Here is a 72,089-nt window from a genome sequence, read left to right on the forward strand (position 1 = left end):
AACATATATTACACTATATATTGTGTTCTCTGCATCATTTAAACTGGTGACAAACTTCCCTCCACCTTAAGCCTCTGCTGCCTTTACCTGTCAACGATGACAGGTCTCCTCAAACCCTCTTGGCCTATTTGTTCTGCTGTGATGTAGTTCCCCAGTGCGTAGAAGGCCCGGCGGATCAGGGGAGGCTCCTGATCAAAGCGGGCCCTCCAGGGAGAGAGACACTTGGGAGGGGAGTAGAGAAGAGTGGCTCCTAGAGCGTCCCTCAGAGACTCCGTCAAAGTGGTCTTACCTGTGAAGGGAACACATGACTTAGGACACAATGAACGGATGATACTAAGACGATAAAGGACATTTCACAAAAATTTTGGAACCCTTCCTTTAGTGTTTTTTGTAAACTGGCTTTTCCATACTGACAGTGATTAGTTAGAGGTATTACCAACCGATTTAATTATAATTATTAATATAATTTAGATTTAGTTTATAAAGAGCAGTATACAGGGAGGTTTGGGCTGAGGGCAGAGTGTTCTGTTTATTTCTGTTGTATTCCCTTTGTTTTCATTTTTTATTTTGATTAAATTTGTTTTTTTAAATAAAATAATTAATTAAGGAGACTATTTAAGAAACACAGTTGTATTTGATGCATAGAGAAAGGGTTTTCTGTAATAAATAGGTTGAATGAGTCTTCTCTCTTTCTTGTGGAAAACAGGTCATTTTAGCATTAAATACTTGGAAAGACATCTGCTCGAGGTGCTTTAGTTTATGGTCAAGCCTCGAATGATCAGTTCATGCACTATTCAATAAACCATTTAACAGCCATCTCGCTCTCCTGAGGTCATGATACATGATATTCCATTAGGGCAATGCACATGCAGATAATGGCTCTGGCAGAGAACGCAGTCGGCCATCACTCTGTTAAAACATCGCTACATCATTCCGATCAGGTATTTGTGTGTGGCCTAATGATGTTAACCTGTGGCATCCAGGCCCTCTAAGACAATCACAGGGAAGTCTGGTTTAGTCCTGGACTCCACTCCGCCGGGCAGCAGCTCCAGTACAGACGCTGCCTCTGGGATGATGTCACCGCACTGTGGAACAGATGGAAGACATTAGTGTTACCTCGAACAGCATGTTAGGGTTTCAATATTGTTCACAATTAATGAACATTAAACATTTCCTGCTTTAGTAGTTTGCGAAGGTAAGATATAAAGAATGATAAATTACTAATAAAATACAACATATATAGTATAGTAAAAAAAAAAAAAACACATTACCGATTTTTTTTTGCAATGGTTCCATTTTCTGTTTTCTTTTTATAAACCTTTATAATATAATATATAATATATAATAATAATAATAATAATAATATTATAATGATATTCTTTTTTTAAGTAAGTAAGTAAGTTTGTATAGCGCTTTTCCAGACCAGGGTCACATAGCGCTTAAACAATCAAAACAATACTCAATAAAGTATATACTTTAAAGGTCAAAATAAAACTGATAACACAACAGGAGTTCCAGAAAATCAAGGAATGTTTGTATTGATTAGGATCATTAAAAAATGCAACTTTCATAAATAAAAGCTAATTAAAACAAAAGTTAAAACCAACACAAATACAGAATTAAATAAAATGTTTACATTTATTTACAGCTTGAAGCACAGCTGCCCTTATTTTTACTTATAAGATAATTAATAGTTTGAGCTGCGTGTTTTTCGTTCTCTAAATAGCAAAATGTAAATGTAAATTCATTAAGACTATGAATACAAGTAAATATCATAACACCAATTATTGTATCCCATTTGTACCAAAGATTGTGCTAAACATGCCTTCCTGCCGCTGGTCATGAAGTAATTCTACCAAATGACCACTAGAGTGTGCCAAATTGCCATGTGACCTAGTGCGCATGTTCAAATGAAAATGTCAGTATCATTTCCAAGAGAACAAACGATAAATAATAAGAATAATAATAAAAAATAAACCTGTTTCATTATTTTGAGCGCCTCGTGAAAAGAGTAGAAAACATGTGAGTTGACGATGTTTAGGATGGAGGGATGATATTCCGGCTCCTCTGAAGGCACCAGGTGGAAGTCCTGGGACGCGTCTGTGGACCACAAGTGTTGCGTCCACCCATCATCTGCGCCCCTCGAGTACGAACACACCACGACGGGGTCCTGATGCTGCAACTCTTTCAGAAATCTCTCCGTTGACGAGCAGTTCTCTGACGCGTCCTTCACAAAGTAACCCTCGATGAGCGACCCCCTGACGTCAGGTTCGTGTGACGTCATACGAGAGAGGTCACACCGCGGAGGCAAACCTGTCAAAAGTTTGTCTTTTAACTCCGAGTGGAACTTTGTTTTCTGGATGACGTCGCTGCTGTGCACGAGGAGCGAGTAGCATCTCTCGGTTCTTTTAATGCTCCCTAGAAGTCCCGCAGCTTTTCCTCCAGGCTGGACCTTCTGGATCTTGAAATGGACCACCTCTCCATCCAGCTCGACAGAGAAGGCTCGAGAGCTCCAGCGAGTGAGAAGAGACGCCATCCTGCGAGACATGACAACCAGCACTGACACTCGCGAGGGAGAGATAAGGATGAGAGGAGAAACGAAAGTAGCTCCCGAGGAGGGAAAACGAAACTTAGCAACTATTACGCAACATCATGCTGGTGCCATGTACGGAAGCTCAGACCTGCCAACTTAAACACACGCATTTGAACGTTTGTTTCGTGTGTTGTGAAACATATCGTCACAGTTACATATCAATGTTTATTTTTTATCATTTAATAACGAATCTAAATGATTGTTTATCTATGACCGCTTAACATGCATTTTTCACACTATATTTTTTATACAGTTTACAGCCAAATTAGTTTTAACTGTAACTTATTAAGCAATTGTACACTGAAGACCTGTATTTGTCTGTTTGTGTGTGTGTGCTCATAAAGTTTTTGCCATTTCCAGGCAAAGTAATAATGTTGACAATGACAGACAGCTTCTTTTATTACTATGTAAAATATGTAGAAGAACTCACATTTCTCCGATCCTCAAAACATTGGCTGCCAGTTTCTTTCAGGATCAACTTTTAAATTCTGGTTCTTACTTTCAGATCTATTCATGGTCAAGTTCCTCCTTACATCACTGATCTGATGCAGCCTTACACCCCAGCTCGGTCTCTGAGGTCTGTGGATCAGAATCTACTTATGGTTCCTCGCACACGGTTCAGGACCAGAGGAGAGAAATCCTTCCAGGCTGTTGCTCCTAAGCTTTGGAACAATCTTCCTCTCTCACTGAGTTTGATGGATCTACTGACTCTTTCAAGAAACATCTTAAGATCTTTTTATTTGTTCAGGCTTTTCCTTGATTTTCTGAGACTCCTGTGTTGTTCTCAGTGTTATCTTGACCTTTAAAGTATATACTTTATTGAATTCTAATTTGATTGTTTAAGCGCTTTGTGACCCTGGTCTGGAAAAGCGCTATATAAATAAATATTACTTACTTACTTACTTACTTACTATACTGTATGGGTAATAAAGCAATAATACTAATGTGGGCTCACTGAAATATTAACTACATTGGGCTCCACCTGGTGTCTTTTCACTGCGTTTCTATACCCCATCTGCAAAAAGTTAAAGAGTGACAAACAATAAACTTAAACTTAAAGATATTAGCCAGGCTGTGAATCATCGTATATAAATGTTTCTGCAAACATTATATTGAACACTTACAGATATAAAGCAACAAACTTTTTTGTTGAACAATTAGAGGTGGAGCTTAAGCTCTTTGCTGCCGCGCCTCATGTTTCACCACTGTATTTGAACACTTGATCCAGATCAACAAGGATTAGGCAAACAATGCAAACACCATTTTTTTCTATCCAAAGCACTGATCTAGCAATTAAACTACTGTATGTATCAGTTTGTGTATATAATCTATGATCTATAACTACATTGGCTTTATCAAAAAGGTTGTTTAATCATTTGCATAAATGTCAAAACAAAATCGTTTCCCTTTCTGTTCTTGTGATCATGACACTTAAGTTTTGTCACACTTTCGTTTTCCCTTCTATCTGTAAACAGAAACTCAGCAGAGGCTCAGCTGCCTCTGTATAAAAGGAGGAGTACTCTGCGTGTTTTCCATTGCAAGAACAGCTGATTCAAAATGAAGAAGGTTTTCAGTGTTGTCGAGTTTCCCATGCTGCTTCTGTGGATGGTTGCAGCCACTTTTCAGAGCATCCTTTCAAAGCTTTTTGAAAGAGTTCGCGGCTGGACTACAGGAGGACTTAAAAGAGCAGATACGTCATCCGTGTTGAACTCTGACAGCAAGCCACAGCAACAGGAGCTCGATTCTACATCTCCAACAAGCGTCAACTATCACTTTACCCGCCAGTGTAATTACAAATGTGGATTTTGTTTCCACACCGCAAAAACTTCCTTTGTCCTGCCGCTTGAGGAAGCCAAGAGAGGTCTGCAACTTCTCAAGGATGCCGGTAAGTGGACTAGCCCTGATTTTTTGAAAAATAAAATAACAAATCCCTATTTCAGGTATGGAAAAGATCAACTTCTCTGGGGGAGAGCCATTCTTGCACAATAAAGGAGAGTATCTAGGCAAGTTAGTCCAGTTCTGCAAAGAGGAACTTCAAGTCCCGAGCGTCAGCATCGTCAGCAATGGAAGCATGATCAGAGAAAAATGGTTCCAAACCTACGGTAACGCCCTGACTGGTTTTGCAACATTTCTTCAAAGCAGTTGTTTAATAATACGTTGACCTATTTATTAGTACACCAGACAATTCATTTAGTGTAATAGAGTAACGTACACACGTACAACCTCCTGTAGAGGTTCATCACGTACACTTGTTATATTTCTTTAATCTATGTTCTTATCTTTCGATTTTTCTTTTTATTGCACTTTGTTCTTGTTCTTATTTCATGAATCTATCGTCTCTGTTGCTGTGTGCTCGAAAAACAGTTTTATCAGTAAAGTTTATCTATCTATGTATCTGCTCTTTTCTGTCTATTAGGGGAATATTTGGACATTTTGGCCATCTCTTGTGACAGTTTCGATGAAGACACCAATCAGCTGATCGGCAGAACACAAGGAAAGAAAAGTCACCTGGACAGCCTGTACAAAATTCGAAACTGGTGCCAGCAATATAAAGTGGCGTTCAAAATCAACTCCGTCGTCAACACGTTCAACGTCGATGAAGACATGAGCGCCAGCATTTCCCACCTTAACCCTGTCCGCTGGAAGGTAATCTCGGAAAACTGGCTTCCTTGTCCATGTCTCTTATACATACTGTATATACATTGATGTGCCTCTAGGTCTTCCAGTGTCTGTTGATTGACGGAGAAAACGCAGGCGAGACTGCACTGAGAGAGGCTGAGCGGTTTGTCATCAGCAACCAACAGTTTCAAGAATTTCTGGATCGACACCAAAGTGTCACCTGCCTTGTGCCAGAGTCAAATGAAAAGGTATGAAGCCTTTAATATCAGTTTGGATGTTTATAACTTCTTTGAAGTTTTGCCTAGGAGCAATGTTATAACAGGGGATTCTGCTGCCATAACAACTAGTGTAAAGGCTAAAAAAATATAAAATTATTTAATATTTTCCCAATAAAAAATATGAATCACTGTTTCAGTGAAAAATGGGAAACAAAACCCCAAATATTAAGTAAATATTGTTTTAAATCAACCCCTACCAGAAAGAAATTTGACATATTCAACAACTTATCATTTATCATTTTATTTTTATCCTGTAAAAGGAGCTTTTAGAAAATTATTCAAGACTTACAGATATCCGTGTACACATTGTGATGGTGTAAGTATGCTGTTATTATCCTGTGAAGAAGACATTGCATCAATAAAACTAGTAATTACACTTCTTTTTCTCGCAGACCTGTATACCAACACTCTTATTTAGAAATCACAAATTAACTTCCTAAAATCTGTTATTTCTAAAAAGTAAAAACGAGGATCTCAGTGAATCATCCCCATTTGAGTTTAAAGAGTTATAGATGAAGCCTATCGCAGCTAACGTTGACACAAACAAGGTCAAGGAAAACCTGTGACTACAGGAATGACTATTCCACCTAATTTTCTTAGTGATAAATTCAGTGTGATTAAATGTCCTTGCTACTTATTTTTTCAGATGAGGAATTCATACTTAATCCTGGATGAATATGTAAGTATATAATCGATTAAGTAAAATAATTTGACATCAATTGTTGTTTTAACAGGTACATTAACATGTTTTGTCTTTTGCCCAGATGCGTTTCCTGGACTGTCGAGAGGGACGAAAGGACCCGTCCAAGTCCATCCTTGATGTCGGCGTGAAGGAGGCGATCAACTTCAGTGGATTTGATGAGAAAATGTTTCTTAAAAGGGGTGGGAAATATGTTTGGAGCAAAGCCGACATGAAGCTGGAGTGGTGAAATAATATCATCATCTGAAGAGTAGAGATTAATATATTTTCAGTTTATTTTCAATTATTTAATGGAAATGGGTTTAACTTAATATATATGTACACATAGCTTAATTATGTCCTCAAATAAGAGCATTATTATTTTTGTATGGATACTGCAGTGACTTTAAAAAAAAATCTAAATTGTCAAAAAAAATTCAGAAATGTTGTCTTTTTATATTTTATTTTATTTTTGTGCACTTGTGTGTTTGTAAATGTTTCAAATGTAAAATAAACATGTGGTCATGCTTGCTGCGGCTCACAATGAGCTGGAAGGAATGTGCCCAGTTAGAGTTTTGTTTCCCGAGAAATGAGTTTCATTAAGATACGTGACCTCACCCAAGATAAGGATCTATGCCGCGCTCACTGAGTCATACAGAAAACCGGTCTTTGCTGGCTGCGTTCAGCAACAAATGAACAAACTTTTTGTATTCAAGTGTGTCATCCTCTGAAGCTTATGGAATAAAAATCCAGCCAGGAGAGAGGTTCTCTCCACTCCTTGTTGTTGGTAAAAACTGGATTCTGACTCTGTTTGTTATTCTAACGCTTGTCTCTGTTCTCATTCCGAAAATCCCTGACATATTCCAAAAACATCCAGAGGTTAATTAGGAATTTGGGGATATTCTTCGTAGGTATCAGTGTGAATAGTTATATGTCTTGAGTGCCCTGAATCCTGTCCAGGGTGTCCCCCCTGCCTCCTCTCGCGACCCCAATCAGATAATAGCGGTTTTAAAATGATCTGATGTTTCATTAAAACAGTTGTTCGAAAAAGAAAGGAAAATAGTGCAGAGAACGCCATCTAGTGGGTTCTGAAAATAATGACACCGCTCCATGAAGCTTCATCAGACCATTACTAATAAGAGGAACATTATTTATCATCCATAATACTATAAATTCTTAAAGAGTTATTTCAGACTGATGGTAGCCCTTTGGGTCACACAGTGTCCTTGAAGTAGCTCACAGTTGCAAAAAAAATTGAGCTTAATTCAACCCAGTCTGGTATTAGGGTGTTCAGTGTGTGTTGTGTATTTGTGTATGTAATGTTTGTGTTAGCATATTGTCGATCAAAAGGGAATTGCTTACGTTCTAGCATTGATTAACATATTCAAAGGGCAACTAATGTGTTGATTTAAGTGTCTCTTAAATTTCAAGAAACATCTTAAGATGTTTTTATTTGTGCAGGCTTTTCCTTGATTTTCTGGAACTCCTGTGTTGTTCTCAGTGTAATCTTAATCTTTAAAGTATATCTTTTATTGAATATTGTTTTGATTGTTTAAGCGCTTTGTGACCCTGGTCTGTAAAAGCACTCTATAAATACAAATTACTTACTTAAATTGATCTTGGACCTCTATTGTATCATCAGTATATGTCTGTTTGTACAAAAGTTTTGAAACAAAACTATTTTAATTAAAATGTTAAATGACATTAGAAAATGAGCTTAAGCCCAGCAGACTGATTTTTTTTTCTTTTTCGAACCACACCTACTCTACAAACAAAGCTGGCTGGAGGAGGATTGAAGCCATTATTACGCCATAATGGGCATCCGCTCTCGTAACCTCTTGTTCCCGAGATTTCACACAGGGTAGAACTTTAAGACGTAATTACTTCAGAACATGGTCATGATGAGTGGCTAACTGTATCTTGGAGAGGAAAACGTCAACATTTGTTTTTTCACATTAGTTGCCCTTTAATATAAACATTACTGCTTGGATCTTAAAAGTGAGTAACAGTTAAGATAAAAACCAGAGTATTTCTTCAATGGACAATGAATATCTCTGCTTTGGCTCAGGCTTTAAATATGAATTCTGACTTTTGTAAAATATTGTTGGACATAAAACGGACAAAACAGGAGTCCGTTCCGGTCGCTCCAACACGCCGTCACTTCCGGGTCTTAATACTGCGCTTTGTGGAGATAAATGGTCAATGCAGTGTCACGGGTCGTTTATTCGCCGCTTCAAGTCAAACAAAATACAAGCTTTTCGAGAGATCGGACGCACTTTCTCCCGGCGACTTTACAGGTCTGGAGAAAAGGTCTCTACTGTAGAAACAGCGCTATATTTAAGGCAAATTTCCGGGCCGAGAGGTTCCTTCCTAATTTGCTTCCTTTCCTAGTCACTCAAATGTTCTTGGGTGGGGGTTTCTGTCTCCTAGTCCCCCCCTCACGGATGTGTCCCGCTTCGTTCTTTTGATCCACGACCCCAGGTGTGAAAAGGCAGACAAATAGACGTTTAAATAACCGGTGTCATGTCTCTAATTCTGTTCCAAGCTTGTCTTGAGACAGTGTGTCAGTCTGAGTGAAACGTTGATTGTGAATGTGTATTCAAACGTTTAAGCTCTTAGATGAAGCTAGTAATTTATACTTTATATTTCGATTATCTTTTAGCATTAATTTAAGTATGGCGTATATGTATAGTGTATAATAATTTTTAATCTAACAGACATTTGTTGCAAACCTCTGAATGAGTGTCTTGGCTGTTGCTAAATGCTAACCTACTAGCTTGATCGACCCGCAGTACACTCCGCGGCCAGCAGATGGCGCCGACGCCAGTCAAACCACAACTCCTCGCCGAGCAGCTCTGGAAACTGGAAACCTCTCACGAACTAATGGCGTCTCTCCAATGCGGAGCAGCTGATTCCTCGCCGAGCACGACGACAACAGGGGCGTCGAAGAGGTAAACAACAAGCCGCTCCCGGACACCCGGCGCTGAACGACACTCGCTTATCTCGCGCCTGGGTTCATTCTCAGAGGGGCTCCCCGGGGGTCGTCAGGAACCGAGAGCTTGTTCCGGTAAACAAACCCAACAACTACGTTGTCACGCCAGAGGAATAGCGAGGAGAGCCGCGGCTAAAAACGCTGTCCCTGTCTTGTGTTTAGGGCTGCGGGGGGTTCGCCTCTGCGATGTACCGTCACCGGAGACACAGCGACTGAACATGGGCATCACCCCTCGCCAGGTCCTCTCCTCCTCCGCCTGACCGCCCCGCCGCCTCCTCGCTAATCCAATCCAGGAGATCATCTTTTCAGTCCGTTCCCCGAGGTTCCACCACCAGGACGGCTTTGTCTCAGAAAGCCAGGTAAGTGTTCGTAGGCTTCTCTCAAGGCCACCGCCGTTTACATGTTTTATTTTTGTCGCATATTTTTGTGAGATGACAGTTCCCTGTTAGCAACACCTCAATGGCGTTGAAATCTTCCTTCGAGAAATGTCTGACTCTCTATTTCAACCTGTGTTCTTTTTATATAAAAAAAAGATATCAACAGAAGGGCAGACTCTAGATATATCTATGAAATCCAGGCTTAAAGACAGTTTAAGCCAGTGAGGCTGTGAGCTCACTAATGCCCACCATGGCTGCATTTTTCTTTCTTTAGATAGAATTCACATCATCTAGTCATCCATACACATAAAGAGAATATATATATTAATGATATACACCACATCACAGGACAAACATTACGCCAGTTATCAGTATGTACCTGTGATTAAAATCACTGAAGAGGAACATCATTTAGTACAACTGTGCCCTCTGAGACCAAAACATAGGGTAACATTTAGGGAGCAGTGAAGCATTTCTGTCAGCACATGATGGTCCATCTGTAATCCTAACATTTTAGGTTTTGGTTTAAAAGCATTATTCATCATTCTGTCAACAGATACAGTATAGTTACCTAGATGTAATTAATAGAAGACATTGTAATGATGACTATATACACTCCATTACTAGGTGTATTACCATATTACTAATAAACCCTTAAAATAGTTTCCAATAATATTTCCATTTATTTAATAAAATGTCAATGTAATGACATATTTAAACATGAATAATAATGCAGTGTTGTATAGGGAACTGATGTCAGCATCTTGTGATCATGTCATTTAAAAAAAAAAAAAGGATTAGATAATGTGTGAGTGTGTTGTTGCAATTTTTGTAAATCTAAATTATTCTTTTTATTTATCATTCTGTAACTCACTTCAACTGTTATTTCATTGAACCAGTCATTGTGTGAAGCCCACTAGTGTTTGGATGTTGTTTTTATGATTGTGAAACCATATCGAGGTACTTCATCTAATTCTATTTATTTTTTTCAAGTTTTAGTAGTAAGTTGAAACATGTTTGATAATAAAAATGGACATTTCACACATTTAATTCCGACCTCAGAAGTCTTTTTCAGATTGTATACTTCCACATGCTTTAAAGCAGTCATTCCTGCTGGTGGGTTAACTGAGCCCTGCTATTGATTCTGACCTAAGTTACTCACTTCTTGCAATAGTTATTTTTTGCTCTCTCTAAAATACTAAATGTAAAAGGTAGACAGAAAGCTAGCTGATTGTTTTACCCTATAATGCACATTTCAAGCTTCATAAACATTTGCTCGTGTTGTGACAGGCCTGCTCCTCTTGCGTTTGAGCCTTGTGAAAGAGGGTCGGTGTGAAACTGAAACGCTTCTCACTGTGTCCAGTAAAAATGATAGGAAGACAAGTTTACTCTAACAAAGAATTAGGTTATGACGCCCACAAGTTGACATGCTATTTCAGGATCTGAAGAGAGTGCACGCATGGTTAAAAATACACATACATGACTGCAAACACACAGACAAACACATATGAAGGGCAGTCGTGCTCTTTCAGCTGATGTCAAGCATCTTTTGTGGGTTTTTTTTGGTGTGCTTTTTTGTGTGGATGTGCAAATCTAAAACAGCACTTTTGAGGAAACTTGATAGTTATTCAAGCATGTTGTGGGTCTGTTTGACCTTGGCTATTTCTTATGTCGGAGAAATGTCTTGCTGTTTTTCCCAAAGATCTCTGCTGAAAAGACATATTTTGCACTGTGAAGAATTGTTGCCTGAGGTGAACTATCAAGTTCATACAGGCTCAACTGCCAAATGATGGACTGAATTGTCTAAATGATTTAGAATACTCAACGGACCTCCCGACCTTGTTGTATCCTTGTTAGCAGACTTTAACAGAGATGAAAATTATTTACTGGCTCATTCCTTAGGTGTGATGTCACCTGTGTGGACCGAACGTTCTTTATTAAAGAGGTTAAAATGCATGTTTAGGGCATAACAAGTGCTTTCCATCTGCTCTTTCAATTTAGTCTAATTTTTACAAGAAACATTATAGAAGGTGATTGGATGACCCTATTAAATGGAATTATTTTTTCCAGGTGTTTAAAAGGACGACAATAAGAGCAGAAATGGATGCAATCTCTTAAACCCTTGTAGAACTGGTTGCTACAGTTTTAAAGTGGGTGTTTGTACGCTTTGTTTTAGAGTCATTCAATCGTTAAATAATGAAACCATCCAAGATAATTTCAAGCCACCTGGTGCAGTGAGGAAAATAGTTTTGTAATTTGAAAATTGTTCCAAGTCATTCTTTAGATTAGCTTTGCTAGATAAACAACAATAATCCCTTTTTAAATTGAATCGTTTCAGCCTTAGGTATGATATACAATCAATAATGCTGCAAATTGTCAAAAGATAAAAGATAAAAAGTTTCTTTTGTAAGCTCTGAAGGTATGTATTACCATTTTTTTCATATAGTGACACAGACAAGTATTTTTTTCGGTTTAATTATATCACATTTTGTTTCAGAAACCAGTTTCTCCTGTTCTTACGTTAGCATGCTAGAACATTGCACTCCAGTTAAACTGGGACATGGTTATTCAACCGGCCCATACCACAACTTGCATGGTTGTCTTGCTCACTTTTCTACATTTTCTTTGCAACAAGCATCTCATTCATGATGTCACATGTCAACCCAAGTGTTGCCAGGTTTGCTGTTTGTATCAGCTTTTACCTCGCTCGCAAAGTGGTCATCGACAAAAATAGAAGACCAGCATATTTCTAGCGAAACGCTGCACCATGGCTCATCCTGTAGGAACAGGAGTGATTATTTATAATAACAGCAACAGCTGCACTAGAGCAGCAATAATCAGTCACAGTAAAAATTGTATTTATGCAGAGATGTTTTCTCACCCCTTCACCACCTCCAACTTTTGCATAAGCAACTTTTCCAAGTGTACTTTTCTCCATAACGTATGTTTAATGCTGCGGTCCAGGTCAATACGAAGCTTACAGATATATTGTTGAAAAAAAAAAAAACTTTCATAAACAACATACACTTCAATGTTTAGTCACCCAGTTCAGGTTGAGCCTGGATGAGAGGGGGACTCTAACAAGAGCATTACGCAACCATGTCTTGCTTTTCCAGGAGGCTGCTCGTCATTTTGAATTGCTCTCTTGGGCGCATTTATCTGATATAGGTAGTGATCATGAAGCGAGACTCTTATATTATAAATTCATGGATTCTGCTGACCACACTTTGCAAGATCTAGCACCCCTGGAATGTTGCAGCTAACTCCTGCGTTTCAAACGGACAAACCAGCTGTGCTGTTTCAGACTACCAAGATAATAATACTCACACAATAACATTTAAGAGCAGATGACAGCTGCTGCTACATGTTGCTACTCTAGATAAGAGGACATATCCTAACCAATGAGACGTTGATTTATTAGTATTCCCCTCTCAATTAGATTTTACATTATCAGAAGGTCATCAAATACAATCTTTGTAATAGTGTTAAAGTATAATCAGTGGGGATTTCCAAATGTGTAAAAGGTGACTCATGGGTTTTGCAATAACATGGGTGTGCCATTGGTGATTCAGGAGTGGCACTACTTGTTGTGGCATGGTTTACCTGAGGGAGGTATTCCACCAAATACATTAATTTTACGCCACTCATATATAGCAAACACGTCTGAGCAAGACAAGTGCACTTTCTTAGATCCCATCATAGCCCACTACTTTTCAGTAATACATCTGCATCTTTTCACTGGATCTTAATCATCAGCCACTGAAACAAACTTCAATCCGAGGATATCAATTATTAATCACTAAACTGTGTTGAATTACAACTAATTGACAAACTAAGCCATTTAAAGTAATGGCTAGAAGAAGAACAATATATTTCTTCCTGGCTAAGACTATTGGCTCAAATAAAATCATAATGAAACATTAACATACTGGCTATCTAAAAGAGATGTACAGTTAAATGTCAAATGTAAAGTTTAAAGATATGATTATTTGTTTGTTTACAGTTTTCTACGATGAGCCACTTGTGAAACGTTTTGCTGCTATTTCATTACTCGATTGTTTAATTGAATTTATGACTCTAAATCAATATTAATGATAGCAGAGTCTGTCTTCAAGTTAAAGATGTCAGAGCATTTACTATTATCCACGTTTAAACTCTGTCTCTGAATAACTGCAGCAAACCCAACAACAGGATGTCAGCACATTTCCTAATGCAGTTTTTGGCTTCCTTTTTCCAATTCTCCTGAAGTGGGACTCAGAGTCTGGGTTTGCTTGCAGCCAGCCAACGGTAGCATTGGAGACTCGCATGCAGATGAAAATAAAAAAGGGGGAGAGGGAATGTGCCGTTTGCATGAAATGTGTGATTTCAGAATTCTTTTCAAGTACATCTTCAGGCAGAGTGGACGCTTGAGATCGTCTCATGATTCACATTCTTCATTCGTCTGCAAAGTAGTCGTTACAAGAATTGCTTGTGAATTGTTTCGCAGGCGGCTGACGTCTGAGTGACACTGAAGCACACATATCTGTCTATCAGTGACCCTCTGTCCGGGCGTTTCTCTTCTTGTAGCCATAAAAACTCTATTGTCCTGCAGAGGGACATTCCACTCTAGATTCATGTTGTTGCTGTGCAAGGCTGTTATCATTATTGCTTCAATCAATAACATCAGATAGTTAGACATGACTTAGACTAGCTCTACAGAAATGTTTAATTCAAGTTAAATATAACTTATTTGTCTTGGTTTTAAATGGTAAGACATCTGTAGTTATTCAAAGGTAACTGACTGGCTTACCGGAGTGATTTTAACTGTTACTTAAATATTATTATCCTTTTTTGGGGGGGGGCTGATTGTTTAGATATAAGGGCCAATATCTAAAATGATTTCATGAAAAAGGGCTAGATGGTCTTTAGACTACATGTGCAGAACATGTCAAGTCAACGCTCACATGAATGGCACTACCCACGTTTTAATTAATAAAAAGCATTCAGAGCATTTCCCTGAAACATAGTCAATTGTAATCATGGGCTCCATTTTGTCTCTAGACAAATGTGGAAACGTCTTCAACAGCTCCATGTGCTGTTATGTGTGTTCTTAATACTTTGGTTCAACGTTATTAACCATCCATCCAGTAAATAGCGAATCACCATCAGCTCGGTAAAATTAAGTATACTATTAAAATTTGGACATTTGTTTGGTTCATTATAATGCATAAGACTTCTGTAAAAGCAGCACAATATGTAGGCATCCCAACAGTAAAACGTTACTTTTGAAAATTGACAAACAAGATTCAATGAAAAAAACAAACAAAACACAAACAGTACACACTGATACAATGAAGTTTTCTTATCCTTGTTGCATTATATAAGAGAATAATGACTGTTTACAGAGGATTAATCTATATGCAAATAGAAGCATTAATTAAGAGGGGTCGGTCTCCGAGGCGGTGTTTACACTGCCTTTATTTGTTCATTTTCTTCCTTCCACCCTGTGTGGGTGTTTTTTTCACATTCTTGCTGAAATGTTGGGGAACAAACTTGTCTGCTTATTAAATCTACTCATCTCTCAGGGTTCATTTCTTTGCACTTGTTTTGCACAGTATAATTTATATTTGTTTTAAGAATTAAGCTATTATTTCCATTGTCAAGTTAAACTTTAGCCAATCAAGAAAAATATTTTTTCTTCAATAGCGTTTCTATTAGCAGTTATTTCCCTTTCAGGAAAAACTAACACTAACTAAGCTGTTTGAAGCGTTTTGCAGAACTCATTTTACTTTTTAAACTTCATAGAAGAAGAATAAAAATAATGTCTTACTTCAACAAGAAAAAAAAAAAAATAGAATTAATGAAGAATGTGATGCAATAGCAGAGGATTTAATTCTGTCAGATAAATCGTTGATTCTATACAATCGGTATTGTGATATTTTGAAACTTTAGTGTGTGAAACTCAATTCATCTGAATTAAAGGTTTCCATTAGTTGAACTTCCTGTGGTCGCCACAATGTGTTAAAAGTATTACTCTACTTATGTTTGAAGTATTTGAAGATACCTTGATTGTCAGGGTTTATCACTGCACTTTGGTCATGCAATGACAGCACACGTAACCTTGGGATGATGAATATTTTTACTTCACCCAGTGAAGTCAAAGATACATTTACCATCTTAGCACTGTCAAACTCACACACAAATAGACACAGGCCATTACATATTTACCCTTGGCAAATGCAGATCCGTGTCAAGGACAGACGGTTTTCTCACCACAAGCCATATTCAATGATTGGACTCAAAAATATAATTGCTGTACTTTTGACAGAACGAAATGTGGGTTCTCAGAGGTTAAAGTGAGTTTTGTGATGGAAGGGAATTCATATTTACAGATACATTTTCATTCAGAACGTCATTCATTATTCTGTAAATCTACCCTTGTACAGATTATATGTCATTTTAAACTGTAACTAGTTGATGACAAAATACCCCATTTTCAACCCACAAATGAAACGAAAGCTCATGGTCAAGTATTTTTTGATTGAAAAAAGTAAAGAAAAACAACTATTCAAGGGCTCTATGTTTACTTCACTATTCTCAGAGGTTTGAGAGTGGATACTGGAGTGGATGAACAAATACATTGCGGTTGTGTTATGAAAGAAACAAAAGACGTTATGAGGCTTTTTGTTCTCACAACATCTACCCCTATGGCAGAAGGCAGCACTCTCTTTTGCACTGGTTTTGAAGGTCGTCAAGGTCTCACACTAGTGCAAAAGAAAAGTAACTCACGCTTCAATAATTTGAAGCACCAGTTTATCAGGGATTTTAATGGCAGAAGCATTAAAGCAACAACTAAAAATGACCTAAGACATATTTGATAACAAAATAAACAATATTCAAAATCTATTGAGAAACATTGATTTAAAATTGAGTCAATGACTTTCATATTTAGATTTATTCGCCCTCAAAATAATCAGATCAAGTCAAGAACACACCAGGACGAGTCAAAAAGAAGAAACTTCATCTTGAAAATGATTTTGTCGTCAATCACTTTAGCTCTACTGGCAGATCAGCATGGCTAAAGTGATTGATGTTGAATTGTCCAACAATGTGACATCTGACCTATTGTGTTGGTCTGCAATTCATTCCTCAGCCTCTCTATTTGAAGCCTAAAAGGATAGTGTATATTCTGTCTAAACTGCAGCTACGTGTGTGTTTGAATGGTGATGGATCATCTTGTGAAATATTCATCATGTGAACTGGACCGCACCTTCATTTAGTTCCTCAGGATATTTTCCTTTTGTCGATTTCACAAGTCCATTAAAAGGAAGGAGATAGAAGGTCTAGATGCTGCCATTCATTAAGATTTTACTTACACATATAGCAGAAGTAAAATTATTAAGCCAACATACCACACAAGTTGTCTTTCAAACAAGCTGAACAAGAGTGAAAACATGTTCCGTCTTGATTCTTTTCTGTACCTGTTGTGCACATCCCACAAAAGGTAAGGAAAACTTTGCTTTTAGAAAACATTTGACTCAATTGGTTGGTATTATTTAATTAGTTATAAATAATGTTTTAAAAATATATATATATCCTGCTAATCAAATATTTAACCTACAACTTAACTGTTTCTATTTGCTACTCTTTGAGACCAGCAGACTGGAACAAGTTCATTTAAAGTAACTCTGCTCATCTCTTCCTGTCTGGCTGTGCACTCGCCACCTCCCAAGCTCTCCCTGGAATGGTTGCTTAGCAGCACAGTTTAGAGGTTGATGGTGTTTATGTAGTGTGTAGTGCCATGTCCTGTAAACACAGACGAGTGAACGAAAATTGATTCAAAATAAAACTGCTTCTGTCCTATCCATTTTTTTTGTTCACCAAATATAGTCATTTTCGCAACAAGGTCTAATGAATCATATTATTCATTTGTTATGTTCAAAGTCTCGTAAAACACATTTATTTAATGGTAACGTCATATTTTGTTTCCTTTTTCAAATTCAGTCCATAGATTAAATATGTGGTTGTCTCCATGGTTATTTTCAAGTTTTAGACTTTCACTTTTCCCCTGCTTTTCTCCTGTAGCTCTGTGGCGGTGAAGATGACCATGGCGAGGTACCGCCACTCGTGGGAGCTGGCTGTGGACCCTTTGGTCTCGTGTAAGCTGTGCCTTGGAGAGTTCCCTCTAGAGCAGATGACCACCATCACACAGTGCCAATGTGTCTTCTGCACTCTGGTGAGTCCAAACCTCGGATTAGCTTTGTTCTTGATATACTTTTACTTTACATACATTTACCAACAATTGCAACAATTGCTTTAAATGGAAGGAAAACAAAGGAATAAACACATGCACCACAGGGGATCCCATATATCTGTTATTCATATCATATCTTAAAATCTAGCCAATCACTGAAGGTACCACGCAATATCAACCAATCAGAAGCAACATAAGGCGGGTCTGTCTTTCATTACAGCAGCACTACTCACACAGATAGAGATGATACAGCGAGTGGTCGAGTCATCGTGACCCAACAACAGCGCCGACATCATATGATGTCAATCTATCCGTTGTTCCGGTTTCTTCTGTCACGAGCCGCAATTTTATTTTGGAAAAGTTATCTCTAAACTTTACGGTAAATTCCCATAACGCAGTTCAGAAGGAGGAAATTAACTTGTGTCGTTCAACGTAAGAGCAAAGCATCAGAGAAGTTGTGATCAATGACTGTCATAGATCTCTTCTGGAAGATATTGACTATTAAACCAAGAATATCATGATTAAATGTGAGACCAAGAAAACATTTGTGTCATGTTTTGCATCATTGCATGGCTTTACACCTGGTTGCAAACAAAGAAGGTATTTTATATTCCACAATATAAGCAACATTTTTCTGATAAAATTAATGCTTTTGGGATTGAAAAATCACCAACTTGCAATTTACTTACATTGATTTACAATTCCTCTAATTTAATATTACCTAACTGATTATGATTTAACAAATCCTTAACATCCACTTATTTGCAGTTTATTTGGCAAACCTGTGCTTTGAAACTGAATATTTTGCGACATTAAATGCACTGTGCAACCCTGGACGAGCTGTGGGCTTATAAAGCAACTAGTAATAGTCACTCTGACTGGGGGAGTTTAACCTATTAATTTCCAAGGAAGGAAAAAGTGTCCAAGAATGGTCACTTAAAATAGAAGCCTCTACTTAGGAACCAAGCAGTGGGAGCAATCATCACATTCTGCAAGTTTGAATCAAATAACTTAAATTTTAAAAAACACTTTAAATTGCTTTTCTGTGTGAGTTTAATTAATGCAAAATTATAGATTGTTGAGCGACTCTCTCTCTCTCTCTCTTCTCCGACAGTGCCTGAAGCAGTATGTGGAACTTTTAATTAAAGAAGGCCTTGAAACAGCGATTAGCTGCCCAGACTCCGCCTGCCCAAAAAGAGGACTCCTGCAAGAAAATGAGGTACTGCTGATGAGTTATGTGCTTCTTTGACTAACATCAGAGTTTAAATAAAGATCAAATTCAGTCTAACAAAAATATTAAATTACAATAATTAAAATATGCAAGTTAAACTAGCTGTGTTCAGTTCTCTCAAAGTATTTGGAATTTACAAGATGTATTCACAATATTTCCCCCTTACCAAATTTGATTGCTAAATGGATGATTGTGCAGAGGAAAGGATTGATAGAATGAAAAAAGAGTCTTCATAAAATACTACTTTTACTTTTTTTTTAAAGAAAAGCTGCAGTTCAAGTCATTTAACTTCTGATGTACTTAAGACCAAGTGTTGCTTGCAACCTTTGGTTTCCACCAGCTGGGCTCAATATTGGTTTGTTCTTTTGTCTCAATCATTATTAATATAATCATCACTATCTCTTTAAAAGTCCCTCACAAACATGCTCAAAATGAACTCCTGAATCAAAGAGTTGAACAAGTAAATTTTATCATTTTAAAAAACAATCACAGAAGAGTGTGTTTTTCTTCTCATTCTGTGGTTAAAATATGAATTCCTTGACTCGAGGCTAAATACAAATATGTCAATTCCTCCAGTACAAGAGTTGCATGCTTGCCTGGTGTTGAGGTCATTCAGGGAGCAAAGTGCCATTCATCCTCCAGGCACTTTGGCTGATGGACTCACTGGCTCAGTTTTTCTCGGAGGCCCTGCGACCGGGCCTGGTGCTGCGGCACAAGCTTTATCCTTCTAATCAATCTCTGGGGCTGACCCTGTGAGAACCCAAGGTGCTAGTTTGGTGAACGCTGTTTCTCTCTAGACAGCAACCTCTTCCCAATCCATTACTTTTACTTATACTACCATTGAACACTAATACAATGAAGTGGTGGTCACCAGCAGACTGATATAGAAACAGTTGCTGGACAATCCTAGAAATAACAATATGTTTCTGCAATTTCGTTATTCCTTTCATTATTTGTGCATGTTTTGTATGCAGAGACTGATGGTGAAGACTTTTGACAATGTAGCTGAAACATAATGCATGTTCTGTTTTTCTGAATATGTAATCTCATCTTGCAGCTGTTGTCTATAAATATGCATAATGACCTGTTTATTCCCCATTTTTCTTTCCTCCCCCGTAGATCGAGTGCATGGTGGCAGCAGAGATGATGCAGAGATACAAGAAGCTTCAGTTTGAAAGAGGTGAGTAAACGTGAGAGCGATTGTCAATTACAGACACTGTGGAGCTCCTCGCTGTCCTCGGCTGCTGTAACAAGGATGACGCCAATTGTGTCTGGCACGTGTTGCCAGCGGCCGAATGTATCAAGTGAAAGAGTTCCACAAATACATGAAGCTCTCACCCAAATCAGCTGTAATTGGCATTTGTGTTGTAGCCTATAAGAACATAAGGATGTCGCTCTTATTCAAACACTGCCACAGCTTACTGACCTGTGTCAGAAGAACTTACACAAAAATCAGTCTATAGTGAGTATTAATACTTCATTTTATAATTATTTAATATTTTTCTGATCACTTTCAGACATTATTGAATATAGTATGTGTGATCAAACCCACATTTAGCTGCTCTTCGTAACTACATTTTTTTTGGTATCTATTATTATTGTCTTAAATATGTTTTATTTCAAATATTAGCATGTGACTTTTAACATGTCAAACTACTATTTCAGTCAAATTTACTCAAAAAACACAGCAGTGAAAAAGATTGAAACACAAACTCTATACATTATCTTGTTGTGGAGAAACCTGGGGCTCTTGCTGACTCAGCGTTATGGTAAGATTAATGCAGTTAGAGGTTTTTGCACCACATGCCTTCTTATTTTTATTTTTTGGCCGGTCCGTGAAAATAATGCAGACATTCAACTGGTCTGCGGTATAAAAAAGGTTGGGGACCCCTGGCTTAAATAACATTATATAAGAAAAGAAAAAACAGGACCCAGACAATCACAATTAGCAGTGTCGAGGAAGACTTCTTTTTAGAAAGTGTGACTGGCTGGGAGGGAGAAGAGAGATGGGTGATGGCGAGACAGGGATTGAAGAGAGAAGAGTGTAGAGCAGTATGCAAGGGTACAGAGATGACCATGGAGAGGAATCTGTTTCTGTCGGCACCGTCATGGCAAGGTGAAGGAGATCCTGGATCCAGCAACAGTATGTGTTGTGAAAGAGCACTGGGGGCTCCTTGCAGATGAAGAGGGCGGGTTAGAAGTTTACCGGTGATGAGCCATGAAGCACGAAAGAAAGACACAAAAACAGATCAGTCATTACCAAACAAAAAATCACCAAATTCTCAGATTTTTTACCAAACATCAAGCCTCAAGTAGGTTGTTTTTGTCAAAATTGAATGCTACAAACATTTAACTACCTTCTTCATTATTTAAGACCGGAAAATTACATTTATTATTCATCTATGAAACATCTTTTGATACGATTTTATTTATCCAAAATATTTTGTTTTATTTTCATTGATTTTATGGGAAAATAATTTGAACGTTATTGTCTGGAACAGCTTAAAGTGGTTGCAAAAATAAAGAAAGCTGGACATTCATATAACATTTTGGGTTGTCTTCCAGAGCCCTATGTTTAATCTGCGTTTAAAATGTATGCTATAGACTTTACATTTTGATCAAAGTGTACAACTTTATGCATAAAGATAACAACATAATAACTGACTCTTAGTAATAACCTGCAGTTTTTAAATATATTTAGCTGAGAATATATTGCAAATGTTAAAAAAACAAAACATGTAGGTTTTTGTGCAGACAATGAATCATCCTCCAGCAGGTCTAATAAAAAATATATGTGTTTATATGCAGTATAAATTAGTGCTATGCCTGTCACAGAGATGTCCATCCACAGCTGGTATAATGGATGGGTGTATTCAAGAATGGCTGTCAACATTCCTTCTGAAAGTGTCAACCATCTTGTTAATGTTCAAGTCCAGTCAGGCTGAACTGTGGCTGTTACTCTTACTCTGTATTTGTCAGTGGGAGCCAAGAGTAGGAAAAGTATTTTAAGTTCTTGGCAGAAAAGAGAAGAGGAAGTGAAAAGGTCATGTGCATCATGATTTCACTTTTGTACTGTATTTGTCCACAGCATGTTGTTCATATCACACATTAACTCTTTAAAGAGCAGTTAATCTGTTTTATTCATCAGTATGTGTCTGTTTGTACAAAACTCTCTCTGTCATTGAAATGTTTACATAAGAAAATACACTGAAAATACTTTTTTCAACACCACATTGTGGTTACACAATCGTGTAACCATAACCACACCAACTCTACTGTTATTCGTCAAGCATTGAGGTTTATCACCGAGCGTTATCAATCACGGATGTCTCCACCTCCAAAGGACTCGATGTATAAACAAAGCGGGGCATGATTACAGCTGGCTGGAGGAGGAGTAAAGCCATTATTACATCTTTAAGTAATAACTTCACAACATAGTCATGAAAAGAGACCTTCTGCATCTTGGGAGGAAGACTTCAACATTTGAAACATATGGATGAGTCAGGAGAGTTGGATTTTTTTCATTAGTTGCCCTTTAATTTCACGATCGTCTGAATACATGAGTGAGGAACTTGAAGTTTTTAAAAAACATGAATTGGTTACGGCCACAGTGAAAAACTAACGTCACAGTACGATATTAATTGTTTGTTTAAATATTTGATTAATTAAAAATGAGAAATATTTGAGATACAAAATTTATGAGTTTGTTTGTTTGAGGTTTCTCAAGATCGCTTTTCATTATTAATTGATTATATTTTCAACTGTAATCATACAATTTTCATCTGATCAAAAAATATAGGTTTAGAAATGAAAAAGGAGCAGATTCGTGCAGCTTATTCATAGTTTTCTATTTCACTGAACAGATTATTTTTTCATGCATTTTTTTTGTTGTTCATTTATGAATAATGTTGCAAAATGCTCTTCATCAATGTCCTTTCATCATTTATGTAAGTGGTTGAAATGCTGCTAATAGAAGAGACGATCAGTGACAAAGAAAATAGCAGCTAAAGGAAAGTAGGGCTGATATCTTACCCCTTTCTGGTGAAAATGACTTAAGACAAGCAAAAGCACAAGACCAAAGAGGAAGTTTATTTGACCTAAATCATGCAATGTGCCCAAATCTGCCTTGTCACGCCTCGTGGCCATGAAGCAATTTTGTTGGATGTGACCCCATGAACTTCATGGCAGATGGAGCGCAGCTAAAGGCTGGTAGCTAGCATCACTCTTGGGCAAAAAGAGCAGTTGAAAATGTTTCTGGCAAACACTTTCAGCTCCAACCATATGTTTGGGAGATGGCATTAACCACTATTTCGATGAAACAGCCCAGATATTGCAAATAGATGACTACAAATATTGCTTAGTTACTATTTGTGTCACTTATAAACAGTAGCTTAATAGAGGTGAGTTCACATGCAGGTTGTCTGAAATAATGTCCACTCAAGCATGCAAACATGAGGAGATAATCACTGACTAATAAACTCTTCTATTGCCAGTAATGCTCCATCAAGCAATAGCGGGATCTGAACTGTGACATCTGTTCATATTTATCATTTTATCAAGTTTTTTTCACTCTGTGTTTCGTGTCATCAGAGGTGCTGCTGGACCCATGCCGGACATGGTGCCCTTCCTCCACCTGCCAGGCGGTGTGCCAACTTAAAGAAGCAGACTCTCCAGCCATGCCACAGCTGGTCCAGTGTGCTGTCTGTGCCCTAGAGTTCTGCTCGGCCTGCAAAGCCACCTGGCACCCTGGGCAAGCCTGCCAGGAGAGCAACCTGCCCATCACAGCCTTCCTACCAGGGGAGAACAGGTACATTTTTTTTTAAATATTTTGTTAATATTATAAACAGACAGAGATGTTAAAACATATAAAAATGATCAGTTCAATATATTTAGGCTGATTCTTAACAGTAAATATCAATCTATTATTTACTGGAAGTTAATATATAGCACAACACATCTTGAATTACTTTTTAAAATTACATTAATAATAATCTATCACCACCATTGTTGGGAGCAACGTGTTATAGTAATAGTACCTTTATTTTTGCAGTGCTCTAACTAATTACTTTGCTCAAAACTGCAACACGTTAACCATTCGTTTGGTTCAATTTAATCACTTGGCAGAGCGTCATACATCTTAAGACGTTTCTATTTGTTCAGGCTTTTCCTTGATTTTCTGGAACTCCTGTTGTGTTATCAGTTTTATCTTGATCTTTAAAATATATACTTTATTGAATATTGTTTTGATTGTTTAAGCGCTTTGTGACCCTGGTCTGGAAAAGCGCTATACACATAAAAATGACTTACTTACTTACTTACAAGAGATTGAGGGTTAAAGACCTGCGTCGGCTGATTTTCTATTATTTATAAGAGGCTGTTACTATTCATACACAATGATATACATATAAATAGTTTATGTAATTATTCTTTCAAGATAAATGTTATTTATTCCGTGGAAGAGGTAGAAACACAACATCTGGGTTTGGCCTTTGGCTTTTGCCTAGGCCTCCATTAAGGTTGATTGAATGTGGCCATCGTCAAACATGCCTGGTGTACGTGCACACCGATCTTCACAATCTAGCAGCAGTCACTTGAAATTCACGGCTGTTAGGGCTTGCTTGTCTCTGCCAAAAGTAAATCATGCTGTGAAGATTGACGTAATCTCCTCAAAGATACAGGATGTGTCCGAAGAAAACCTTTCTTGCTGACTGAAAGAGCATTGAGGGGACCGCTGGCAGACGTTTGGAGCTGACCCGCTTCCTTGTGATATCCTATTACTCAGGAAATGTCATTAGCTCCGTCAGGCTTTCGTCTTCCCGCTCAGTTCCAGAGCTCACTGTGGAGAGAGAGAAAAGGATTAGCAGGTGGACTCTGAGTTGTGAAAGTACCAGGTGGCTGAGCCACTTGTTAGCTCTGTGGACTTTCCTGAATGAAATCTTCTTGGCTGTTAAAGTGGCTCTTAACCCTCACTTTTTGGGCGTTCCACTGCCTCAGAAGTTGATGCTGTTACAATAATGTGGGTGTGGAGGTCAACACAGATCACTGAGGCTCAACACTGATTCACTACGTCATATAAATATATAGCATTGGTAGCAAATTCTGAATCTATTTAGTTTACCGTTCATGTCTTTTTGTAAAATAAGTTTTTTTGTTTTGTTGTTCTTGTGCTTGATTTGTTACGGTGAAAACAATGGTCAGTCCCACTCTGAAGTGGTCATTGACAGGATTTGTGAATTTTAGTATGAGTTTTTTTTATGTGTTTACTTACATCACTCTTAATGTTTGATCAATTTTATGTTTCACAATGCATAAAATTGACGTAGTCATGAATTGAAATGGAAAAAAAAACCTTGATGACTTTTCTCAGCTATTTAAAGTAATAATATATTTATAAAACACTAATTATATACAGTATAAGATGTGAAATTGAAACTAATGTTAACAATATTTAAATCATCACTTATCCATTGAAGAATATATACAATTATTTATTCATACAAATGTACCAACATTATAAATAACATTATATGTATATCCATTGCACATATTAATTTAATTATTTTTATCTTTACTGCTTTTTAAACTGACAGTTTTTTTTGTCTCTACAACTACAACTATGGATTCACAAGTGTTGTTCTTCAATAACTGTACATAATTCACAAAGGGGAGAACATTATCTCCACAACAGTTGTATCCTCGGAACGTTATCCCTCTGTGGATGCCTTTTGTTGCCTGGCAGAAGAAAACAGCAATAAACTGGGTTTGCTTCAGGAATCCACAAGTGTATCGTCAGCTACATGGAAACCGGAGGTATAAATAATGTTCTGGGCGTCCTGTTTCGCCTCTTGCAGGCTGATGGATTGACCAGCTCCATTGGCGTTTTGCGTCAGTGTTAGGTGTTGTGATGTCATTTGGACTCATAAATCAGTCCAGTAATGTCCACCTTCTTCTTCTTCAGTCTGTTCAAATACATTTTTATACAGCATAAATAACTTGATGAGCACAGTGTCCAAATACACCTTTCTTCTTCATATGCACACTTTCTATCTAGTTTAGTTTTTTGGGGGGGTGTTATGTATAAAAGAGAAATAGCTGCTTCTCCCTAGAAAAGGTCTGTGAAAGGCTTGTTATGCTTTGAGTCACCTGGTAACGTGATATCTACAAATAGACTGCTTCGACAAGCCTTCTCTGACATTGGTGCATCACAGGATAGAGTTTGAGCAGAAGGTTCTCTGAACTCCCTGTGAAATCAATTCCCACCGCGATCGTCCTGTCAATGCAAGTGCACACGCTTGTCTATGTGACAGATACCTGCCTCACTACGGCGCCAGGACCTCACTGAAAAGAAGCCTCGCCGACATCCTCACAGATCAATCAGCTCAACCCCCACCTATAACAAACCATCTGTGGTAACAATGTGACCCGTCTTTCTCCTCAGCTCCTTCTATAAGAACGAAGAGGACGACGCACCAATCAAACGCTGCCCCAAATGTAAAGTTTACATCGAGAGGGACGAGGGCTGCGCTCAGATGATGTGCAAGAATTGCAAGCATGCCTTCTGTTGGTACTGTTTGGAGTCTCTGGACGTGAGTAGGATTCTAAATCTTATTCATTTATGATTTGCAGTGGGTGATGTTGCCAATACCTTAAATTCATGTTTACATCGCATGCCTTTTTTCCCCTTTACATGAAAGATTTACATTCTGGATAGGTTTAACTAAGCATAATGTACAGTCCTGACCTTATTATGCAACGTACACATTATACAACATGTTCTTGTAGTTTAAACCCATGATATTGCTGCAGTAAAGATTCTCTGAACTTCCCATTCCAGTATTGATAAAACCATTATCCTTATTCATGTACAGCTCAATAAAGTGCTACAGATTTACATGCGATCAGATACAATTAAAAACGATATGTTTTCAAGATAACAATAATAAGCACATTTGCTTCAGTGAAAAAAAATATATATTTAAAATTAGGAAAACAATCTTTTTTACTAAAAATATTATATAATTATGAAATAAATGTATTTATCATCACTTTTTGGTCAAAGTTAAGCTTATCTTTTTTTGTGTACATTTTTTTGTTCAATGTAAATTGACCGAAATAAGAGAGTCCATTATATTGTTTTTTAATTGTTGAAGCAGCATTTGATTTAGAAAATATTACCAAATGTCTCTGTTCTTAAACAATGGATCAGCAAAACAAGATTTTTGTTGAGATGTAACAGGAGACAAGGTATTGTTCTCTATTATAAAGGATTATTAGGAATTAGTTTTCAAATGAGGTAAGAAAATAGACCAAATGATCTGTCGCCACAATAAAGATCGAGCAGTTCAATTTCAGGTTGACTAGCCACAGTGTCTTACATCATCCCACATGTGCCGCCACAGAGGGCATCTGTAAAGCAAAGGTTCTTCCAACAGCTGGCCCTGTTTCTTAGAATCAGCAATCATACCTCTCATCTCTGTTGTGTCTGTGCTTTTCGGCCGACAGGACGACTTTCTCCTCATCCACTACGACAAAGGACCTTGTCGAAACAAACTGGGCCACTCCAGAGCGTCCGTGATCTGGCACAGAACGCAGGTGAGGAATCCATGGCTTTTTTCTCTGTGACTCACGTCGTCTTAGCGGTCGAGACACGTGAGGGCAGGTCTGACGGCTCTTCACTCTCTGCAGCACAAAAGGCTGGTTCTTTTCTCCTCGTGTGCTGCAGAGATGGTGAATGCTGCTGCGTATTCTATTATCCAGGGGGTTGTCGTGGCTGGTTTGCACAGGGATTTACAGGGTCATTACCTGGGCAGAAAATTGTATTTTGCTCACAACTAATCTTAGGTGGCACTTCATTAGACTGAAGCAAAAACTACTACTACTCAGGTAATTTAAATATCTTCAATAACACATTTGAGATGACTCACCCGAAAACACCTTCTAAGACGGCCCTGTGGATAAGATTGTTGATATCTTCTGGCCCGCAGGCGTCATGTAGTCGTCATAAGCACACAGTGGCATCTGCTGCCCAGTGGGACAGACTGAGGTGAGGGAGGACAGTGGAGCTGGTGGTTGTCGGGTTGAGCTTCCAAATGACAACAATTACACTAATGCACAAGATGCAACTGAATATACGAGTAAACACTGTTTTTTGTTTACATCATATATCAGTGACTTACTTTAGCATCGCCTGGTTGGTAATAACTCAAAGTTGTCTTTGGTTTCCTGAACCTTTCACGAGGGATTCTTGTGTTGCTGCCAAATATCTGACCTAACAAGAACAGCAATGGTGCTATTATAAGTTGCTATTTGCATGTGACTGTTATGTAGCCACGCAGGCTGCAGACATCTTGGACTCTTGCGCCCCTCTGTGGTGAGTAAGGGAATCTACCAATGCCAATAATGTCGCAGTTGCTAACTACGTACAAGACACCCGGAAGCACAAGAAACTATTTATGAAGTAATTATTTTCTTTGTTTCAGGGTCAGATTACTCATTAAACCCAACCTAATTTTAAAAGTGTTCATGAAAAAATACATCAAGCCCTGTTATCAACAGCTTATCATCAAGAAAAGAAAATCATATCATTGATGTGTTGTCAATGTATACTCTTCTCCTGCTTTCAGGGTTCAAAATACTTCAGCAAATGGTAACATGTCTGCTAAAAATGAAATTTAGTTTAAATAAATAAGCGTCCTTTGAACCATTGTGTAAAGTAATGATCTATCAAGGTGCATAAATCGAGGCCATTGTATTGTTTTACTAGTTAACTTGTTTATATTCTTGTTTATTATCCTTCTGATTTTCGGTTCTTTAATACTTTTATGAAACGTTGGGCACATTTCTATTACGAAGTTGTTTTGTCGTGTTTGTCCCCATCTTGTGGTCAGTGTCGAGTACTCTTTCTGATCAATTATTTTCTTCCAACATTTTCCATCAGAGCGGTCACCTGAAGCCAGCCGATACTATTCAATTCAATTCAATTTTATATAAAGTGTCTAATCATAACAAATCTCAAGACACTTTAAAGTTTAAGTAAGACTATAGTTGATTAAGGAAAAACAGATCCCAGCAACTCAATAATGAGTGAAGCACAGTGTGGCGTTGGCGAGGAAAAAACTTCCTTTTAGAAGGCAGAAACCTCGAGCAGAACGAGGCTCAATGTAGACGGCCTCCTGCTGTGACCAACTACTACCCTCTTCTCGTGCTTCCCCATCTTTAAACCTGACGATTTATGATCCTAGAATCTTCATTTTAGATCGTTTTTAATCTTACATGTAAAGTCTAAGCTCTGTAATATGACACTAAATAATAAACTTTTACATGGAGAAAACTGTCTTAGATGTCGTAAAAGCGAATCATAATCATGTATTGTTTTAACAGGTGGTGGGGATCTTCGCTGGATTCGGTCTGCTCCTGCTTGTCGCTTCCCCTTTCCTCCTCCTGGCCACGCCCATCGTCCTCTGCTGCAAGTGCAAATGCAGTAAAGGCGACGACGACCCTCTGCCGACCTAACCATTCCACCGGAGCCGGGGCGGCAAGCGGCCTCCAAGGATCTTTTTACCCTCTTTATCACGTATTTATCTTTCTCCCCGCTTCATTTTGGCTGCTCAGCTGCGGCTGCTTTGGGGATCCATTGCTCTGCATGAGTGTGGCTCTGCCAGCAGAGGGCTCCGGGGTCAAGTGTCAGGAGGCCAAACTTGTCAGTGGGCTGTATGTAAGCTTACGATGGAGGACGTCCGTGGGGTCTTCAGACGACTCTCACTTCAGAGACGATTTGTTGAAAAACTGCTTCAGCCAGCTGAGGAAGAACCAGACAAAGCTCTCTTAAAAGCTCCGACCCTTGACACGCATCCCCACAACACACATGTAGCTCTACAGAGTCGGTAGCATTAGAGGCGCACCACGCATCCGGTGTTCACTCGACCTGTTCTGCGTGACGTGAGGTCGCGTCAGCAACGTCAAGGCTGACGTAGAGTCGGACGCCGTCGTTCAGATCAATGTCCGTCCTCCTCATGATGTCAACGTTTTTATAACTCGCCGATTTTACCGGGACTGTGCTCAGAGTTGTGTGTTGTTCTTGGGAGTGTGTCACAAAAACTGTCTGAAAGGGGAGCGCCTCTCCGTCTGGGTTTCCAAGGGTACAATTTATTCAGATATTCATTTAAAATGAGCACAAGAAAGTACATGTGTGGTTATTGTATTTTCCCCAATAGTTTCACTGCATTTTGAGATACCTTTTGGTATATTTGAACAACCTATGCCAACATGAATCCATCCATGTGTTAGTTCAAGGTTAAAGGGCTAATTGTTTTTGTTTCTTCTTGCAAATCGACGGTGGTTTTGTGACCTTAAACACAAGTTACATGAATTAGAAAAGCCACCTGAAGCTGAGCTAGAATGTGTTCAAGCTACTTTCATTTGAAATCATTCATGTCAAGAATATTCTTGGTTTCACACCCAAAAACAAACAATCAATTTCGCTGACCGCATTTTTGTACGTACATCCCCAACAAAAGCACATACATACGCTACAGGCCGGACGCTGATGTCACACATGGAAGCTCAAATGTTCACGCAGCACACAAACTTAAATCAGTTTCTCTTCAAACCGAACTCAAGAGGCGTTCCTCTTTCTTGTATACATTCCCTCCCGTTCACCAAGAGAAAGGTTAGTCTGGCCCAAAGTTGAAGCCAAAACTAAAAAAAGCCTTAATTTGAGATTAGCCAAATCCATTTTACGCTCTGCATTAGAAAATATTCCAGGTTTCTAGCGTAAAGATAAACAATGCAGACTACGATCCCTTTACAAGCTGAAGATTCTATGATGTCGTCCATTTATCAGCATGTTGAAATAACAAAAGACCCACGAATTCCCTTCACAGTCACCATCAGACTCAAAAGAAATGGTTCATATCACAAACTTGCATATGTTAGTGGTCTTTGTTGTTTCTGTCGGACGTCAGGCAGCAGCAACGTGCAGCTACTCCCTCAGAAATAAAAGTAAAAGAATGTTGAATTGTGGGCATATTGCCAAAAGGCTGCGCTTTACTGTATCACTTTGTCTATGCAAGTTTGTACATTGTCATTCGAAAAGACGATTCGTTGGTCGTGAACTACAGTGTGAGGCTACAGAATGTACATGTGCATATCTTGTTTTATCAGGGGATGGAAAACCTTTTTTGTACGTGGATGTCTGTTTTTTTTTCTTTTAAAAAGATGGTGTGTTGTATCTTTTGTACGTGTCTTTTATGTAGAATATTCATCAACATTTTTTTTTACAACTACTGAAAGTGGTCGTGGCAGTTAAAAGAAATTATGATGCAAAACAAAATCTGACACCTGTGGATGATCTTTTAAGACTATACATGAAAAACACATTTTCAACTTAAGAAAAAGGGAAAAAAAACCGTCCTACCATTGTCTAGAATATTTTTGGGATATCTTATTGAGATTGTGTCTTAAAACCAAAGCATTTTTTTATCTTTTTTTGTCATCAAGTTAATCTTACTGATCAAAAAAAAAAAGAAAACAATTTTAAAAATATATTTATCACTGCGTTTTTACTTTTAAATACAAGCGTTTCACTTTTTTAAATTAAGAAAACTGAAATATTTAAAACTTTCATCCTCATTACAAAGGCTTCGTTTTTACAATAACACAAATTATATAAATATTTGCACAACAGTAAGGTTTTGTTATGTCAATTTTAAATGTTTTTCCAGACAACAAAAGATTTATTTTCACCATCTGAGAAAAAGCTTCTCGTACAACATTTAATTTTGCGTTTAATTTTTTGCACTTATTTAATCCTTTTTTGCAGGATGAAATGATTCTGCTGTTAAAAAGATGCCAAATTAAATTGATATTTCACAATTTGGAAAGGTTTGTTGTAACTTCCCATAATGCAAGATTCCAGGAGCCCACGGTCTCCACGGAGCCCGGGTACTAAGTGTCACGGTGATCCGAACGATCAGTTCTAATGATGTCAAACTATCATTTAGTGGAAATGAAGCAATCAGCAGCAAAACATTCATTCAATAGCTAAAGCCACTAACGTAATGGCAAAGAGTCCAAAACAGCAGGAGCATTTCCACAGCCATACCATCATTTCAGTTCTAGTTTAAACTTGATACAATCTTTATTTTACACACCATCCCATCCTTACTCATGAACAAGTTCCCAAAAACTTAAGCTCCTCCTACTCGAGAAGGCACTCCGACTTGGACATGGCTTTTTAATGTTTTCTGGTGGATTTTGAGTAGTGGATCCACATGCTATCGTTCCAAGTGCAGCTACAGAAACCAGAATTAAAAGTAGCTCTTTTGTTTTAGCAGCTGGTCCACGATGTTCTTTCTAGCCTTAAAAACCAGTAGCCATGTCACACTTCTCAAACCTACTCTCCTCCCTTTTTTTTCTTTTTTTTTTGACAATCGTGCCAAGCAGACTCCCATGAAACATACACTGGAAATGTATCAGTCGACTTTTGTGTTAGGTTTTAAAAGTTGTTTTTTTTTTCAGAGTTGATCTTACACATCTTATTGTGACCTCTGCACTATGTGTAGGGTGTTTACAGTACACTTGTTTTATTTGTTTGTGTGTTTCAACATTTTACAGTTCAGGAGGTACAAAAATGCGTCAAACTAATCCGCATCCCTTCCACTGTGCTTCTGATGAAACAGGTTGTTGATTGAATATGCAACAGATTAAAAGGGCCAAACTGCAAACATCAGGATCCACGTCACAATTTCAAGCTACCAAGAGCTACGTTGCTTATCTACCTTGTCAGGAACCTGCATGACTTGTTTATCAATATTGTAGCCGTCATCATCAACAGTAGCTTTCTCCTCTCCGTTCTTAATTCTATGAATCCCTGGTAGTTTCAACATGTGGTTTGTGCTGAACAGACGGGTCATTAAACATGATCCGGGGCAGATTCAGTTGAGTCAGAAAACAAGTGCCGTTTGTTAACATGTCGGTGTTTAAAATGAACATAAACAGAACTATTTGTGACAGAGACGGTCGGTCCAGACACTATAAAATGGTATATGTATCTGTTATTTCAGTATATCTAACACTGTGACACCAGATATTAAATGTTGTTTTTGTGACCTTGACCTGCTCCTTCTTTCTCCGGTTTCAGTAGAATACTGTCACGGATCATGTAGATATGGCTTCATCTAGTGGTTGAAAGGGAATCTACTAGTTCTTACCTCGTTTGTTAAACACATTTTTCAACATTACAATTTATTTTCGAGTAATGTTTTATTCTTCACTGCCACTATGTTATCTATAGTTGTTATGGTAACAGCTTTAGCGGGGAGTCCCAGACTTTCCTCTGCCCAGAGACATCATCATCATCCTCGTTGACCCTGAGGCGTTCCTAGGCCTAGGAGAGGGTCTTTCTAGCCTGACCTGGTCCCCCCTATGCAGCCTAATTTACAAAAGATATATGGACATTTTGGGCAACTCCCATACACCCTCAAAAACCACCTTGCACCTACCTAATCCAAGGTTTGACAAATGGACCCTCGTTTTAAGAACCCTCCCTTGTCTAGGGAGGCTAAGGAGTGTGATCCTTTTATGGTTGGAACACACACTCGGGTCGTCCTACTTAAAAAGGGAAACCACCAGCCAAGTCTGCCGATCCAGAGGCACTCTACTCAGTTTCCATGCGATAGTGAGATGTGTCAGTCACCACTGCTCCATAACATCCAGGACCTTGAGTTACAGTCTCCACAGCCTCACTAAACTCATCCCACACCTGCACACTCAGCAACTATTGACATCATCATTCACTGCTGGGGTGGGATTAAGGAATACAGGAAGAGAACATAGCCCCATCTCACTCATTGTTCCTCTGCTTCCCCTAGGATATGGTAAATGCTAGTGATGGGTGGATGAGGCCTTGTGAGGCAGCTGATGCTGTATCATGATACAGTTTGTCCACTAGATGGATGAAAATGATACCAGGTTTGATTAAATTAGTAGATCTGAGTCAAAAAGTATAAAGCAGAGAGTGCCATCTAGCCGATGGTAGTTGTGTTGTTGGACTTCCTGAACCTCTCGTCCTTACGGCAAAACTCCTTCCTCGTCAAAGAGGTGACATTCTATGTTCCTATAGCAAGCTGAGGATCCAATCGCTCATGGACCACAGCATATGCTGTAGTGAGCACACAGGGATAGGCTTTTTATGTATTTATTTATTTTAGTGTTCCGCGGTTCTATTTAAAAAATATTATTTTATATTTACTTAAGATTGTTTTAGGTATCTAAGGTTAAATTGTCCCTATTAAGTGTATTTCTTTCAACACATGACATTTGTTGATCCACATTTGTTATTTTTACAACAGTTATTTTACAGTTTAATTCAATATTGTACTATTTTTTGTATTTTTTATTAGTGATGGTCTGATGAAGTTTCATGAAGCAGTTTCACTATTTTCAGAATCCACTAGATGGCAGTCTCTGCTCTATTTTCCTTTGTTTCGAACAACTGTGCTGTGTCTCAAATCGCATACTACTCTTAGTATACTAGAAGTTAGTATGCATCAGTTTAGTGTACGTACTAACTAGTAACTAATTCTCCGCAGATAGTATGTCTCAAATCAAACTCTGCTGCTACACACTAACCGGAAATCACATGACAGCTTTTTCTTCTACTTCTATTTAATGTTGTTTCAACCAGCTGTTTGAACGCTATCGCCACCTGCTGGAAGCACGTTTTGCAAGTTAAGAAAAAGAAATAAAGAAAAAATATGAGAATCTAAATAATCGCGAGATATTTAAGCTGTTATCAGCAGCGAAGAAGTGTCATCCTCATACTGCTGCTGAAAATGCACCTGTAAGTATATGAATATATATGTATAGATATATGATATAACTTCCGTTTAAAACGTCATTAAGATGGCGGCTGTTTAGGGTGGTTAGTGTCCATCGAACCATACTCAGTTTTGTGGCCGTGTTAGTACGCCAATTTAGTGTGCATGGCGCACTAAATTTCGGATACTAAGAATTGAGACGCACTAACGCACTAAAAATACTAACTTTTAGTAAGCTAGTATGCGATTTGAGACACAGCACTGTTCTAATGAAAGATTACATCATTTTTAAACTGATGGCGCCACCTACTGACCTCTAAACAACATGACACTGCTACATGAAGCTTCATCAGCCCATCACTGTTTTTCATTTTAATTACAATAAAATACACTAAATATCGACTTAACTCACCGTATTTTAAATGTGTATGATATATAATATACTAGTTCACCAGCTACCCTATTCATATCTAAATATATTCATTTAAAACACATTTGCTCTAATATATTTTAGTATTTTTTCATTATACACCTTACATACATGTGGATATCTACTTCTGTCTTTAATAAATAATGAATAAAATCAAGGTAAGGGGTTTGGTATTATCTTATAAACTATGCCAACTTAAAAAAAACATTTTCGTTGTTGAAGCTTGCACTGAATCAAAATTGTCGCTGTCATTGTTTGCTCCAGCACGTGAGTAAAACTTTGTCACTTTGTATTTCAGTGATCATTTCGAAAGTCTCCTCACCGTCTGCTGCCTCCTCTTTGTTCACGAGCATCACGCACCACTCCTTCATATTCACCGCTGCTCTTTCTGTTCCCGCTCATCAGACATGTGTCAGGCTTTTGTTGAGGTCTGCCAGAGAACAGGTTGTCCTGTCCCTCTCCTCCGCCTTTATGTACACTTCCTGCCAGATGCCGAACCGAGAGCATTAACAAGACAACGCTGGAAATGAAAGTGCAAATGATCAGTGATACATCATCCCTCACCAGCTGTTCCCTGTTTTTGGAAGTCCCGTCCACCAATGGTGGGCGAGCGCCACAGGAAGTGGCTCTCAGTGGGAGCTATGGCGACGAAGGGCTTGAGGATGTTATCTGGAGCAAATGGTTTGGACATCGGGAGACAAAGAGAGCCAGCTGAAGATGAAAAGATGTCGCCCCATGCACCTGCTTGGTTTTGATCACGATGTTCCGCCATCGCACGTGTGCTGGCTGTTGGCCCAGTATGGACGGTGACTACAACTGCAGCCTCTTGTTCGTCTCTTCTTCCAACAAGTCTGAAAATCTGCATGCTCACAGAAAATCTTCTTTTATAACGCCGCATCAACCATAAATAGTGATCTTATTTCCAGCGGCACCGAGATCCTCCCGGTGGCACTGTTGCAGTTTGTGGCTATCAGGGGCAATTTGTGGTGTTTTCTTTGGCATCTCCTCACACTTACTTGGAATTTAGATACGCCTCCCTTGACTCACTACCAATATTTGGCGGGAGTCATATTCTCTACAAAAACTTCTTATGTCATGATGAATACAAAATAAAATAAAGTAAAATTCAGCTATCTGTTTACTTATTTTAGTGTAAAAATGTTAATGTTCCTCTATGTTTTTTAATAATAAATATATATAAATGAGGAGGAAACAAGTATTTGATCCACACTGATTTTGTTAGTTTGAAATGAACGGTCTACATGTTTAATGGCAGGTTCATTTTAACAGTGACAACACAAACTCCCAATACTTTAAGAAAGTATTCCTAATCATGTTACCTGTATAAAAGACACCTGTCCACAGAATCAATTGATCAGACACCAACCTCTCCATCATGGGAAAGACCAAAGAGCTGTCTGAGAATATCAGGGACAAGAGTTTAGACCTGCTCAAGGGCTATAAAAATAGCAAAAAATCTCTAAACTTAGGAAAATATTGTCACAACATGATCTGGAGCTTGTAATCCATACGTTTGTGTCTTCTCGCCTGGACTATTGCAACAGTTTATATTCATGTCTTAACAAGAAGGAGCTGTCTCGCCTGCAGTTGATTCAGAACTCTGCAGCGAGAATTCTAACCCGCTCAAGTAGAAGAACTTACATTTTCTCCGATCCTTAAAACTCTTCACTGGCTTCCAGTTTTTTTCAGGATCAACTTTAAAATTCTGGTTCTTACTTTCAGATCTATTCATGGTCAGGCTCCTCCTTACATCACTGATCTGATCCAGCCTTACACCCCAGCTCGGGCTCTGAGGTCTGTGGATCAGAATCTACTGATGGTTCCTCGCACACGGTTCAGGACCAGAGGAGAGAAATCCTTCCAGGCTGTTGCTCCTAAGCTTTTCAGGCTTTTTCTTGATTTTCTGGAACTCCTGTTGTGTTATCAGTTTTATCTTGATCTTTAAAATATACACTTTATTGAGTATTGTTTTGATTGTTTAAGCGCTTTGTGACCCTGGTCTGGAAAAGCGCTATGCAAATAAAAATTACTTACTTACTTACTTACAGTAGAGTATCTGGCTAGAGGTTTTAGAAGTTGCAGGTTCAATCCCAGCTCTGGGTAAGATTGTGGCGTTGTGTCCCTAAGCAAGACCCTTCTGATGGTTGAGCTGGTGCACTGCATCGCGGCCTATTCCCATCAGTGTGTGATTCTGTGTGTAAATGGCTGAATTCGTAACTTAATGTTAAGCTGCTGAATAAGCATAATAAAGCGCTACATAAGTAAATAAGTAAGCAATTTGTATTTATATAGCGCTTTTCCAGACCAGTGTCACAAAGCCCTTAAACAATCAAAACAATATTCAATAAAATATATACTTTAAAGGTCAAGACAAGACCTATTAACCATTTAAAAACCCAACTCTCCTGAATTACTCAAATGTTGATGTCTTCCTTTTCCAAGAGGCAGTAAGTTACTCATCATGACCATGTTTTGAAATTGTTTCTTTATAAAAGTTCTCCCCCGTTTCCTGGAACAAGAGGGTTGTGAGAGCGGAGTCAATTAGGGATCAATAAAGTTCATCCAACTCTTACTGTCACTTATGACAAATAATAGCTTTACTCCTCCTCCAGCCAGCCCCACTTTGTTTATACAACAAGTCCCTTGAAGGTGGAGACTCCCCCGATTGATGACGCGAGATGTAGAAACCTTGATGCTTGACCAATCACAGCAGAGTGGATGTATTTGGGGTAAAAACAAGCGTTTTCAGTGGACATGGCTTAATCACATTTACTAATGTAAGTATTTAAATCTCAAAACTTAAAAATATTAACAGTACACTGGAGTAAACAGTACAATTTATTTACTATTTTACATTATTATTTACACTATGGAACAGATATTATATATTTATCATTACATGAATATGAAAAAAGAAAAAGATAAATTGTGCACTTATCACAAACACACACACTGTGCACCTATCTTAAGCATTCACACAGCCACTCCCGATCTCTAGTACCTTGTCTCACATCTGTGTTGCCTTAGTCACAAGCTCGTCTGAGTTCTTTCTATCTCCACTTTAAAGAAGCATACATATTTATGAAAAATGTCCTTTTCTATGCGTGTTATTTATGAAGGACACCTGTGAGGTACAGTTCCCAGGGGCACCCATTTGTCTAAATACGGGTCTGCCAAGTACACATACATTATTATTTTTAATTTAACATTTATCTCATGGTCAGTTCTTTAAATTTCCCTGATGCACACATATGAAGTTGAATTTGTTTACCAGTAGAGGGAACTAGAGTGCTGTTTATAAACAACACTGCTGCTTGTTGGTCAACAATGAATTTAAAGACAATTTATTAATTTAATTAAAATTAAAAAATAAGAAACTAGATGCTCTTAACAGCAGAATGCATGTATTTAAATGTTATATATTGATTAGGAAACATTGAAGTTATAGTTTTATTTTCATTGAGTGGTCGTGAAATTCTTGCCTGTGGAGGGAAAATAAGGTAAACACAAGCTGACATTTGGGAATAGCACTCCCTGCCAGCTCTCTCTGGGAGTGAGGGTTAATAATAGGCATGCAAAATACAAGAGACTGTAATTGTGACCAGGGGCCGTCAAACGTCTGAGTGACACGAGGTGACAGCTCGGATTCTGGCTGCCATCAACTCTCAGCAGGTTGCTAATCTTTGTCTTTCGCTCCTGTGACAACTATTAGCTCTCATTAGCTTCCTGTGGCTTGGACAAAAAAAAAAACTGGACTGTCAACAACCAGAGATTTGACATCTCTTTAGTGCTTATTTGAACCATGAAGCAGTTAAAGCAATTATTTATTTTTGTATTCATTTGAGTATTCTGTGATTTCGATATCATAGAGTTTGTGTTTTTTATCTAATTATTGATGGTTGACATTATTTTAAATTAAAACATTAAAACAAAAAACCAAAGACAACTATAACACAGTTTGAACTGTATATAAATATAAGTTAATGTTGCAATACAATTAATAAAGACTTGTCAGTTAGAGCTGTGTACACATTTCTATCTATTTTAATATATATAAAAACATTTCTTTTTCATATCAAAAACTAATATAATCATCTATTTCTGCTTTTACTTATGTAATGTTGGTTCATGGGGCAATCCCTTGGTCTGCACTGGGGCTTCCTCCCAGAAGAGCAGGGGTGTCAAACTCAATCATTTAAGTGGCCAAAGACTTGAGGGTTAGTTCACCCATAATTCAACACTCAATACAATGTTCTGCTCACCCTCATGTTGGTTTAGGGTTGGGATTATTTTCAGAGGAATCCGTTCCTTTTTAGAGTTAAAGGCAAAAAAACAGGTCCATTTTAATTTCCATCTGTAATGTCCATCTTGTATTGAATCCTCTACATGAGGATAGGTATTGTTCTGAAAAAAATAATTAAACACGTATTTTAAGCTTGTTTTTAGGCCAGCAGCTCAAATCTTACACAGGCACAGTGACAATTGCAATGAGTTTTAATGAGGAAAGACTTCACTTCCACTAGAAAACTTAAAATATAGACTTATTAAAGTATTTTCAGGTACAATTCGTCTTGTAGAGGCTTTGATAAAAGATGGGCTTTACAGACGAGCACCATGGAGGTATTTGGATGTTTTTAAGCGTGTATTTTTGGATGAGGATTAAGTCACTATGCTAAAAATGACATAAATTGGGAAAATACATGGATTGAAGGTAAAAAAAACATTATGAATTCAGTCTTGAGTCAGAAACATTATTTAGCTCCAGTCACATGCTTTCATCACTCGTTATTTCCACCAAGTTTGACTCTTGAATCACAATAAAGTCCCTGACTTTACCACTGAAGCTCTGTTCTTTGGCCTTCTGAGCTTTTGGAGATTGTTTGTGTTCAACTAGGTTTTTTTGGCTTCATGTTTTGGGCTAATCAGCTATTAATAGTTCTGCCCTCTCATCCTTTCCCTGGCAGAGCTTGACTCGTCACATTAGGGCGACTAATGAACCACAAGTAGCACAAACAACCTCACAGCACATGTAAATACCAGTGAGGGTTTTCCACTTCACAAAACTTGGCTGCATGACGGAGGGCAAGAAAAATGTTACACTCGGGTCTGTAGTCACCTCAGCAGCTTGGGTCACTCTGCACCTTAATAAAAATATGTTCGCCTCCATGCAACACCATCCATTTTGTCTGCTTAGCCTCCAGTGTGTCACCTGAGCCTCTGCTGAGGAGGTAGGACCAAAAAGGAACTGTTTTCTCTCAAGAAGACATTCCCTGCTCACTGAACAGACCTCTGGCTTCCCTGGCATTGACTAGATGTGTTCGTCTTTAAATAACATTTACTCTTGTGCCTCTGGCTTTCCAAGTTTTGTTGAGAACAAGAACATGCTTCTTGATTTCTTATACACTCAGTCACAAGTGTGGCCCCACAATCTCATGTACGTCTACACCGTTGACTTTTCCCATCAAGATGGATTTGACAGCGGAGGTTTAAGGTGAAGAATATCTGGCAGCTTGACGATAACTGTTGCAGAAACTCAAGCGTCGCTAACAGGTGACGACAAAAACTGAGTGACACATGTCAACGGGAAAAAAGTCTGGCCAAGTCACATGAGCAATGGATGTAAACAGCTTCCCAAACAATGTTTTTCTTTTCTTTTGTATTTTTGTACAAGAGAGTGATACAAGACGTTTATATAGAGAGGACTCCACTCTCGTAACCTCTTGTTCGCCAACACTTCAGATGGAGGAGAACTTTATAAAGCCAAAAATTCTAAAAATCCTCATGATGAGAGTTCTGCATCTTCGAGATGAACATGTGAGTGAGTCTAGAAAGTTGGGTTTTCACATTAGTGACCCTTTAACCCAGGGTCAAGTTGTCTAAGGGACAAGGTGACCCAGTTGCCCGAAAACGAATGTGTTTGAGGTATCCCTTGCTTAGTCTCTAAGTTAAGGTGAATGACCTCCACCACTGCATATGTATTTCTGGAGTGCTTGGGCCACTGGGTCACCTTGACCAAGAGATAACACAAGGAATAAATATTAATCCCTTTTTGCAGATTAATTTAACACATATATCATAGCAATATAAAAAAGCCAATAATTCAAAAGTAGCACTTACAGAGTTGATATAATTGATTCTATATAAGGAACATTTGTAAATACAAACCATTAAACTCTCTCACTCATATACAACTTCAGGCCTCACATCTTTTGCCACAGTGACAAAAAAAAAAACCCTCCTTAGTGTTCATCTTTTTACTGCTTGAGCGTGCAGACTGGTGTTCACTCCTCTTGTGTGCCCTCTGTCAACAGTAAACTTTCTGAAAAGCGAGCTTAACAGGCCGTGAAAGGGCAGCACAGATGGCTACATCCTAGGTGGTAATTATCAACCACTTCCTCCAAACAAATAATAGAAGAAAAAAGCGAAGGTGTTGCCGCCGGGTCAACTGATGCCGCTGACACGTTCGTTGGATTTCTGGCAACTGACTCAAATCAACATACAGATAAGAGCCTTCTGGAGCCCAGACGCCATGTTGACAGTGTCACAGGTCGCAGGAAGCTTTAAGGGAGAGATTTTTGGCTTCAGTGAACACAAGTCTGGAGATCTGAGATTAAAATAAATTCACATCAGGTTGATGTCTTCATGTGTGATTAAGGCTAACCTTAGATGCTATTGTGCTGACTAGGCCACACAGTGACTCTGATATGTTGAGTCACTCCTTCATGTCTGGGGCGACCCCAGGACTTGTCTCAAGTATTACTGCAGGGGGGAAAATTATTCAACCAACACTTGAAGATCCATAGTCAGTTTATACACCATTTCAAGTCATATTTCAAATTATAAGGCATAAGTAATGTAATGTAAGTATGTAGGTATATAACACAGTTGTACACTTTGAATCAAATGAATATTGTATAGATCATATACATAGTCACAGGAATTTTTTCTTTTATTTTTAATTTTTAGACTTCTATCAAAAAATGTTCAACTGTATTGAGATTATTTTTAACACTAATCAAACAATTTCGATCTGTGATCAAATCATTTTCAGTTTTATCAAACAATTTTCAAGTTCAATCAAACAATTTACATCTGCGATCAAACAATTTTTTACCTGCGATTAAACAATTTTCAACTGTATTCAAACAATTTTCATCTACAATCCAACCATTTTCAACTGTTTTCAAACAATTTTCATCTAAAACAATTTTCATCTGCGATCAAACAATTTTTATTTGCAATCAAACAATTTTCAACTGTATTCAAACAATTTTCATCTGTTTTCAAACAATTTTCATCTGCGATCAAACAATTTTCATCTGCGATCAAACAATTTTCATGTACGATCAAACAATTTTCATCTGCGATCAAACTATTTTCATCTGAGATCAAACCATTTTTAACTGTTTTCAAACTATTTTCATCTGCGATCAAACAATTTTTTAACTGTTTTCAAACAATTTTCATCTGTCATCCAACAATTTTCAACTGTATTCAAACAATTTTCATCTGTTTTCAAACCATTTTCATCTGCGATCAAACAATTTTCATCTGCGATCAAACAATTTTCATGTACGATCAAACAATTTTCATCTGCGATCAAACTATTTTCATCTGAGATCAAACCATTTTTAACTGTTTTCAAACAATTTTCATCTGCGATCAAACAATTTTTTAACTGTTTTCAAACAATTTTCATCCGTCATCCAACAATCTTCAACTGTATTCAAACAATTTTCAGCTGCGATCAAACAATTTTCATCTGCGATCAAACAATTTTTAAACTGTTTTTAAACAATTTTCATCCGTCATCCAACAATTTTCAACTGTATTCAAACAATTTTCATCTGCGATCAAACAATTTTCAACTGTATTCAAACAATTTTCATCTGCGATCAAACAATTTTTTAACTGTTTTCAAACAATTTTTATACTGTTTTCAAACAATTTTCATCTGTCATCCAACAATTTTCAACTGTATTCAAACAAATTTCAACTGTATTCAAACAATTTTCATCTGTATTCAAACAATTTTCATCTGCGATCAAACAATTCTCATCTGCGATCAAACCGTTTTCAACTGTATTCAAACAAACTGTACTCAAATAGTTTACAATATAATAGTATAATGGTGTCTTTATCTACTTCCTTTTCATTATTTATGTATCATTGGATCATTGTGTTCATTATTATCAGACAATAACCATAATATCATGTCATAGATCGTTTGTATGAACTTTATATTTTCTCAGTGGAACAAAGATTTAAGGAAAAGAGATTCAACAGGAAGATCTTGTTTCCTCCTCCATGCAAAAATATGTAAATGCTTCCTGTACCAGAATCTTTGTCTGCTTGTCATTCTCACACGGGGCACATCAAAGCCATATGACCTGATTCTGCACCTGCTGTTTAATTAAATTTACAAGACCGATACACTCTCCACTCACCGTGATGTACAAATCTGGCTTTATTACCCAGCACTGTCATTTACAAGGCAATTTAGAGCTGGGTGGTAATGGGGCCTGCCAAAGTGCTCCCACCGAAAAGATACACCGACGAGCCTGACAACAAGTTTTTCCCCAAAATTGACCCCCTGAAAATCAGAGGAAGAATGAAAAGACAACACTGGCGCTGACGATGGTGATGATGAGATTTTCAGGCGACGACACCTCGACCCACCTACCCATGACTGTGTCCACATGTTATGTCTTCCTAAACCTAAAAGTAAGTAAGTAAATCCACAAGACACGTGTCAAATAGTCCAACAAATCCAGCTCATAGAGACAAGTTATAAAACAAACAGTTATCAACAACTCTGCAGAAACACAACCACAATGATTCTTCATTTTTGTGTGGTGTACTTTTCACGCTGGTCGTGTTGTTTTTACTTCTTCTTCTTCTTTCCTTGTCACAACTGGAAGGTCAATCTGTGAAGCTAATGGTTCTCTTTCTGGGTGCAGTTTCAGTTATCTGCCAATCAAATGAGGTCTGAATAGGCAGATCTGTTGTGTGGAGTACCTCAAGGTTCTGTTCAGGGTCCTTTATTGTTTTTGCTGTACTTGATTAAAGATGACTTACTTACTTACTTACTTACATTAAAATAGTGGTAGAACTTTTGGACAAAAAACAAATGCTTTGTGTTTTAAAGTTTTTTTTTGAACTCCTTCACTTGATATGCTTCATTACTATTCATAATTGATTGAATACACACTCGTCCATGTACCGTAGAATCATCACTATATGGAGCACTTAAAAGCCTTTGAACTTCCTTAAAAAACGCCTTATAATCCGGAGCGCCTTATATATGAACATTACATGGTGGGTGACTTGTTTACAAACACTTTCATGACTCTGCGCCGACTGAGCCGACACGCCGTGGGCGGGATTATGTTATTGCGTCATCACGAGGTGGGATTTACGCCGCACGTCACATCATGGCAGACGACTATGGAGTGAGATTACTGCCACTGTTTTGAGCGAGTGTGTCTTGGTTGTTGTACACTCAAAGTCACTCTTCTGCGCGCTCAAACAGTCATACACGTGTATAAAGTGTAATATAGTTTGACTTTATCAGACTGTTTTGTTGACATTCTCTTTAGCACAGCTTTATCTAGTGGATGCATAACACAACCCCAGTCAAACATTTGACTGTGTCTTTTATTCTATGTGCCTTATAATACGGTGTGCCCTATTCATGAAAACAGTCCTAAAATAGGCCATTCATCGAAGGTGCGCCTTATAATCCGGTGCACCTAATATTGCAGAAAATACGGTAGTTACATGGAATGAACTAACTTTTTTAAAGTGCTAATGAGTTTGGAGTGAAATATTTCTTAGTTCTTTGAAGCAACACACCTCGTGCTGCACCTCAAACAAATAAAGTATATACAAAATAATTCCACAAAATAAGTCCTGATGGTCTCATTTGAATGCGTCTCTTTGCTGATTTCAGGAGCATTTTGTTCCTTCAGAGCTTGAAGAGCCGGAACACGGAGAGGTGACTGTGCATATGGGTGTGCACAGATTTGTGATTGCATGTGAATGTTAGACATGCCCCTGGTTGCAGAAGAGTGTGCATCTCAGGCAATCCATAATAGATGATGAAATTTGGCAAGCCGTCCAGCCTTATGGTCCTTTCCTCCTCCTGCAGCTGCTTGTTTTCCCAGAACTCATCTGTGCTGACCAAGAGTTGTGTGTCTGTGTGCGTCTCTCACAGAGAAACTATGTCCGTATGTCACCGTCTTTGCCCACAAGCACTCCGCCAGCGTCTCTCCATCCCTCAATATGTCAGGCTGGAATATGAAGACCAGCAACTTTTTCTTCCTATCACTCAACCACCGTGAGCGCATATGGCCGACGAGCTGATGGTGAATGTTCAAGTAGGCGAAAAGGCCGAGCAACACTGAAAAAAGTGGGAATCCAATTAGTTTGAAGGGCAACTAAACCCAACTTTCCTGACTTACTCACATGTTTCAAATGTTGAAGTCTTCCTCTCCAAGATGCAGTGAGTTCCTCATCATGATCACGTTTGAAGTTATTGCTTTTTAAAATTCTGCCACTTCGGCGAAAGAGAGGTTACAAGAGTGGAGTCCATTAAATCGTAGTAATGGCTTCACTCCTACTCCAGCCAGCTGTAATCACCCCTGCTTTGTTTATACAACATGTCCCTTGGAGGCGGAGACTTCGCACGGTGACAAACGGTGATGTTTGGCTAATTACAGCAGAGTGGATGTGGTTATGGTAAACAAGATTTAATCTCCAGAAGAACTAAGTGTTTTCAGTGGGCGGGGCTTAAGCTCATTTTCCAATGTAAAAATTTCAATAAAAGGGTGTTTTGTACAAACAGATGCATACTGAAGACATTAGAGATATAAAATCTATTTAGCAGACACGTATATGATATACATTAGTTCCTCTTTAAGTTTATATCCTGAAAGTGTGTACTGGAAAGTTGCTACCAGACACTGACCACAATAGTTAGTAATGCAGTTTGTTTGTTTCCATAACCACATTCTAAACCAGAGGTTGGCAATAATTATTCATGATGTGCATTTTAAATTCTGTGAATGTTGTTAGGGGCCGTCAAGCAAAAACAGAGATTAAAAAAATCCCCCCAAAAAACGGAATTCGTCATTAGGCCGTGACATTTATTAAGCTAAATAAGCTGCAATTTTATTATTGTATATATGAGTTTTTTTTTAAACATTTCTTCAAATAACTATAAATAAATAAGGGATTAATATATACTCGAAAAATTACACACCAAAAGGAGGGAAAAAGTAAATAAGTGTTATGTGAAAATGTAAATGAAAAATAAATATAAAATAGACTTTTTAATGCATTAGAACCATTTATACATGATCATACTTTAACATTACGAGGGCCGCATAAATACAGTCAAAGGGACGCATGTGGCCCCCGGGCCGCACTTTGCCCAGGCCTGTTGTAAACAATGACCCTGACTTTCGAGACACTTTTCGTAAGTGACATCACCAAAGGCCGAAGACATCATGTAAAGCCCTGCAGGAGCCAAAGTCTCAAACTGTATTTATGTTAAGCTAGGTTGAACCACTTCTTAGTGTCCAAGAATGTGTTTCTGTAGTTTGGTGTGTGTCTTTTGTAAGTGATATCGTTCCGGTTTCACTGTTAAGCGAAATTTGGTAATTATGAAAGTTGCTAACTAAACTAGCTGTGGTCATTCTGAGGTGGAAGTTACACCCTGTAATATTATGGGGTGGCTAAAGAAATGACCCAAAGAGGTGAAGGTTGAGTATTCCAATGATGACATTTATATTCAATGTTGTTCACGTTCTCTGAGGCTTCTGAAGTTATCTTTCCACCTCCATGCTAACGCTACATGAGCTATGATGGATGGTATAGGTTGAGCCGGTGTGGTGGGATGCTGGTGTGCAGGCTGTACAGCAGCTGTTTCCTCCAAGCTGAAGAGCAGCAAAGACACCGTGTGTGTGTGTGTGTGTGTGTGTGTGTGTGGGAGAGTGAGAAGTTGAATCAAATGCAAAGAAGGGCAAAAAAAATGGAAGAAAAAGCAAGTCTACTATCCTCCTGCCCTTCAGGCAAACCAGGTGTCTACAGCACCACGCTGAGGTGTACCACAGAAGTTGGCTCGGGTGCTCTCAAACAGGTCCTCTCCATCGCTCTCATCTCCCCGAGGATGGCCGCAATTAACACGCACATGCACACACACACACGATGACAACGCCCTGAGCCACGTACATGGGAAGAGAAGAGGTAGATGGAGGTGAGCGAGGGACACCAGAGACCTCGTTTCATAAAGGTGCAGGTGCAGGATTTGAGTGACTGCCAGGTTGTTCTCGCCTTTTGGTTCCATATTAACGCTGTCAGCTCTTTTTTTTCTCACTTTCCTCCTCCTCACCTGCACCGCGCTCTGCTGTTCACTCATTTCAAAGTACTCCCCTTTCCCCCGTACTGAAGAGAAACTTCAAATTGGAAGTTTAAAAACTTTCTGGTATATAATGCTTTGTATGCATTTAGAAGAGAATAAGAGAACTTTTATTGCAGGAACAGATTACAAAACATCTCCAGGATGATCTATATAATATAATCTATAACAAACAAAATGGTCCACGTCTGATCGCTACAACTCTTCTCTATGAGATTCTCAGACAATCTATTTTTGAGGCTGCCATTAAAATGGATCATTCAGGCAGGACCTCGATAAAGACTTAAGAAAAAACACAATGTGTAACCAGGAAATTCACGAAAGAACACTCGAGACTGTGAGCTGATCCATGAGTCTTGTGTGACAGAATCAACCGCACGTCAGCCCGTTATTTCAAACTGTAGATTGGCAGGTTCAGATTAAAGCACAAAGTTTTTTTGGTTTCCCTCATATGATCAGGCAGATCTCCTGAAAGACAATCACATGAGGAACATGTGCATGTGAACAGAAAACACTTTTATTCTATAAATGTAAAATGAATACATTTGTTTGTGTTGCACATACAGACTTGAACTCAAATAAAGCACAGAGACGATCAGACAATCTTCACATTGTCACTAATGCACTTTAAATAATGAGTTGCAGCTTTATTTTTGTTATCTTTATCTTAAGATGTTTCTAAGAAGCCACTGACTCTCAAATATTTGTGTTAATAATCCTTTGTGTGAAAAATAAACATTTTCACTGGAGCACATCTGCACTATTTTACAACAGTGTGATCCGAAATGTTGAAAATGAGCAAATGGAAACTATAAATCCAGTTAAGGTTCTTGTTTTTTTTCTGAACGCGGAAACAGTTATCAGAAACTGTTTCCTTCAACTGAGAAAAATCTCTAAACTTGGAAATGTTGTCACAACATGATATGGAGCTTATAATCTTTTTTTTTTTTCGTGTCTAAACAAGAAGGAGCTGTCTCGCCTGCAGTTAATACAAAACTCTGCAGCAAGAATTCTGACTTGCTCTAGTAGAAGAACTCTTTCCCCGTTCCTTAAAACTCTTCACTGGCTGCAAGTTTCTTTCAGGATCAACTTTACAATTCTGGTTCTTACTTTCAGAGTTATTCATGGTCAGGCTCCTCCTTACATCACTGATCTGATCCAGTAGTTACTCCCCAGCTCGGGCTCTGAGGTCTGTGGATCAGAATCTACTGATGGTTCAGGACCAGAGGAGAGAAATCCTTTCAGGCTGTTGTTCCTAACCTTCCTACTACTGACATTTTTACTTGTGCAGGCTTTTCCTTGATTCTCTGAGACTCTTGTGTTCGTCTCTGTGTTATCTTGATCTTTTAAGTATTTATTTTATTGGGTATTGTTTTGATTGTTTAATCGCTTTGTGACCGTGGTCTTGAAAAGCGCTTTATGAATACTAATTACTTACTTACTTACCTATCGCAGGCGTGGAAATTGATGAATATCTGCTTTGAATTCCTCCTTAATTGGATGTAAAAAGGAAATTGGATGGATTCCTACTCGAGCAAAGCTTAACACAAGAAAATAATAATTTGAGACATTGTCTGGATATGAGTGTACGTCGGTTTTGTGTATAAAATCATTTAAATTCTCAGTACATGAGGCCACAGGACACTATTTTTGTCTCTCCAACCGTTGGTTAATTATTTGCATTCACATGGTCCGTCGTATATAATACTTTAGTTTTTACATTAGTTCCCGTTTTCAGAGAAGTTGATTTTTGGCCTTTTTTTACAAGTTTTCGTGGTATAAATAGGTCGATTTCTACCTATTTTTAAGCCCTCAAAAAAGAACATTTTACACATTTCGGCAACATTTATTTGCGTTCACATGGTCCGATATCATACTTTAGTTTACATCCGTTTTTACAAAACAAGATCAATAATCTATTATTGATCTAACGATACCACACAATTATGAAATTGCAACTTCACCTTTCGTTCTTTCTCATCTATTTGGACAAAACATATGATCAGGCTCGCCATCTAAAATTACATTATAATTCAAAAAACAAAATAAACAATACATTTCAGGTCATCTTAGGTCATTGGGTTAACCTGATATTCTAACATGTTGAACTCAACGACCTTCAAGTCTTCATGTATTTGCAGATTCAAGTGGTTTACATGAACTGAACTGTTGTGAGGAAACCTATGATTTATATAAGATACTGTAAGGTCTTAAAACTAGTGATGGTCTGATGAAGCTTCATGAAGCAGTGTCATTATTTTCAGAGTCCACTAGATGGCAGTATCTACGCTATTTCAATTGTTCTGATATTTTCGCGTAGAGCGGTCATTAAAAAGTTTTGGAGGGATGAGGAGAGAAGGACAATGGAAGAGGTTCATGGATGTAGTAAATCAGGAACATGAAGAGTCATGTGACAAGAGGTTGTACAACACCATGTTGAACGATGAATAACACTGAGCCTTTGAAGCTACATTTATTTAAAACTAACAAATACTGATTAAGATTGTCAATATAATTAAATTGGACGTGAGACTGTGAATGAAACTAAATAAATATAACAGCAGCTTCTTATTTACACTCTTGTAGTGGAACAGCTGGCACTGCAGAGAAACCTGATCACCACCCATATTCTGAAGGTGTGTGTGTGTGTGTGTGTGCACGTGTGTGTCCAAGCATATTTCATATCTCCAACTCTGAGAATCCACCCTTCTGCACAAGCTGCTAATAGAAACTCAATACTTATCTGTGTAATTAAGCTTTCATGTCACCATTTAATCACATCATTTATTTATTTTTGTCACTACAGATGCTTGCTTTCATACTTAGAGCTATTTTTAATCAGAGTGACAGATGTGGGCTGTGACAGAATCAAACTTTAAATCAACGGAAACATGTGGTGAAACGTGCACACATGGTTGACTCCGAGCGAAACTCTTCTGATTCGTTCCGTTTGAGAATCACGATAAAACGGCGCTTTTTCGTATAGCGATCGTGTCGCCAACGTGCGACATTTGATTCTGCATTCGGGTTGACGTTGTTTTGTTCAATGAGGCCACACTTGACAGAAGCTGAGCTTTGGAGTGGAAAAAAAAAAGTTTCTCAAACCGCCAAATGTCACTAATTAGTTTGAACTCTGCATTTTTGATGAAACCAGTTGGTGTGGCAGGGTGGCGTTGTTGGCAGGGGGGCAGCCGGAAGAGGGGGGCTGCGCCTCCAAATGTAAATGAAACAAAAGGCGGGAGTTCACATGACAGCTTTGGAGGGACAGGGCTGGAGTCTTTCTGATTGTGAGCATGAGAAGGGGAACAAGTGGAGCACAGTGCACCAAACATTGGCACATGGCAAACAGCTCGGAGGCAGCAGAAGCAAAATAACTTCTGTTCTAGGGAACAACAAAGGAGGAACAAACAGCGAGACCCACAACTTTTTTGGTCCTTATTATTCTGTGATTTCGTAATCAAGAGGATAGGATCTGATCTACAAACCATGGACAGCTGGTTCATTTCCACCGCCGGGCCTTGTGGGAGATGTAGTTTCTTCTCTCAATGACATATGCAAATCCCAACTGTCCCTCCCCTCTCTCTCTGTAATTGCAGACTTTTCAGTAACAGAAGGAGGCCCATTTATGTGTGTGTGTGTGTGTTGTGGGGAAACTAATAGTGTGTATGTGAAGCCCGTGCTCTCGTCAGGGTCCATCCGTATTTCAAGGGATAAATAAAAGATGCAGAGTTCATCTAAAGGATCCCACCAGAAGGTGGGAGCAGACATGCCGGCAACAGAGAGACTCTACAGAGAATCTGGGCCGTTTATGGCACTGCATAGATTTTCCGTTTGGGTTCAAACACACAGCATTGTGGGCCACAGATTGTGTTGCCTGGGCGTCCCTCAAGTGACATGTAAAATGGCTGGTCTTCCATCTGCTGGAAAGATTTGTGCGGGCAGCTCATGAAACATTTGGCAGAGAGAGACAGGTGTGGACGCACAAAGAAAAAAATCTGATGCTGATGATCACAAGAAAAACTTTTCTAGCGACGACAAAGAAAAGTTTGGCAAACAAAGCTGAATATGAAGCAGCGGAGAGCCTGACTGTCAAGTGGTACACCTGTCTATAAGCCCCTGGAAGCCCCATCATGGAAACAGACCTGCTGATGATACACCCGACAGCCTGGATCAGGGTAAATTATGGTAATTTGATGCAGTCATCTGCCTGGTGCCATTTGACTCGACAAAAAACACTTAAACACTCCATCTATTTCTCTAAGTGGGAAGCAGAGAGGCCATCTTGGATGGGTGGGCCTGTGGGTTTTTTGACAGGAACAGAGCAGATGAAGCCCAGAGATGCTTCCGTGATATCCTGCAGTCTGTTTAACACACAGGCAGGCGGACACGCAGACCTGCAAACCTGCCAGAACTCTGATGTTTTCAATTGTTTCCCGCTATGTGAGAATTATATTCTGTTAACTGTTTTATTTTAACTTTTAGGACTCATCCATTCTTTTCTCTACAGCTATTATTCTTTTATAATTCCAAGTTGACATTTTCTGATGGTGCGCCATAAAGCAAAATCAATCGATCATCAAACACAGAGAGAGAGGAAGATTGTTCCAAAGCTTAGGAACAACAGCCTGGAAGGATTTCTCTCCTCTGGTCCTGAACCTTGTGCGTGGAACCATCAGTAGATTCTGATCCACAGACCTCAGAGCCCGAGCTGGGGTGTAAGGCTGGATCAGATCAGTGATGTAAGGAGGAGTCTGACCATGAATTGCTCTGAAAGTAAGAACCAGAATTTTAAAGTTGATCCAGAAAGAAACAGACAGCCAGTGAAGAGTTTTATGGATCGGAAAAATGTGAGTTCTTCTACCAGAGAAGGTCAGAATTCTTGCTGCAGAGTTCTGGATCAACTGCAGGCGAGACAGCTCCTTCTTGTTAAGAACAAAAAACAGCCTGTTGCTATAGTTCAGACAAAAGGAATAACATATACAGGCTAAGGCTGGAAGTACTAGTGTTATCGCGAGTGTTCCCAGTTCACTGTCTGCACTACTGTCTACTGAAAGCGCTTGCGTTGTTTACACAGAGTAACAATTCCTCTTGTGGACGTGTCACAACAAAAGGAACAATATAGATGACTCCGAGCAACGTGGAGGTGTTTTCTGCAATAAAATGGATATTCTCTTTCGCCTATAACTCCATAAAAAATCAGATCACTCTGAAACAAATCTTAACCATTAGTCAAGGGTAGGTAGAAAATGAGTGATTTTCGTCTTATGTCTTCTTAATGCTGGGATTCCCGGCAAAATCTTGTTAATCGAGCATTTTTAATAATAATGTCTATTTATATACCGCTATATAATACCAAAAAAAGAATCTGGAAGCTGGAAGTACCATAAAAACCTGATTTTCTTTTTACCCACGCACATTTATAGATTCTCAGTGACCAACAGCCACCAGTATGATAGACGCTGACAAAGACAGTAGTTTTGATTTTGAGCTGTAATTTCATCATACAAATCCTTTTCATGGAAAACATGCGAGGGCAACTTTTTCGCAAGTCTGCCAGTGGATTCTGCCAGACGGAATTGGGGTAAAAAGGTCCACCAACACCATCAGTTTTCAAAAAGCTGGACTGATGCCCAATGAAAAGGTCAGCGCAATGGTGAATGTGCCTCAAGTTGTGATTAAATTGAGCTCTATTAAATTTAAAAACAACTATAAACTTCTTTCTGTCTTAAACTATCATGTTATGATTAACAAGTGATGGTCTGATGAAGTTTCATGAAGCAGTGTCATTATTTTCATAGTCGATAGATGGCGGTCTCTGCACTTTTTCACTTTGTTTTGAACAACTGTTCTAATGAAACATCACATCATTTTCAAACTGATGGCGCCATCTACTGACCTCTAAACAACATGACATCGCTTCATGAAGCTTCATCAGACCATCACTGGTTATAAACAGATGCGAGTCATAGGGATTATATGTCGCTCAAAACATGCTACTGCCGTGACACAAAGCGTGTCCAAGAGGGCTCTGTCTGAGGTAAAATGTCTTTATGACTGTGAATCTGCACTACCAATTCTTATTTGTGTGATATTACACAGAAATATACATAATAAACATATTATTGAGAGGGAGAAATGGTACAAGCCATGGGCCGCTCTGCACAGCATTAACTCGCATTTCATTCATGAAGTTAATGCATTTACTGACAAGGTCCTTTGACAAAAGAGGAATCCTGACATCACTATTGGTTATTTGTAAAAATTAAAACCAGTGGCTTATAGAAAGGTGCGCTTAGTAGTAGGGGTGTAAGAAAATGTAGATATAAAGATATATCGCAATGTTTTTATTCACTATTATGTATCGATATTCAATAGCACTGTATCAATATTTTTTTTTAAATGTATTTTTGCACCTGCGCCGGTAAAGCAGCAGCGGCTCTGTTGCTGTGAAGATGTGAGCGGAGGAGAAATCACGCTACAAGATTCAACACCACCAACTTTATTAAACATCTAAAGACACATCACGACAAAAGAATATGAGCAGATTGAAGGAGCAAGATAGACGAAACAAAACAAAGCAGTTCACTTTGCTGTTCTGTAGAGACGAGAGAAACTTTCAGTCGACGCATGAAAGTCGACAATAACAAACGTTCTTGTTAGTGTTGACTTCATCATTGGAATCTGCCTCAAACCAATAAATAGAGTTTAATAGAGGTTTAATAAAGGCTGACGCGTGTGTTTGACATCACCGTAACCCTTAAGTAACTTACTTTTAAATCTTATTGATCACATATCAAATAATGAATAAAAAAACACAAATATATATATATACGTATGTATATATTTATATATATTTAACTTTTGGAATGAAATTTTATTTAAATTCAAAGTTATTTTATTTAGCTTATATTTCAATCGTGTTGATCACAGATCAAATGTTTTTTCTCCAAAAAATAAAAATCAATGAAGTGGCAGAAATGTGTTAAAAGGAAAGGATACAGCTGCAGGCTAAGGCAACTTTTAAAGCTGGTGTTTGGACTCATGTTAATACGAAGTTTAAAGTTAAAGAATTAAACACTGACAGATACTGGATATTGAATGTTGCTCCAGGTTGTTTGAGACTGTTAATGCACTTGTTTATTGTTTATATAAGTTCACATTTTTGTTAATATTTTGAGAAGCACTTTCATACAAGCACTTTCACATTTGATTAGAGATAGCATTTGCGTGTTTCCTTGGTTGTTAAAGCCAGAAAAAACGTTGTATCTTTAGTAGAAACAATATATTGCCGTTACTACAGTATCGCAATATATCTCCATATAGCTCAATATATCGTTGTTACTACAGTATCGCAATATATCGTATCGTCACACATGTATCATGAAATGTATCGTATCGGCACTCTTCTTCAACACATAGCGTAAGAACAATGGCATAACCGCTTAACTCCCAACTGTTTCACCACTTTAAATGAACAGCTAGATTAGTGAAAGTACCTTTAAATAACGTTAGACTTGATTCTCGTCGGATCACATCAGAGTCGTTTAAAGTGACTGGTCAATTGAATCAATGCTCTCCTTCAGACTCGGGAATCGATGGTGAAATGTTGCCATGATGAAAAATATAATCTGAGTCAGCTGAGCCTCTGGGAGCTTGTTCTCTCTCTACTCATGTTTGTCTCTCCTTCTCTGAAACTCTATACTTGTGAATGTCAGACAGGCAGAATCAATACAAAACTGATCCCTGCTCTTTCACTCTTCTATTCTGTTTCCCTCTAAGTAGTTACAGCCTGAGGCGCTTGCTCATTTCATGTTGGGAGTAGCTATGAAGGACAAGATCAGAGATGAGGAACATAGAGTTTGAAGAAGGTTAGAAACTATGTTAGTGAGGCTAGATGTGGAGAGGAGAGAATTCAACAAGTTTGACAAAAAATGTTTGAAACAGGCGAAACAATATAAACAACGAAGTTCATGGAAATAGTGCAGAGGACAACAAAAGGTTTGATGGATTTGAGATGTGTTGCTGCTGTCAAAAAAAGACGTGGAATGACAAGCTTGTTTGCCTTGAACATCCTTCATTAGCATATGCTAAACAAGCTAGCTACAAGTACGCTAGCAATATTTACAGATTATGACTCTAAAAGTATCAGTATAAAAATTCTGAAGGACATTACTGGGATTTGACTTACACGATCATTAAACTACTACTACTATAGTCTTATTTCAACTGTATAGTGTCTTGAGATAACTTTGTTATGATAAGACACTTTAAATAAAATTGAATTGAATTGAATTGAATTAAACATAAGCTAATAATTTAATTTAATTCATTGTTCATAATTTTAAACTGTCCACTAGAAAGTTATTGAACTAAGGATTCACTCTCTTTACATAAAAGCCCTCTTTTGTCTTGAGTGTCGAGAGCAGGATTAATTCAAAGTTGGAGTCGTGGGCGATACTGGCAACACCATGCCCAGGTGATTTTAACTTTTGACACATTCGAACATGTTTTGAGAGCTACTGAAATGGACCAGACAAAAAAGGTAAAATGACCCACTAGTAAGACATTTTCTAGCTTTCTAGCAAATATTTGTATATATTTAAAAATAATTGTTGTCTGCTAACTGACTAATGATTCTGTAATTAAACATTTAATGAGTTGTGCCGTCGAAACACCAAAGAGATTCCCTTACGACCCCAGAATCAGGCTCTTTATTGGGGTCCAGATGAGCCATCAAAGTGAGTGTCTGTGAGAAGATTGCTGTCTTAAAGTCAAAAATGTCGTCCTCTCTGCAGAGTGACCAGATGGAGTTTGATGCACGGGGCATACAAAGATGGTCCCTGAGGCCCCCCCGCCCCCCTAACAGTTCTCCCATCCTTACCCTGCGCCTGCTGCTGTGTAAAGATGTTTTTTTTCATTCTCTTGCCAGCTATAGAACCACATTCCACTCCCAGCCACCCTTTCCCTCCTGTGGTGGACAATACTCAAATGCCAGCACATCCCACCTGGACTTAGCCATGCCTGTCCCTGATGTCCGCAGACATGACACACAGTACTGAGAGCACTCACCCCTAACTGGAACACAATGGCCCAAGGACTGGCTGGCTGACTGGGCAAGGTACAGATAATGCTGTTAATCGTGCAGAGTGGCCAACTGTGTCCCAGAACAATGAGAAACCGACAGAGCAGTGATTGGAAAATATCTCCCATCACACACACACACACACACATTCTCTCACACACGCCATCACAGGAATTTTTATTTGAGCATTTAGCTTCCGCTGTGCAGCCAGCTCAAGGTGTTCCTTCCTGATAGAAGCGAGAATAAAGGAGATTCCTTCTCTTTCACAAAGAGGTCTGTAAATCACACCCCACCTCATAATCGGACTAGAACCACATTAACGTAGAATCCTGAATTTCTTTGAGAACTGGTCGCCCAAAAAAAAGGGCAAACTGCACGAATTTTGCAATGGCTTACGTGCAAGAATACAGTGTGCACCATGTGCTAAATCAAAGGAAACAAACCTGATGCATTATCATCACAAATATAGATGATATAGATGACCCTTCTTTTAATTTACTAAGCTTTACATGATCTATAACCATCAAACATCACAGATCTAATCCAAACATATCTTTAAGGATTACACCTCTTAAAGTCTGATCTATTGTTATCAAACTCATCTGCTGCAGGTCTGTAGGAAGTTTAGCCACCACAACATCTTATTTAAGCTCCACATTAGCTTTTTTTGTGCTCCCTGTTTGTGTTCCTGTGCTTCGAGTTCATTGTGTGCTGCTCTCATGGTTTTGGTCCCGATGTGGCACCATAAACTACCTCTTACAGTACATCTGGAGTATGTGACTAGATCTAGGATCTCCTTCTTGCCATGAGTGTGTCAACAGATCCAGTTTCATATCCCTGGCTCTGTCTGGACCCTGTTGTACTGCACTACACTATTCTCTTTCCATCCTACTGTCTCTCCTCTCCCTCCTAGTCAGTCACAGCAGAAATTGCTCTTCCTGAGTCTGGTTCTGCTTCAGGTATCTGCTTGTTATAAGGAAGCTTTTCCGTACCACTGTCGCTTACTGCGAATCACTGGGACCTGTTTTTCTGTTTTCTTATATACAGTAGTGTTATTTAAACTATAAATGTCTTGAGATATTCACCAATAAAAAGTTCTAGAAATGATTGTTCCTGTGAGATCAGTGTTCGGAAAACAACATGCCTTCAGAATGTTCATTTGTGTGCAACTTTAGGAAGATCAGGGCCCAAATCAGAGAGCCAAGTGTCCACTAACAGAACGTAATCTTGGCACATGATTGTTTTACTCAAGCATTATTAGACAGTTATGGAAGGACTAAGAAAAACTGCCTTAAGTTAAGGAAGGAAACAGACAATTTACTTACAATGGAAAGTTGGGTGTACCCATTTCTTTTTTAATTCAAGAAAGAAGTGCTAAGAAATACATCAAATATTTCTCAGAATGCAATTTCTATATGTGAAATTACTATGAAATGTCAACTATCTCCTCACAGAACATGCAGTAGTATATCTCATTAATATGGCCATTAAACAACGCTTACTTTTTTTTTACATGTTGCAGGTCGACACAGTTATTCAGCTGTGTAATTGCTTGAAAGTAAGGGATTGGGTAACTTTAAAATTGGATTAACAAAAGAGGACAGACAAGAAGGCTTTTCACGAACAAAAGGAAGAAATTGTGGTCTTGAGAATTCAAAGGTAGACAACGAAACAGAAGTTTAATTTATTATATTATATTCCTTTTCCAGAGCCCTTCAAACTGTGTTGATACTGGTGAGACTCTCTCCCGAACAACTGGCAATCATGTACAAGACTTATCTTCAGACTGTTGTAGCAAATGAGCTCTGCTAGCTGCTCAGATGTGCTTAAATTGAGTGGCAGCCTCTCCAGCTTGCCTACATCTGCAGTGTGAGAGTTATGTGTCGCAAACAGTCCCACGTCCCAGAAATCATTCAGTTTATCACCTGCTGACATTCATATTCATGTCACCCTGCTTGTCTGGCCCAAGACAGAATCCAGTCGGATCGCTGATCAGCAGGCGTTTATTCTGCCAACTAGAACCCAACAGCTTCCACTCCAGTGCTTCTTACGAAATGATTTAAGAGACTCTGCAGTGGTTTGCACTTCTGCACAAGAAGGAAAAGAAAACATATGTGCAATCAACACATTACATTTTGTCATTCAAGAATTCTGAAGTTTCCAGAGAGGTTAATAACTTTTTAAAGCTCTGGAGGTCATACGTAGAAGTATATCATATCTCCAGATCAATTCACTCAAACATACAACTGTGGAAACAACTTCCTTGGCAGAGGTAAATACATTACAACGAAAGCTTTGATCACAGAAATTGTATTACATTTGTCTTCCCATTATTTCTAAACATTTATATAAATTACACTTGTAGGAATTGGCTTTAGGAAGATTTCTGTTCCCCTGGGCAAACACAATTTTGAGCCATGGAAGTTTTTATAAAGTTCTATAACATGAGCTCCACGGTACAACATCCCACACTCCTTGTGGACATGTTGTTTGTTTACGATTACAAACATGTATTCGTCTAATCTACCCCTGGTTGATGAATCAGATTTTTGGAAAACTACAGAACTTGGTTCTGTGCAATTTAACCTTCATGATGGGATTTGGCCGATGTCTGTAAGTGTGTTTACCCATGTGATGGTGTGTTGCTGTGAGTGTGAATCACAGGGGGCTTCCCTTCCCTGTTTGGCTGAGATTTTGGCAGCCCTCCGAACTCTGCCATGCATACGGAAACAAGCAGGAATGGGCCTGGAATCAAGGTCAGGCCTGGAAAATAATGTAGCAACACTCCTAAGACCTCACTTTCTGCTGAGTCTGGCACTGTGCTACCTGTCCCCCGAGGCTTCGGCCAGGAATGGCCCATCACGTTCCCCCAGAACCGACCTGTAATGAGCTGCTGGAAGACAGAGCTACTTAGGATGAGCATTTGAAGGCTCTTGGCACAGCAATTATTCTAGGAGACGACATGGTCTTCTGGCACAAGTCAATGTCAACCTCGTGTTTGGGAATGCTACTGAGCAGATGCTGTCTATCCTGAAAGAACTCGCGTGACTCAAATGGTGACGGTATGAACAAGTAAATAAATGTCACGCTTGAACAATTGAAAAAAGGCGATGACCCGGAAACTGCAACAAATGCATAGAGCCAATCTATGCTGCAAAAGTCCCATTTAAGCACTTCAAGATGACAAAATGCGAGAGGCGGCTGGCTGAGAGCACAAAGAAATGGAGACCGGAGAGGCCCGTACCACTTTTGTGCTGACCTTAAAAGGAGCAGCGCACTGTGCAAACATCTGGTCCATCAGCTGGATCCTATGCATCAGCGGGCACAGGGACACACTGGGACAGGTTGGCGGCTGCCTTTGACAGCAACAGTTAATTTCCAACATAATCAATTTATGTGCAGCTCCATAATAACCATCTGTGTTCCGCAAGAGGAGGACAGTCCTGAGGAAAGAACTGCTCCGGCTGCTCCTCCTCTCCGAGAGCAACGTCGAGAACAGAAGGGAGGAGGAGAAAAGGAAGGAGGTCAAGGGAAACCGAAAGAGGAAGAAGGAGACAGGGGAAAGTCAGGATGGAGATGGGGGTCTGGGTCAAGATGGTTTCTAGTTCGCAGTTCAAATAAACAAAGAAATAAACAAGTGAATATTTAGATGTTACCATAAAAATGGAACAGAAAACATTTATGTGGCAGAAACAGCTTTATTAGGTTGATATGCATGCGGTTCACCTAGGTAGTTTGGTACAAAGAAACTTTCCAACAGTTTATAACATTAAGATGTGACTCAAGGATGGGTGATGAAACCCGGGACCACAGATGGGAAACAAGGGCAATTGAAACTGCCAATAAGGTTATATGGTTAAAAACAACACGGCTATCGCGAGGTGATGCAAACACACCAAAATGAGCGACTCTATTCCCCGCTGTTTAATCTGTGTTTTCCACAAGGTTAGCTCCCTCTGGCACCAGGAGCGCGCCACATCCTCTTCCACCTCCAGTGTCAGAATTTGCCAGGGAAGGTGTCACTCAGATGGTTACTGAATCACCTTAGTGAGCCAATTACGGTGCGTGCTGTCAAGGCCAATAGCAACGCGGCCACACACATCCACACTCACAGCTCGGCTCGTGCGAAACTTGACATGAAAACTGAGTTAAGCTCCAGTGACCTCTCACCCAGGAACATGCAACCCCTTTTTTCATGACAGTAATCAAGAAATGTTACTTCTTATTCCTCCTTGAGTTGAAGGTTAACTACTTCTCTTGTTTGCCTCGAAGAACAAGTGCAGTGAGATAGCAGTGCGAGTTCTCAGAGGTGAATATTAAGAACTCTGGTCTACGGTTGAGTATTTGGATCGGATCACATGATTAAGGATCGCCAGCTTTAGGCAAAACATGTGTAATCTTTAATCTCCGGGTAGATTGATTTACTGTTTGTGTGTTTGTCTGAACATTGGTGTGGATTTTCCTTAAAAGTAAAGGTTAGAATAAAAAAATGGATTCAATTTAGTTATGTTCAGAATTTCAAGTCTTGTCATTCACTTGTATGGTTTATAATAGACTTTTCAAAATTCCATTATTTCAAAAATATTAAAAAAAGATGTGAAAATATTAAATAGAAATAACTAGCATAAACAACAAAAAATACTTTGTTTCTATGGTGATAAAATGTGCCAAAAGTTTGTTTCAATCATTATATTAGTTTCAGTCTTTTTCAGTCAGTTTGTGTTTTTGAAATCAAGCCCTTGGTAGAGGAATGCAACATCAAAATGTTTTTCTAGTTGATTATCAATTAACCATAAAAATACAGTTACAATGTAAAAGTTAATAACAAACTTTCAGGCTATTCTTTTACTATATTTTCAAGATTGTTTTGCTGAATAAGTTTACGTTACTCCAACATAGCAGTGTCAAAACTAGTTCCAAAAGCTGGGCCTTAAATATCTATAAAATGTGTTTAATGTTGATTAAAGTCTCTTTAATGTTATTTGAAAACTGTCCAATAATGTATGATTGTCTACTGAGAGCGAGAACACTATCTATATGTAAATACACGCAACAACATTGTTCCAGAGTCAACACTTGGAAAGTCACCAAGAATCCTTATTTGGGTGATTTTCTATGGGAAATATAGAATTTAGTGTCTCCGAGCAGCTGAATTTAATTTAGTAAAACTCAATATAGTAGCGACCTGCTATGCATTATACATGTGCTGTGTGAATGTCCCTGCCCATCCGCTGCCATCCTAATTGACATGCAGTGGGCCCGAGCAGCTGTGAGCTTTTCTGTGTATGCGTGTGTGTGTGTGTGTGTGTGCTTGTGTGTGTGCAGCCGTATACATATGTGTCAGTGTGTGTGTCCCTGTTTTCTCCGGGCCACCTGGACATAATGGCCTTCAGCTGCCACCATCAGCACCGACACAGACAGCAGCAAGAATCGACTTAGGGAGCCATTTCTGGTACACAAACCCATTTCCTCCCTAGCACGCTCACGACTTTTATTGTTCTTTTACTGTCTGAGAGAATATAATGATGTTTATGATGACTGTATCCAATTAAAATGCTTCTGCTTCACTAAGTCAGGTGGATGATGTGTCTTTTTTTTTGCTGTTCAGGTATATTTAAATCATTTCATGCAGAAAAGACAAACAATAAAACAACTTTTTTCGACACAGTGTTTTGGCGCTGAACAACGAGTCCTTGTTATTGCCAATGCTACTTTTCTGTTAGCTACATTCTACTGTTCACTTCCGATAGGTTGGACCACTGCGGCTGGTTTGCTGTTAAAAATAAAAGACACGTTTTATTATTTATGGTCACATATTCTGTCAAAACCAATATCTTAGCTATGATTCCACAGTCACTATTACTAAAGAGATTATGTATCTCTGCTGCGCTCACTGAATTCAAACCTCATTATCACCTTGTTTAAATGCAAATTCTGAAACAGACTCACTGTAAGTAAGTAAGTAAGTAATTAAGTAATAGTTATTCGTAAAGCGCCTTTCTAGACCATGGTCACAAAGTGCTTTAAAATTTAAAAAAAACAATACACAGTTATAGCTTAGGAGAAACAGCCTGGAAGGATTTCTCTCCTCTGGTCCTGAACCGTGTGCGAGGAACCATCAGTAGATTCTGATCCACAGACTTCAGAGCCCGTGCTGGGGTGTAATGCCGGATCAGATCAGTGATGTAAGTTGAGGCCTGACCACGAATAGCTCTGATTCTGAAAGAAACTGGCAACCTAGTGAAGAGTTTTAAGGATCAGGGAAATGCGAGTTCTTCTACTAGAGTGGGTCAGAATTATTGTATTAACTGCAGGTGAGACAGCTCCTTCTTGTTTGGACATGAAAATAAACTTTTAGAAAAGTTTAAACAAGAAGACACAAACACATTTTCTCAGTTGAAGGAAACGGTTTCTAGTAAGTTTTCTGTAGTGTTGAACTAAAGACATGTCTTTGTCAAATACAACACCCAGGTTTCTCAGGCTCAGTTCGACAGTTACCCAAGTACTGACTCAACCCTGGAACCTTATCATCAGGAGCAATAACAAGAGTTTCAGTTTTGTCCACATTTAGCTGCAATTGATTTGCAATTTAGTCACGTTACATACAAAAATCTGGGCTTTAAAGGCGTTTAGATAAACCCTGCAGGCTTATAGCGTGACGGTAAAGGATGTGACACTAGAAAAACTTGTCCTTGGGGATATTGAGATGACGCTGAGACTCACATTGACAGGATACATCAACACGACTGTCAGTAGAAAATAAAAAGTAAAAATGACATTTATATTGTCACATGAACCTACAAAAATACTCTATGTTGCAGTAATAAACAGGAGACGTGGTACTGTGGGGGGTTTCATTCTCTACTCTTTCTCCTCATCTCAAGTCTACCATTTCTTCCTTTCCTATGTGAAAACCCTTTGATTCTGTCCTGCTTCTCAATTCTTCATGGAACTACAATATTTCAAAGAGTTCCTCTCTCCCCTCCTCCTTCCCCGGTGAAGTGTTGGCCAAGTCTGGGAGAGGGACTGCCCATCAGAGGTTGGCTGCTATCAGCAGGGGGCTGCATGTCTCCAATTCAGGTCAGCCTTGGCTACAGACAGGGACTTTAAAGCAAGCCACAACGTGTCCTGTGATCCCAGTAAGCACGCTTGTTAGTGGAATTGATAACGGCCCCGTACACCTGGGTCCTCTGAAGTTGGCATGGCATTTTAAAGGGGAAGACGCGGCGCCAGGGCAGCCACATCACGCATGCAAACGTGTGGAATGAAGGGAAGCGGGGATGGGGGAAAAGGTCTTTTTGGCATATGACGAAACAGAATACGTTTAGACGAACGACCTAGAACATTGTGGAAAGATGTACAAATACAGGGCATATGGCAAGGAATCATTCCGAGAATCCTAAATATCTTTTGGCTCCCTAAATGTCTTTGCATGTAATCGCCTTGAAGAAAGTTTGAGTGGAAGAATATCAAAACATGTTCGATTCGAAACTAAACACACATTCTATCTGCCAACCGAGCAAAACGAAGTGATGCAACTGAAACAACTCGTGGTGGCATGTTGACGTTCCAACTACAGCGACACAAGTGCCGCGCTCAGATGCCACATTTATGATAATCAGAGTATAATTCATTTATTGGGTCTACCTATGCCATGTGTTGACCCCACGGCCATGTTGCCAACTCACATCTGGCTGAGTACTGCGACGCTCAGTCCTGGATGGGATTTGCCCCTGGTGATGGGGCATCTGGGAGACCAGATGAAGCCTAGGCTTGATGAGTGCTTTGTCTATTATGGATATGGGGCTTTATGGAGACATTGACAGCTGCACATTGACAGTCTCTTGAGCAGGAGGCCTACTTCAGTAGTTTCTCTTCCTGGTGGAGAGCATCTAGTTCTATTGACTGACAGAGGTGTTTGGTGCAAAACTTTTGATATCATTCGTCCACGTTTCTTAGACTTTGAACAAGAGAGCAATTCAACTCTCATCTCATCTCTGGTCACATGCTTTTGTTGAAAAGAACAAGCAGCCCAAACCAGTGTTTGTTTCCCCACCTTAGTGATAATGTGAGGAGCTCATTCATTTAGGGTAGACCCAAAGCAGAGCTGAGGTTCCTCCTCACCGACAGAAGCCAGTTCAGATGGTTCTTGCATCATTTAAGGATACCTGAGTCAGAAGGTAAATCTGGGAGTAGATCGCGTATGGCGTTTGTCGAGTATGCAGTTAGAAATTTTGAGCACGAGAGAATACGTTTTGCGCGCATGTAAGTGACAGTTTGCATGTAATTTTTGACAAGCTTTTTGTTTTGTTTGCTCAAAACACTTTTTGCTGGAGTAAAAATGACATTTCTAAGTGCACGCTCAACAAATGGGCACAAATAAAACGCCATAATCTTGGACGTTCTAAGTAAATGGCTTTAACAAACTATCTGGTGGGTTGACACTGTTGGAACGACTCTATATCTTCTAACAGATAAGGATCATAACTATTAGAAGGCTTTCACAATTTAGACCCAGGTTAAAGTTCAAAGTCAAATTTTATGATATCCTAGTGAAAAGTATTCCATAGCCGAAAAAATACAACCGCAAATCAACTTTAGTGTCTTTGTGGCATCACTATATCATCTGCGAAATGTTTAGGGGTTGAAAGACAAGTCGATTTTAATGCTCCATAATTGACATTCACAGAGAGTAAAAGAGAGGACGCTCAGACATCTGAATCTTGTTCAGCTTGGAATCCAACATCAAGTCAAACCTACCATATAAAAGGAAACTTCACAACCTACTTTCAATAAGATGAAGTGTGAGCGAACTTTTAAACAAGTCATTCTGTGAATTATTTACACATGGGTGGTGTCTTTCTTTTGATTTCAATCATTCTCAATAGTAATAATTCACAACAATTTTTTTTGGCCACAACTCTTAGGCCTTAGCTTGTTTTGAAAAGCCAGTGGAAGTTGAACGAATGCTTGAAGACATTTCAGCTGACTCAGGACTTCACACTGCTGGATCTGACATCGGATTAATGTCATCAAAGTTATGAAACATTCACTGATACAAATGATGTCAAAATAATGTGTGATTTGTGTTGAACATCCATCTTTGTATTGGGGAGAATTTTAATCTACAGCTGAATTAGAAAAGCTTTTTTTTTTCACTGGATATCACAACGATTTAAACGTTGGACAAGACTTTCAAATGACTTTTGACCCAAGAAAGAGTTTCTGTCTCGTGTCAAGGAAGTGCTAAAGCACGTCAGAGCAACTGTCATATTTGAAGTCCGCAACAAGTTTAATCCTGTTTGATTTGTTCATTTCTCATCAGCTGTTTTATTTTGTTGTTTGTATGACAGGTCTGTAACTTCCTCTATAAACTCCACTTTATAGCTATAATCATCGCTACGAAGTCCGATTTAATATCATCCTAAGGTTCATTAAAACCCTCTCTTTTCATTTCACCATGTTTTATTTTTTTATATATACATATCTAGACATGTTTAATTGTTATGTTATTGGAGAGGATGTTTATTTGGTCGGATATTAGAATATCTGACTCTAAGATCATTTAATTTAATTTGTGTAACTAGCATAAATTTATATGATATAAAAGTCAATATTATATATGGAGTATAAACAACAACAACACTTTACTATACTATACACTGTGGTATGAGAACTGATCTAAATGTGTCGACACCTCTTAAGTGTGTTAAGTATTCCATAACAATCAGTTATGAAAATCACAAAACTATTTTCTTAAGATTTCTACTTCAGTCATTCTGATTATCTTCAAGATGCTCATACTTAGGGAAGTAATTAAGTTGGATCATCATCATGTGTTAGGTCGCTCAGATTTCCACTCATTTTGCTGTTTTTTCACCTTTTTTTTACAATGGAAATCAATGAGATATCGCTGACAACTACACTCATTGATGTCACACGTAACCACAACCATTTTACTGTCACACATTTCAACACAATTTGAATATTAACGCACATTTCCATAAAAAAAACTACTTTTAAATAAAAAATGCTTATTTTAAACATTATTTTGAACCTTTAAATGATCCACAAAATTGGTCGCACTTTAACTCTTGGATTCATTATAAGCTTCAATGAAAACGAAAACACGTTCACCAACACCAACGCTTCAGATGAGGCTGCCACTTCAATAAAGTCATCATATCTGATATTTGACACTCCAGAGCTCGGGCTGAGATAGAAGCCGGCTGATGATGAAAGACCATCCATGTAGCTCAGAGACCAGCCGAGCCGGGTTCTGCAACCTTCCCTCCTGCCCGCCATTTGTGAAGGATTTGGGGATTTCATAATTTCCTGTTCTTTCTGAAAGGGGGGTGGCAGCACCTGGTCCACACAGCTGTACTTCATTTAGAGAGCAATTTGAAAAGAGCGAGAGGGAGAGGAGAGGAGCGGAGCAGCCTTGTCATTAAGGGCTCCAAAATGGCCTCCGTTTGTTAGACACATGGCACAGAGTTAATGCTGCTGAATAGGGAATAGACGCTGTTGATGCTGTCACAAATTTCTCATAAGTGCTACGACATCTGAAAAAGCCACTCCAAGTGAAGGGAGGGGGGGTTGAAATGTTCCTTATCAAAGAGATTTTTGGTAGGTAATTGACAGCTGCCGCGTGGATGTAAGCATGTTTTTCTGTCTGTTGCGATAGATTCATCCATTTGTGTATCAACCCCCCCACACACCTTTAAGTTTGTTGTGCTGGCAGGTGACGCCGGCACTAGAGTGTGCATCCGTCGACAATGAGAATATAAGAAGCAGATTGTTGGTAAACTAAGGTGATGCAAAGGTTTGTCGTACTGATGCGCAGCTGCCTCGCTTCCTCCCCGATGATCTAATTGATTTCGACGCGCACATGTGCAGGGGAGACGGAATAGTGAGGCGGGATCAAAGGCAAACGCTTTATTGCCACATCACAGGCCCCTGCTGCATTTTGAATTCTACCAATCTGTCCAAACAGTCAGATAAAATCCTGCGCTCCACTCTCTCTCCCTCAGCATCCCTCCCTCACTGTGTACCTCTGCCTCCCTCTCCTGCCACGTCTGCATCCTCTCGCTTCTGCAGAGATGCATGATGGCACTGACACATGGGGACCAGGAGCGTGGATTCAACATCAAAACAATGTTCACATCAACTTTTTTCCGCGGAGTTGACATGCGATACTTTAATATTTCTGTTTATTTATCTGGGTGTGAAGAGAAACTGAATCAGTTTATTCACTTAAACATCAGTTTGTGTCTGTCTCACTAAAATGTGATTAAAAATATTTAAACTAAATTTGGATTTCACTTACATAATGCATATTGAATGGCATTATAACTAAAAATCTCCTATAAAACATGGAATAAGCCTTCATTTATTCAACATTTTTATTATTTTGATTACAGAAAAGAGGCCCTCAATACTATTCTATAGGTTTAAAAAAACAATCGTCCATTGTGCACTTCATCTCACCTTGTGACTAACTAAGACACAGATATAGCAGATGAAGTATTTCAACTTTTGCAGTAGCAAAGGTCTCACACGATTTTTACTTACTTGCACTTTTAAGTAGGGATGGTCTGATGAAGCTTCATGAAGCAGTGTCATTATTTTTAGAGTCCAATAGATGGCGGTCTCTGCACAATTTTCCTTTTGTTTTGAACAACTGTTCTAATGAAACATCACATCATTTTTAAACTGATGGCGCCACCTACTGACCTCTGAACACTGCTTCATGAAGCTTCATCAAATCATCACTACTTTTAAGTGATAGGGAGGCCAAATGTCATTTTACTACCCTGGAATTTACACTTAAACGGTATCCTCAGAAGACAGGAATTTAAATCCGGTACATTTAAAATGAATGAATCCTATAATTACAAGAAGATGCAAAGTTAGAAAGAGCCATTACATGTCAGGAATCTTCTGGCTCAGTAGCTGGGTATCATGACTGCTGAGAGAACCTGGAGTCCGTGCTCACTAATGGGGTGTTGATGTGACGATCAGCGGTGGCTCTGGGCAGTGTGTAATAACAGAGTCCGACTAGAGTTACAAATGAGGAACGCACAATGAGAGGACGGGTATTAACACAGGCGAGCAAATGCACACTAGAACACACAGACACCTGGCAGGTGCGTGCGGAGGATGTGTGATGGAATCAGACTCCCACTACTCATCAATGAGTCAGACCGAGAGATATTTTTCATCTTGTTTAAAACGGAGAAGCTGTGTGCTCCTGCGCTGCACTCTCTTTGACCAAAGGAAGTTCAATTCTGTGATGTATATTCATAAAGACTTTAAGAATTAATTAATTTAAAGCAGAAAAGGAGCTTCTCAACTAGCTAGCAGGGATCTATCTATCTATCTATCTATCTATCTATCTATCTATCTATCTATCTATCTATCTATCTATCTATCTATCTATCTATCTATCTATCTATCTATCTATCTATCTATCTATCTATCTATCTATCTATCTATCTATCTATCTATCTATCTATCTATCTATCTATCTATCTATCTATCTATCTATCTATCTAACATATCTGGGTTGGGATTCGTCTGTCTTGACATCCAGGAGATACTTAAAATATACCTTGTTCTTGGTCCAGTTTGTAATCTTATTTTGCGCCAGTCGGCTTGTTTAGAAACAAACAAAAAATGGTTGACTGGACTTTGAGTAGCGTGGCATCTGAGTTTTTAGACACCGATCCCTGTCTCAGTGTATCCTTATTTTCCTGCATTATGATTTATCATGTGTGCAGTTTAAACCCACACTTTTTCTTCAGGATCTCCTCCACAACCATGTCAATGGACCCAGATTTCTCTCCATGACCCTCTGCTACCCTACTCTATACTCTCCTCTTTTCTCTCACTGTATCCCCCATCACTGTTTTCTCCATCCATCTGTCTACCCCTCTACACCACTCCCAGCCCCTCCATCCACCATCCCAGCCGCTTACAGCAGGAGGCTGTCACGGTTGACACTAAGTCTGGTTCAGCTCGAGGTTTCTGTCTTTCAAAATGGAAGTTTTTCTTCCACTCAAGAGACTTGTGACCCTGATCTGTTAAAGGCGCTTTACAAATGAAACTTACTTACTTACTTACTTACTTACATAAACTCCTGTGTACCCAGGCGTGTTTGAAAGAAAGCACCAGAGTTCCTGAACCAGAACCTTGGAGGAATGAAGGGCCTCTTAGAGATTAACCAGATGCCCCCTGCATCTAAGCAGGATCTTTCCTGGCATGCATGGCCAACTATGTGGAAGCTTTATGGCTGATCGAGGTGATTTTGATAATAGCAGGAGGTGCTTGTGAGAGAAGGGCCAGAGCATTTTTGCTAAGATAGCTGTCCCGCCCGAAACAGTTTAAAAATGATGTGGTTCATTGGAACAGTTGATCAAAACAAAGGAACATAGTGCAGAGACCGCCATCTAGTGGACTCTGAAAATAATGACCCTGGTTCATGAAGCTTCATCAGACCATCACTACCCAAAACCCAACTTCAGATAGTGAAATTGAAGATTGATTTGAGTGATTTAGTTCTTCTGTATAATATTGGGGTCTAGAATGAACTAGAGTTCCTGGTCTAATTTGCCAGTCAGAGAGAACATAAAAGCAAACAACAAAGAAAACAGTCAAACTGGAATGGAACCTTCACATCACAAGCCGAAATGTTCACGCAGCTTCTGAGCGAGCTGTTTTCAAGTGTGACAGTGGTGGCGATGGCGTTAGGTGGTGAGGCGCTGAGGTCAGGGGTTGGGGGTTTGGGGGGGGGGGTTCTCTTGGCTGCTCTCCTCACTCCTGTCAGCCCCCTCTCTCGGCCAGGCAGGCAGGCTGTGTTGGGCGGCCCGGCTCCTCGGTAGCAGATGCGAGCCCTCATGTCAGAGACAGGCAGTGGCCCGACGGAGTGCCGCTCGTGCTCATACCTCATTGAGCCATCTCCCCTAGCAGATGGCGCACTGCTGCGGGCGCTCCTCTTCCCGATAATTACCAGGCCTCGCCACAGATGGAAATGTCAGTCAGCCTCACAGGTCCTGGTTCCTGCCACTGCCTCCGTCCGCTGCCCCTCTACCTAGACCGGGCAGTGCCAACACTCACCATGTGTTCAGTGACTGCTGACTAGGCATTCAACAAAAGAGAAATCCACCTGCATGAATATTCATGCGGGGACGCGAGGTAGCTTGTGCCGGACCCGAATCGGCGCTTGCACTAGCCCGCCAGGTGCGGGTCGCACCTCTTCCTCCTCTCTTCTGCACTCCCTCACTACTTCTTTTCAAGAGACTGAAATTAAACTTATTGCTTTGTATGCTTGTGCAACGACATATTTAGGAGATTAGGATAACTGTGTTTGCAAAATGGATTAATTCTAGCAGATGCCAGGACTAACCCCCACTTATCTGTGATAAGGTGACCAGATGTCTCAGCTTGGCAAAGGCAACACTCCCTGAGTTTTATTACTCCGTGCCAAACTATCCCTGGAGAAATTCTGCGTGCATTCATAGATAATCTACCTTGGTTGAGAACAAGACAACAGGGTTTTGCTTCTTTGTGTGTTTGTCAGTGTGTGGACGTGTTCTCTTGTTGTAGAAGGCTCAAGAAGATTAATGGAAAGTAAATACCTTTGAGCAGAAATTCCGGCACTACTAGAGGGTTGGTGTTCAGTGGAGGTTTATTTGGAATAGAAATGTATCTTCATTGTGGTCAGAAGATATCTGACATTCAAATGTTAGTAGTAGTAGAACAACTTAGACTATTTGATTTGCACATTAAAGAGAAACATCTTAGATATTTGAAGAGCTAGCACAATCAGCTAGCAGTACAGCTTCACATTATGGCTGTGGAGACTACATGGATTTCAACAAAAACAAGAAAGCACAATATGTTTTACACTTTTTTTTACACATGGGAAGCCAGAAACAATATTTCAAGCATTAAAATTGCTTGTTTAAAACCAGGATACCAGGACTTGGGGTTCTCTGGGTAAAGAGAAAGAACAACTTTCTCCCTTGCTCCCATTCGTTTACTTTCAGGCACTCCAGTTTCTTCCCAAATTCCAGACACATAGACACACAGGGATTAACTTGTGAGTTTAAATTTTGCACAGGTGTGAATGCATCCATGATTGGTTACGAAGGAGACCTTTGTGAACTTGAGTGTTCCTGAGCCTTTCACCCCGAGTGGCTGGGATAGACTCCCAATATGAATAGGAAATGGACAATTGGAACCTGTAACCCCTAATCGTTTCTAGGTTTGATATCATAATCAACAAATTATACGGAAAAAATACAGTCCATAGAG

At 39.0% G+C, this 72,089-nt stretch overlaps 3 protein-coding genes across 3 annotated transcripts in view; 2 read left to right on the forward strand and 1 right to left on the reverse strand.

The window, feature by feature from the left end:
• Positions 1 to 2,611, reverse strand: part of cmpk2 (cytidine monophosphate (UMP-CMP) kinase 2, mitochondrial) — a 4,568-nt gene extending 1,957 nt beyond the window's left edge. Inside the window, exons 1-3 of the mRNA XM_087780251.1 lie at positions 1,979 to 2,611; positions 971 to 1,085; positions 88 to 289 (exon numbers count right to left, since the gene is read on the reverse strand). Coding sequence (XP_087636377.1) covers positions 88 to 289; positions 971 to 1,085; positions 1,979 to 2,548 — 887 coding nt within the window. The 5' untranslated portion in view covers positions 2,549 to 2,611. The remainder of the gene's footprint in view (positions 1 to 87; positions 290 to 970; positions 1,086 to 1,978) is intronic.
• Positions 2,612 to 4,105: 1,494 nt separating this feature from the next.
• On the forward strand, positions 4,106 to 6,966 carry rsad2 (radical S-adenosyl methionine domain containing 2). Its single transcript, XM_087780032.1, has 6 exons — positions 4,106 to 4,478; positions 4,534 to 4,695; positions 5,010 to 5,239; positions 5,311 to 5,460; positions 6,137 to 6,169; positions 6,255 to 6,966. The coding sequence occupies exons 1-6, from the start codon at positions 4,151 to 4,153 to the stop codon at positions 6,417 to 6,419; spliced, it is 1,068 nt and encodes a 355-aa protein (XP_087636158.1). The 5' UTR covers positions 4,106 to 4,150; the 3' UTR covers positions 6,420 to 6,966.
• A 2,084-nt stretch (positions 6,967 to 9,050) lies between these two features.
• On the forward strand, positions 9,051 to 33,116 carry rnf144aa (ring finger protein 144aa). The gene is made up of 9 exons (XM_087779769.1): positions 9,051 to 9,236; positions 9,324 to 9,520; positions 17,603 to 17,753; positions 18,886 to 18,990; positions 20,122 to 20,182; positions 23,593 to 23,809; positions 26,441 to 26,588; positions 27,505 to 27,594; positions 29,383 to 33,116. The coding sequence occupies exons 3-9, from the start codon at positions 17,619 to 17,621 to the stop codon at positions 29,512 to 29,514; spliced, it is 888 nt and encodes a 295-aa protein (XP_087635895.1). The 5' UTR covers positions 9,051 to 9,236; positions 9,324 to 9,520; positions 17,603 to 17,618; the 3' UTR covers positions 29,515 to 33,116.
• The last annotated feature ends 38,973 nt before the right edge of the window (positions 33,117 to 72,089 follow it).

This window comes from Callionymus lyra, chromosome 18 (genome assembly GCF_982586985.1).
Source record: "Callionymus lyra chromosome 18, fCalLyr1.hap1.1, whole genome shotgun sequence".
NCBI classification, from domain to species: domain Eukaryota; kingdom Metazoa; phylum Chordata; class Actinopteri; order Syngnathiformes; family Callionymidae; genus Callionymus; species Callionymus lyra.

Excerpts from the sequence above, each read along its gene's own strand:
- rsad2 (XM_087780032.1), top strand. The coding sequence starts at position 4,151 with ATGAAGAAGGTTTTCAGTGTTGTCGAGTTTCCCATGCTGCTTCTGTGG. Across the intron at positions 5,240-5,310 it reads TTAACCCTGTCCGCTGGAAG|GTCTTCCAGTGTCTGTTGAT; the intron begins GTAATCTCGGAA and ends ATGTGCCTCTAG. Across the intron at positions 6,170-6,254 it reads ACTTAATCCTGGATGAATAT|ATGCGTTTCCTGGACTGTCG; the intron begins GTAAGTATATAA and ends TCTTTTGCCCAG.
- rnf144aa (XM_087779769.1), top strand. The coding sequence starts at position 17,619 with ATGACCATGGCGAGGTACCGCCACTCGTGGGAGCTGGCTGTGGACCCT. Across the intron at positions 20,183-23,592 it reads GAAGCTTCAGTTTGAAAGAG|AGGTGCTGCTGGACCCATGC; the intron begins GTGAGTAAACGT and ends TCGTGTCATCAG. Across the intron at positions 26,589-27,504 it reads ACTGTTTGGAGTCTCTGGAC|GACGACTTTCTCCTCATCCA; the intron begins GTGAGTAGGATT and ends TTCGGCCGACAG.